Below are 72,089 nucleotides of genomic sequence, written 5' to 3' on the forward strand. Positions count from 1 at the left end.
ATGACTTAACCAAAAACTTACCTATTACTGCATCGGGCTGCGCTTCAACCTCTTCCACGCTAACGTGGTCCACTTGCCCCCTGTTGAAAGGTCTGGGCTTCTTCCTATAGCTTCCATTGCCATTTCCATTCTTTTATTCAGAACACTCCGTGGCGTAATGTCCATTCTTCCCGCACTTGAAACAAGTAATGTGACTTAGATCCTTCTTGGTGGGTGATGACCCACAAGTATAGGGGATCAATCGTAGTCCTTTCGAAAAGTAAGAGTGTCGAACCCAACGAGGAGCAGAAGGCTCTGATAAACGGTTTTCAGCAAGGTAATAACTACAAGCACTGAAAGTAGCGGTAACAAGTGATGGTGTAGTGAGGTGAAACGTAGTAGGTGAAAAGTTACAAGTAACAAGTAGTAGCAACGGTGCAGAAAAGTGGCCCAATCCCATTTGTAGCAAGGGACAAGCCTGAACAAAGTCTTATAGGAGGAAAAACGCTCCCGAGGACACACGGGAATTTCTGTCATGCTAGTTTCATCATGTTCATATGATTCGCGCTCGTTACTTTGATAGTTTGATATGTGGGTGGACCGGCACTTGGGTACTGCCCTTACTTGGACAAGCATCCCACTTATGATTAACCCCTCTCGCAAGCATCCGCAACTACGAAAGAAGAATTAAGACAACGTCTAACCATAGCATTAAACTAGTGGATCCAAATCAGCCCCTTACGAAGCAACGCATAGACTGGGGTTTAAGCTTCTGTCACTCTAGGAACCCATCATCTACTTACTACTCCCCAATGCCTTCCTCTAGGCCCAAATAATGGTGAAGTGTTATGTAGTCGACGTTCACATAACACCACTAGAGGAAAAACAACATACAACATATCAAAATACCGAATGAATATCAAATTCACATGACTATTATTAGCATGACTTATCCCATGTCCTTAGGTACAAAAGTAACTACTCACAAAGCATAATCATGATCATGATCAGAGGTATAATGAGTAGCATCAAGGATCTGAACATAAACTCTTCCACCAAGTAATCCAACTAGCATGAACTACAAAGAGTAATCAACACTACTAGCAACCTTACAAGTACCAATCGGAGTCACGAGACGGACATTGGTTACAAGAGATGAACTAGGGTTTGGAGATGAGATGGTGTTGATGAAGATGTTGATGGTGACGAGTCCCCTCCTATGAGAGGAGTGTTGGTGATGACGATGGCGACGATTTCCCCCTCCGGGAGGGATGTTTCCCCGGCAGGATCGTCCTGTCGGAGCTCTAGATTGGTTCTGCTCAAGTTCCGCCTCGTGGCGGCGGCGAATCCACAAAAACGCTCCGCCCTCATTTTTTCCGGACGAAACCCTTCATATAGCAGAACAGGGGGGCTAGTGGGCCACCAGGGTGCCCACAAGCCCTGTTGCCGCGGCCAGGGGGGCAGGCCGCGGCCACCAGGCTTGTGGGCCCTTGGCAGCTCCCCTCTGGCACTTCTTTTGCCCAGTATTTTTTATATATTCCCAAAAAATTCCACGTTGATTTTCAGGGCATTTGGAGTTGCGTAGAATAGAGGACTCAGACTTGCTACATTTCCAGTCCAGAATTCCAGTTGCCGGTATTCTCCCTCTCCAAATAAACCTTGCAAAATAAGAGAGAAAAGCGATAAATATCAACATGAAAGCATGATGCAAAGTGGACGTATCAACTCCCCCAAGCTTAGACCTCGCTTCTCCTCAAGCGAAAACCAAGATCCATAAACATGTCCACATGTTTAGGGATGAAGGTGTCGATAAAACATAATACGGACATGAGGGCATCATGATTACACATAGAACAACAATACATTATAAAGATTCTTATGGGAAAGTAACAATTCCTTCACAAAGCAAAGTATGAAACAAAAACCTTACCGAGAAGTAGCCAACAACAGTCCATAGTCATTGAAGCAATTGCAATTTATCATATCATCAGAAAGAGTCAAATAAGAGCTTGTAAAGCAAATCCACATACTCAATCATCTCTTTTGTTTTCCACAATTGTTACAACTCACGTGGTACTCATGGTATCAAAGTTTCAGTTGGACAGAGAGAAAGATAGGGGCTTATAATTTTGCCTCCCAACCATTTACCTCAAGGGTAAAGTCAACAATAATAAAGCATAAGTACTCATCTCCAAGTTGATATATGAATATAGATCTTTCCCAAGCATATGATGGTAGCCAAGATAAAGGTGAAATAAGGAATTGGTGAAGATCACCATGACTCTTTCAAGGGAAAAAAGTAAAGGTACAAGATAGGCCCTTCGCAGAGGGAAGCAGAGGTTGTCATGCGCTTTTGAGGTTTGGATGCGTGTCCTCTTAGTGCGGAGGAACGTCACTTTATATTGCCTCCTGTGATAAAGAACTTTCTTATGCAGTCTGTCGCTTTTATGTCTTCCTCATCACACGTTCGTATAAAGCTTGTTTTCCACACACTAATAGATCATACATATTAGAGAGCAATTTTTATTGCTTGCACCGATGACAACTTACTTGAGGGATCTTATTCAATCCATAGGTAGGTATGGTGGACACTCATGGCAAAACTGGGTTGAAGGTTTATGGATGCACAAGTAGTATTTCTACTTAGTACGGATGTTTTGGCTAATGACAGGTGGAAGCAATCGTCACATGCTAAGGGATCTCTAGACATATAACATTGTTTGGAATCAAGCAAACACAATTCATTATGTTGTCTTCCTTGTCCAACATCTACTTCTAAGCATGTAATAGTTTGGTGAGTGCTCACAATTGTAAAAGGTGTATGATATATTTATATGTGAACCTCTCTTTCCTTATTACTTCTTACTAATTGCAACAATGACTGGGGTCTATGTTGGTCTATTCTCAACAAGTTCAATCATCATACTTGTTATATGTGAAGCTATCACTTTCCATAAGATCATCTCATGATCTTTCATGCTATCGTTCTTTTCATACTTTTGATCACGGCACAAAACAAAGCCCTTGACTAAGATACTCTTTATTATATAGCTCGCAAGCTCGAATACATCGAGGGAGACACAAGGCAAAAGACTCAAACTAAACACTAAATACTCAACCCACTAAGAGAGGAAAGTAAAAACTGAAAAAGAAAGAACTAAAGCAAAGTTAAAAGCAAAAGATATAAAGGTGATACGATACTAGGGCAATTTCCCCAAGCTTGGCACAAGCCAAGGGAGTTGCCCATACCAATGCTTAGTTGTCTTCCTTTGGTGGTGATGGAGGAGTTGCAACATGAGTCTGATCCTCCATCTTCCAAGGCATAGGTGCTCCATCGTGGCAGGATGAACTAGTCGCCGGAATCCTCAAATCTGCAGCCAACCGTATTGATTTAAATCTATACTCATACTCACAGTTTTGGTTCTGCAGGTCATAGATCTGGCCCTGGAGTTGATCAACCCTGTCATAGAGCCTGGAGAGGTGCTTCCCAATGTCATTGGCATCCATCTTGTGCTTGTTGGTGAACTCCATGATCATCATGTGGTTGGCATTGAGTCCATGCTCCACCATCCCTTGGCACTTGAAGATTTGTTGCTCCATTGCTTCGAGCCTCGTCTCCATGCTTCCGGTCTTCTTAGGCCCCTCAACATCACGGATGTGCAACATCCCCTCACTCATCTTGATAGATTGAGGGTGTTGCAACACTTCCGCGATGTAAGGATTGATAACCTTCTCAAAGACCTTGTCCTTCGGAGCTTTTGGGGACGCCAGAGCAGTCTAGATCTGCAGCGAAAACAGGTTCGAAAAAAAACAGAGGAAAATTGCATGATACGGAGATCAAAACCCTCGGGTGTATATATAATGATTTTTCTGGACCAGAAGGAGTGCTCCGCAAGAAAACGGAGTCCGGGAGGCACACGAGGTGCTCACAAGCCCTGTCGCCGCGGCCAGGGGGGAGGCCGTTGCGACCAAGCTTGTGGCCGCCTCGTGCGCTCTCTGGACTGCTTTTTATTTTTCCATTTTTCCATATATTCCAAAACGGAGAAAATTACCTACTAGGAAAGTTTTGGAGTCCAATTACTTACCGAAACACATACCTCTTCGTTTTCAGAGTCTGAAACAGGCTGATAAACATCCCTTATGGAGTTATGGTATTGATGATATTGGTCTCAACATTTATGGGTGTACTAGAGATATAATGCTTGATTCTTTGCCCATTTACCACTCTAGGAAAATTACCTTCTCTGTTATTGATTTTGATGGCACCAGAACGATATACTTCCTCGACAACGTAGGGACCTTCGCATTTAGAGAGAAGCTTGCCTGCGAAGAATCTTAAGCGAGAATTGTATAGCAGGACATAATAACCTACATTGAACTCATGTTTTTGTATTCTGTTATCATGCCATCTCTTAACCTTTTCCTTGAACAACTTGGCATTCTCATATGCCTCGTCCCTCCATTCATCTAATGAGCTGATATCAAACAACCGCTTCTCACCGGCAAGTTTGAAATCGAAGTTGAGCTCTTTGATTGCCCGATAAGCTTTGTGTTCGAGCTCAAGAGGTAAATGACAGGCCTTACCGTAAACCATTTTATACGGCGACATGCCCATGGGATTCTTATAAGAAGTCCTATAAGCCCATAGTGCATCGTCAAGTTTGCTAGACCAATTCTTTCCAGATCTATTGACAGTCTTTTGTAAGATCAATTTGATCTCCCTATTACTAAACTCCACCTGACCACTAGACTGAGGATGATAAGGAGATGCAACTCTATGGTTGACATCATACTTAGCGAGCATCTTGTGGAAAACACCATGAATGAAGTGTGAACCGCCATCAGTCATCAGATATCTAGGGACTCCAAATCTTGGGAAAATGACTTCTTTAGGCATATTAATAGAGGTGTGGTGATTAACATTCACTACAGGAATCGGCTTCTTTGCCGTCTGCCATCACAGACGGCAAATACTAAATCCCGGACGGCAAAGAGAATACCACAGAAGGCAAAGAATCTCACGGCCGGCAAAATTTCTGCGTCAGCCTACGACGGCATCGTACCTTCTTTGCCGTGTGCCTCCCCAAAGCGGACGGCAAAGCTCTTTGCCGTCAGCTTTCCATAGGAGCAGTTGGCAAAGTGCTCGAGACGACAGCCGACAGGCGTTGCCTCCGTTAGGGGTTACGGAGGCTTTGCCGTCTGCCTCCCTCTTATTCTTTGCCGTCTGCCTCCCCCTTATTCTTTGTCGTCTGCCTCCCCCTTATTCTTTGCCGTCTGCCTCCTCCTCCTCCTCCCCCCTCCACTATTTGTCGTCTTCCTCCTCCTCCCCCGTCCTCTGTGCCCTCTTCTTTGCCGTCTGCCAGCCTATATAGACACCCCAGGATGCACAGCTGGGTGCCATGTGGCACCTTTGCCATCAGCTGGCAGACGGCAAAGAGCCCATATAGTACCTGTTTTTTTTGTTTTATATTATTTCACAGCACACAAACACACACACACACACACACACACACACACACACACACACACATATATATATATATATATATATATATATATATATATATTTGACAGCACATTTATATAATTCACCACACAAATATGATATATAGTTCACCACACATATACTTGCCAACACATATATATAATTCACCACACATATATGATATACATATAAATCAATGTACATCCCCATATATCGAAAAAACCAACATACAAAGTATTGCACTGTTTATCCATATATACATATAACTTTAGTTCGACATTGTTCATCCACTCAAATGAAAACTAGATGATATACATATAAAGTTCATCCATCGACATTGTTCAACTCCATGAATGCCAGCTTCCATGCATGTAGTATATCCAATCTGCAAAAATGTGAATAATAAAGTCAGAAGAAGAACAAAATATGATGTTTTTGAGCTAATTATGTCATTTTTAGCGGAAAACAAGCTAAGAATATAATATTCATGAGCTAACCAAGGTTCTTATGCCATTTTTAGCTTATTCTGGCATTTTGGAGCTAAATGGGTTAATTATGTGATTGTTGGGGAAATTAAAGCAAGGATAATATGAAAGAGGAGAAGAAAGAGGAGGAGGAGGAGAAGAAGAAGAAATCAAGAAGGAGGAGAATGAGGAGGAGGAGGAGGAGGAGAAGGACTAAAAGGTCCTTGGCCTTCTCCTCCTGCTCCTCCTCCTTCTCCTTCTTCTCTTCTTCTTCTTCTTTCTGTTTTTTCAATTTTCCTATTTATTCTCCTCTTCTCCTCTTGTTGGAGCTAAATTACCTAATTATGTATTTTTGGAGCTATATGGGCTAATTATCCCATTTTAGAGGAAAACAAGCTAAGAATATAATATTCATGAGCTAACCAAGGTTCTTATGCCATTTTGAGCTTATTATGGCATTTTGGAGCTAAATGGGCTCATTATGTCATTGTTGGGTAAATTGAAGCAAGGATAATATTAAAGAGGGGAAGAAAGAGGAGGAGGAGGAGAAGAAGAATAAATCAAGAAGAAGGAGGAGAAGGAGGAGAAGGACTAGAAGGTCCTTGGCCTTCTCCTCCTCCTCCTCCTTCTCCTTCTTCTCTTCTTCTTCTTCTTCTTCTTCTTCTTCTTTCTTTTCATTTTCCCTATTTCTTCTCCTCTTCTCCTCTCGTTGGAGCTAAATTACCTAATTATGTCTTTTTGGAGCTAAATGGGTTAATTATCCCATTCTAGAGGAAAACAAGCTAAGTATATAATATTCATGAGCTAACCAAGGTTCTTATGCCATTTTGAGGTTATTATGGCATTTTGGAGCTAAATGGGCTAATTATGTCATTGTTGGGGAAATTAAAGCAAGGATAATATGAAAGAGGAGAAGAAAGAGGAGGAGGAGAGAGAAGAATAAGAAATCAAGAAGGAGGAGGAGGAGGAGGAGGAGGAGAAGGACTAGTAGGTCCTTGGCCTTCTCCTTCTCCTCCTCCTCCTTCTCCTTCTTCTCTTCTTCTTCTTCTTCTTCTTTCTTTTCATTTTTCCTATTTCTTCTCCTCTTCTCCTCTTGTTGGAGCTAAATTACCTAATTATGTCTTTTTGGATCTAAATGGGCTAATTATCCCATTTTAGAGGAAAACAAGCTAGGTATTTAATATTCATGAGGTAACCAAGGTTCTTATGCCATTTTGAGGTTATTATGGCATTTTAGAGCTAAATGGGCGAATTATGTCATTGTTGGGGAAATTAAAGCAAAGATAATATGAAAGAGGATAAGAAAGAGGAGGAGGAGGAGAAGAAGAAGAAATCAAGAAGAAGGAGGAGAAGGAGGAGGAGGATAAGGACTAGAAGGTCCTTGGCCTTCTCCTCCTCCTCGTCCTTCTCCTTCTTCTCTTCTTCTTCTTCTTATTTCTTTTCATTTTTCCTATTTCTTCTCCTTTTGTTGGAGCTAAATTACCTAATTATGTCTTTTTGGAGCTAAATGGGGTAATTATCCCATTTTAGAGGAAAACAAGCTAAGTATATAATATTCATGAGCTAACCAAGGTTCTTATGCCATTTTGAGGTTCTTATGGCATTTTGGAGCTAAATGGGCTAATTATGTCATTCTTGGGGAAATTAAAGCAAGGATAATATGAAAGAGGAGAATAAAGAGGAGGAGGACGAGAAGAAGAAGAAATCAAGAAGAAGGAGCAGAAGGAGGAGGAGGAGCAGGACTCTAGAAGGTCCTTGGCCTTCTCCTCCTCCTCCTCCTCCTCCTCCTCGTCCTCCTCCTCCTCCTTCTCCTTCTTCTCTTCTTCTTCTTCTTATTTCTTTTCATTTTTCCTATTTCTTCTCCTTTTGTTGGAGCTAAATTACCTAATTATGTCTTTTTGGAGCTAAATGGGCTAATTATCCCATTTTAGAGGAAAACAAGCTAAGTATATAATATGCATGAGCTAACCAAGGTTCTTATGCCATTTTGAGGTTATTATGGCATTTTGGAGCTAAATGGGCTAATTATGTCATTGTTGGGGAAATTAAAGCAAGGATGATATGAAAGAGGAGAATAAAGAGGAGGAGGAGGAGAAGAAGAAGAAATCAAGAAGAAGGAGGAGAAGGAGGAGAAGGAGGAGGAGGAGACGGACTAGAAGGTCCTTGGCCTTCTCCTCCTCCTCCTCCTTCTCCTTCTTCTCTTCTTCTTCTTCTTCTTTCTTTTCATTTTTCCTATTTCTTCTCCTCTTCTTGGAGCTAAATTAGCTAACTATGTCTTTTTGGAGCTAAATGGGCTAATTATCTCATTTTAGAGGAAACAAGCTAAGTATATAATATTCATGAGCTAACCAAGGTTCTTATGCCATTTTGAGGTTATTATGGCATTTTGGAGCTAAATGGGCTAATTATGTCTTTTTGGGGAAATTAAAGCAAGGATAATATGAAAGAGGAGAAGAAAGAGGAGGACGAGGAGAAGAAGAAGAAATCAAGAAGAAGGAGGAGAAGGAGGAGAAGGAGGAGGAGTAGAAGGACTAGAAGGTCCTTGGCCTTCTCCTCCTTCTCCTCCTCCTCCTCCTCCTTCTGCTTGTTCTCTTCTTCTTCTTCTTCTTCTTTCTTTTCATTTTTCCTATTTCTTCTCCTCTTCTCCTCTTCTCCTCTTCTTGGAGCTAAATTAGCTAACTATGTATTTTTGGAGCTAAATGGGCTAATTATCTCATTTTAGAGGAAAACAAGCTAAGTATATAATATTAATGAGCTAACCAAGGTTCTTATGCCATTTTGAGGTTATTATGGCATTTTGGAGCTAAATGGGCTAATTATGTCTTTTTGCAGCTAAATGGGCTAACTATGTCATTGTTGGGGAAATTAAGGCAAGGAGGATATGAAAGAGCAGAAGAGAAACTTACCGTAGTGGTCATCAAGGAGGAGAAACAGCTGGAGAAGGGTCGTGTGATGCCACTCGGGAGTTATTCTACAGTATAGATATTTTGCAATGTCTCAGTTAGCATGATGACACTCAATTATTAATACTAGTTTATAATGAAACTCACCGTGCCAATCGAAGAGAAGACGGGCATCGGCGGAGGGACTTGACCGCTCTTCTCGCACAGACCCTGAAGAGTGGGTCGTATTAGTTAGTAATGAAACAGACATTACACACATGATTTGGCTAATGTGAAAAAAAACTTACCACAAAAAGCTCGTAGAGGGCCCGTTGACCTGCCTCATTCCGGGACCTCTCCTCCTCAATCAATCGTGCCGTGGTCTGGTCCCTCTCATCAAGAGCAGCCTGACTTGCCAATCTCTCTTTCTCAAGAGCAGCCTCAAGAGCAGCCTGGCTTGCCAATATCTCTTTCTCAAGAGCAGCCTGGTTTGACAATCTCTCTTTCTGAAGAGCAGCCTGAAACACCATTCCTTGTTACCACAGTAATGATCTATGGTGACACACATAATGAAATGGATGAAAGTATTCTTAGTCCGTACAACTAACCTCGATGGAAAGTTCGACTAGCCGTGGACGACGCATTATCTCAGGACAGCTGCTCGCACCTTGATCTCCGGAAGAGTGAGTGGACAATGTATTATCCCATCTCCAATGGCTATCGAGCCATGGGGCCTCCCGCCACCAGATATCATCACCAGCTCTGGATCCAAAGGTTCCTGGCTAGGGTTAAAATCATCCCCTTTTGTAGCCTTCCCCGCGTCCCTGTATGCCACGAGCTTCTAGTGGGATGATATGTTGGTGAAGTTATTGGGATCGTCCAGGTCAGACTCAGAGAATGCCTTCACCTTCTTGTACGAGGCAGTATGGGCCATGCCATAAAGGTCGTACAAGTGTGGCATCTCCGTCTTATTCTGATGCGCCTAAAAGAGAGGAACAAAATATTAGCATCAAGAATGAATTGCATGAATCAGGAAGCAAATCACATACCCAGTTTCGTCCAAACTGAAGTAAGTTGGCGCTGCCTTGATGGTGTGGCACACCAACCATTTGGCTACGCCGATCCTTCGCATTCTCGTGGATGGCTCGCCAGCTACCTGTGCACCACTCATCAACCAACGCCTCCCAACAATCCTTCTTATCCGCACACCATCTTGGGGGCACCTGTAAGTTATTAGAAAGAATTTTCAGCGCTACACCTATGAATGAAATCAAGAAAACTACGTAGAAGGACTTAAGAATAGGTAATTACCTTCATGTATTTCTCCTTCTTCAGAAACTTTCCGTGGCAATCCTTCTTCTGCTTCTTAATACCACGCATGGCGTAGTAATCTCGAATAGCCTGCGGCCGAGCCTCGTGGCGCAAGTTCTTTCGTAACCGCCTACACTCGGCCTCGAGAACCCTGGCCTCCTCCTCCTCATATCCATCCTCACACCTATAGAAGGTCTGCAATCAAACGTGAAAACACCGATTAGTACAATAATTAGCTATATTGTTAATTTTAGATTCAGTAAAAGGATAATTTACCCAAAAGCTCTTGATCACCATCTCGGCCCTCGTGTGGCACAAGACACCATCTATAAACTCCTCTGGCGGGGCCTGCGTAGCCCGATAGTACTCCCAGGAAAATCCTAGTGTAGGAACCTCACCCTCACCAGGCAACGTGACAAACCCCGGGAAATTTGTCCGGCAAAGCACACCAAGGACGGAGTTCGGCCTGCGGACTCCAAGAGGGTGTACCCATCCCCTGCATTATGATAAGGTCAATGCATTAGATATTTGAACAAACTTGAAGGCAAAAGCTAAAAAAGAGTAAATGTACTTACCTATCTCCTTCAGGTTTAATCACCGGCCTCTGCACGCGGGTAGCCGGCGCGACCGAGAGACGTGTACTACCACGCTTGTACACGGTGGCCCCGTCCACCTGCACATCGCCCTCACTATCCGTAAGCTCATCCCTGCCATCCCCGCCCCTTGAGCTACCCGGACCCTCGGTCCAATCCGGCAACTCGGTACGACCCGGCCAGGTGTCCCATCCGGGCCTCTCCACGTCGGGTGAAGCCTCCGGAACCGTAGTCTCCTCCGGTTGCTCCTGGACCGGAGTCTCATGGGACGAATGCCCGTCAACAACATGCTCCTGGAACGGAGTCCTCGTAGCCTCCTCCGCAAACGGGTCGACCATAGTAGTCCTATGCTCGGGTGAATGAGCTGGTGGTGGTGGCAAGGACGGCTCAACAATCCTCCTGGATCTTCCGCGGCAACCACCTCTCCCTGTACCCTTCCCCTTCTTCCCTACCCGACCAGCACCTCTCCCAGTGGGCAATGCCGCCGACGAAGAAGAACCCACGGGTGGTGTCGACAGACTATCTGCCAAGGCTCTACGGAGAGATAGGGGTGGAAGGGAAGTACCACCCCTCGTGCGGGGCGCCTGGGAAGAACCCGTCGAGCGATCTGGACCAGCGCCCACCATCTTTCCACACCTGGTGTCCTGCCATGATAAAGATTAAAAGAAATTAGTACAACATAAAAAAATTGAATAACTGACATGAATAATAATATGTACATGAATAATAAAGATTAAAATATATATAATCATCATCATCATCATCAATATCACGCATGTCTTCATCTTACAAACTAATAATCATCATCAATAAATGCATCATCATCGTCACTATCACGCATGTCTTCATGAATGACGTGCTCGTCGGATTCAACGACGTGAAGTTGTGAAAGGCCTTCCTTTAATCGTTGAAGCATTGACAGGTCATCCGCATCAGTAACCTCTACGAGTTCCAGGTCTTCTGGTTCCGGCTCAGGGCTGGAGTCGGATTCATTGTCGCTGTCTACTTCCATGTTCTTGGGTGAAGCACGGCGGTTCTTGAAACGTTTCTTGGAAACACGTGTTTCTTGGAAGAATTCTCCTTCATATGTGTCTGGGTTAATGTGATGTTCATAATCCTGTTCATTTGGGAGAGGTGGTCTGACATGTGGCGGCACTTCATAAACAACATACCAACCTTCCAGATTCTTATCCGTTTGGCATGCCCACGGTAGATAGAAAACTTGGGTCGCCTGTTGAGCCGTAATATAGACATCGGGAACATCTAAATGGGTGTTTGGATTGATTTCGACTAGTCCTATATGTTCATGAGTCCTTCTAGTCTTTGTCAGCGGGAACCAATAACATTTGAAGACTACGACGTTCGGTGGGTTTTCACCATAGAATTGAAGTTCATAAATTGCTTCAACTCCTCCATAATACTCGATAACACCTTCGCCGATAGCAGAGACACCACAATTTGTAGATTTCCGGTCGGGCATAGATAGCTCTTTGCCAAAGGTACGAAAGAGATACCCGTTGATGTTGTATTTCTCAAATGAACGGACCTTATAGTCAAAACCATTAGCTACTTGTCTCAATTCGGCGTCCATAGACTCTGAATTAGCCTACAAGTTTAATACGAAGCAGTTGTTGCATTAGCCGCAAGTTAGACCAAGAATGAAATGGTCCATTATTGATAATTACCATTTGTTTGAACCAAGAGATGAAACCGGGATAGCCGCCTCCTGTCTTTGACAGAAGCTCATACTCTTCGACGGAATCATTTTCGATCACCGCTCCATCCGAGAATTTGGCGACGTAACGGCTGTTTGAAATATCCGGGAATAAGAGCAGTTCAAATGAATTAGAAGTTACGGGAAAATGTGCCGAGAACTCACTCGATGTATGGCCGCACTTCTATTAGGTTGTTGAAGATATACAACGAAATGTTCCGCCATTCTTCGACATCCAACGTTATTGGTTTCAAAGCACCAGCTGGTGCGAGCTTCCCTTTGATTAGGCTAAGGTTGGACCCACCTTTTTTAGGGTCTGCATCATTGTGCCGAGGCTTCGGATTATGCAAATGATGATTTTTGGCTTTGTAGTGTGCTGTCACAAAGTTTGCCACCTCCTTAGTAATGAATGCCTCAGCCATCGATGCTTCAGTTCTAGGCTTATTTTTACATTTAGCTCGAAGGGTCTTCTGCATCCTCTCAGTTGCATAGCACCAACGATCTTGCACGGGCCCACCCAATCTTGCCTCGATCGGTAGATGTAAAATCAAATGCTGCATTGGATTAAAGAAGCCCGATGGAAAGATCTTCTCTAACTTGCACAACAACTCCGGTGCAAACTCCTCCATGTCTTCTACCAAGCCAGGCGACAATTCTTTCGCACAAAGAACACGGAAGAAATAGCCCAGCTCCGCCAGTACTAGCCATTCATCCTCAGGAATAAAGCCACATAACATCACCGCATTACCCGCTCTAGCCATATGTGCCAATCATGACTCTTGAGACCAAAGATTTTTAATTTTCAAGACTCGCTCCCCTCTTTAGATTCGCTGCATACCCATCGGGGAACATCTAGTGCATTTTGACACACAAGATAATTTCCCTCATAGCTGGCCTTCCAAGATTGAACCAGGCCTTTGGCTTCGACCACTTCTGCTTTCCTTTGCCTTCTCGCATGTTTTGTAATGGTCTATGACATAGTGTCTCTTGATCGACTCTAGCCTTAATATTATCCTTTGTCTTCCCATCTATGTCGAACAATGTACCAAAAATAGCCTCTCCGATATTCTTTTCAGTGTGCATCATGTCGATATTTTGTGGAAGAAGGAGGTCTTTGAAGTAAGGCAGATCTTAGAAGCAAGGCTTGTGAGTCCAGGCGTGTTTTGAATTATACCCCTTTTAATACCCTGGACGCTCTGGATCAGGCTCGAGGGCATTTAACTGATCCAGGATCTGTTGGCCTGTGAACGCAGGTGGTGCCAAGTTTTTGACAACTTTACCTTTGGTAAAGTTCTTCTTGTCTTTTCTGAACTGATGGTCAGGATCCAGGAACTGTCTATGCAAGTCAAAGCAAGAATACTTCCGACCCTCCTGCAACCAATGAAATTGAAGAGCTGCCTTGCATTGGGGGCACGGGAACCTTCCATGCACACACCATCCACAGAATAGCGCATACGCTGGCAAGTCATGCAAAGAGTACATGTATCACACATGCATTTTGAAGTTTTCTTTTCTAGCGGCATCGTATGTCTTGACCCCATTATCCCAAGCTTCTTCCAATTCATCCTTAAGCGGTTGCAGGTACACATTCATATTGGCCCCTGGAATTATCAACGTCAGAAATATGTTCTTTCTTTGCATAATCTGCCCGGGGGGGAGATTGAGTGGAATGGCAAATACAGGCCAACAACTGTATTGGGTTGCCGTCATGCCGAAGGGATTAAAACCATCTGTGGCGGTGCAGATTCGAGGATTCCTTGAATCTGCCATTTTATCCTGATGCAATCCATCGAAATGTTTCCACGCTTCCCCATCCGATGTGTGTACCATCATCTTATTCCCATCCGCATCTAGTTCGGTTCTTTTGCCCAATTTGTGCCATGTCATCTGTCTGGCTGTCTCTTCGACCATGAAAAGACGTTGAAGTCTTGGTACGATTAGCATATACCGAAGAACACTAACTGCGATATTCGTCTGCCTCTTCTCACCCATACCGTTGTCTACCACAAGATACCTGCAAGACTCGCAATTGGGATAATATTCCAAGTGTGCATAGTCCTTCCTAAATAAGACACATCCTTTCTCACATGTATCTATCTTCTCATAGGGCATCTTAAGTACACGAAGTATTTTGTCCTACTGGTACAGGTTTGTAGGCATGACATGGCCTTTGGGTAGGAAGCGTCCAAATAGTGTCATCATCGTGTCGTAGCATTCTCTTCCCAAGTTGAACTGAGCCTTCAGAGCCATTACTTGTGCAATTGCATCCAGCTAATAGATCTCAATGTGCTCATGGTGAGGACGTTTTGAAGACTCCAACATTTCATAAAAGGCCTTTGCAGATTCCTCCATCTCATGTTCCGAATCCCGAGCATCATCAAAGTCTTGCACCATGTGTTTGATCCCGGTACCATGCTCGTCCGTGCGACGACGCACCACCTCAGCTCTTGTGCGTTGTATAGACTCACCATGAAATGTCCACACCGTATAATTAGGCTTAAAACCCCTCCTCTGCAGGTGTTTAATCATTACAGCCTCTGTCTCCTTTTTATAGTTGTCGCATCTAGGATAGGGGCAATAGTTTCTTTCCTGGCCATTTTCGAATGCGGCTTTCACAAATTCCTTTGTTTTTACAAACCATTCTTTCGTCATCTCTTTTTGACTAGGGTGACCGGTATACATCCACGCACGATCACTCATCTTGCGTAGCTACTAAAGACAGAAGAAATATATTTATATATAATTTAGCATTTATATTCATCGGTTAATCAGGTTCGCCATTTTTATTATGTCCAGGCAACCTACACGCTAATAGGTAAAGATAGGTCCTAATCCCACCCGAGTATGGGTAGATTGGGTTCGTTTTCCCATGCTCTCCTCTGGATCCAACGCAAAATTTCGGCAGCACCTCCCCACTATTCTCCTGATACACGTCTCCGCAATAAACAGAGAGGATGTGCATTCGGGGAACAACAGGGAGGCACTGACGAAATTCCGCATCGGATCCAGAGCACAACATACGGGAAAACGAACCCAATCTACACATACTCGGGCTGTCCATGGATAATGTTCGACAATTCGAAAGGATGGCAGTTATAAATATGCAAAGACATGCATATTTATAGATGTCGCCGTTTCGAACGGGAGACGCATACTGGTCACACATACTGATAAATTAATTGAATTACCTAAATCTAGAAAGTTTCATCCAGAAACCGAGCCACAGTAAATGAAGGGGCGGGGAGGAGATGAAATTTGTACTGACCCACGAATGCAGGGGCGGAGCTCGTACAACGCACGGGCAGGTCTTCGCACAGCAGACCTCACAGCGACGAGACAACTGTCACTTGTAAATCCACCCGATCAACACAAATATTCCAATTATATCATTTTAGAGGAAAACAAGCTAAGTATATAATATTCATGAGCTAACCAAGGTTCTTATGCCATTTTGAGGTTAATATGGCATTTTGGAGCTAAATGGGCTAATTATGTCATTGTTGGGGAAATTAAAGCAAGGATAATATGAAAGAGGAGAAGAATGAGGAGGAGGAGGAGAAGAACAAGAAATCAAGAAGAAGGAGGAGATGGAGGAGGAGGAGAAGAAGGAGAAGGAGGAGAAGGTATTTTTCTTCTCTTCTTCTCTTCTTCTTTTTTTCCTTTTTCCTATTTCTTCTCCTCTTCTCCTCTTGTTGGAGCTAAATGATCTAATTATGTCTTTTTGGAGCTATATGGGATAATTATGCCATTTTAGAGGAAAACAAGCTAAGAATATAATATTCATGAGCTAACCAAGGTTCTTTTGCCATTTTGAGCTTATTATGTCATTTTGGAGCTAAATGGGCTAATTATGTCTTCTTCTCTTCTTCTCTTCTTCTTCTTCTCTTCTTCTTCTTCTCTTCTTCTTTTCTTCTTCTCCTTATTATTGTCTTCTCTTCTTCTTCTTCTTCTTCTTCTTCTTCTTCTCCTCCTCCTCCTCCTCCTCCTCCTCCTCTTCTCCTCTCCTCCTCCACCTCCTATTCTTCTTCTTCCTCTTCTTTCTATTAAGCTAACGAACTAACTAACCTAACTAACCAAGCTAACTAAACCTATCGCTAAACCTATATAGCACTAACCAGCAAAAAAATAACAAAAACAGAATCTATATCACTAAGTAACTAAAATATAGCTCCTTCTTTTCCTTTCTCCTCTTCTTTCTTCTCCTCCTCCTCCTCTTCTTCTTCTTCTTCTTCTCCTCCTCCTCTCCTCTACTACTCTTCTTCTACTCTTCTCTTTTTCTTTTTCTTCTTCTTTCTCTTCTTCTTCTTCTTCTTCTTCTTCCTTTTATTCCTCTTCTTCTTCTTCTTCTTATTTTCTTCTTCTCCTCCTCCTCTTCTTCTTCATTTTCTTCTCATCTTGCACTAACCGAATTATTATAAACTAGTAGTAACCTAATAAACTAACTATCTAAATTAACTATCTAATTTAAAAGAAAAAAACTGAAAAAATAGGGTACCGGAGGCACTCACCGAAGTTGGGGACGGCCGGTGAGGGAGGGGCGTCACCGGGAACCGGTGAGGGGAGGGGCCTACGGAGGGAGCCGGTGAGGGGAGGGGCGGCGCCGGGGCAGGTGAGGGGACGGGGCGGCGCAGGGGGTGGCGTAGGGAGCCGGTGAGGGGAGTGGGCGGCGCCGGGGCAGGTGAGGGGAGGGGGCGGCGCAGGGGGTAGCGCAGGGGTCGGCGTAGGGGGCGGCGCAGGGGTGGCCGTCCGCCGGTGGTGCAGGAGGGAGGCGTGGTGGAGAGAGAGAGACAGAGTGGGGAGTGGGGTAGTGGAGCGAGGAGCTAGGGGGAGACGGCCGTTATAGGGACGTCAGCTTTGCCGTCTGCCCCCGGACGACAAAGGGCCCCATGGCGGATGGCAAAGGCTAGGCGGACGGCAAAGAGCCCGTCCGTTGGACCTGGCCAGGCCCAAGGTCTAGTGGGACCCATCTGCCCTCTTTGCTGTCTGCCCTAGGTCTCTTTGCCGTCCGCAGGAAGACGGCAAAGCCCTGGCCGATGGCAAACATTCTGTTTACCATTAGTGAGCCCTTTACCGTCCGCTTTAGGTTAGTTGACGGCAAAGATCTTCTTTGCCATCAGCCAGCAGACGACAAAGAACTGGCTGATGGCAAATTACTGGATTCCAGTAGTGATTTCTAGTGGGGATAGCTTCTACCCACTTAGTGACGTAATCAACAGCAACTAAGATGTGAGTGTACCCATTGGAACTCGAGAAGGGTCCCATATAATCAAAGCCCCAGACATCAAATGGTTCAATGACAAGCGAATAGTTCATAGGCATTTCCTGACGTTTACTGATGTTCCCTATTCTTTGACAATCGTCACAAGACAAGACAAACTTACGGGCATCCTTGAAGAGAGTGGGCCAATAGAAACCTGATTGCAATACCTTGTGTGCAGTTCTATCTCCCGCATGGTGTCCTCCGTAGGCCTCTGAGTGACACTTCTGTAGGATCAGTCTCTGTTCATGTTCAGGTACACAACGTCTAATAACACCATCTACTCCTTCCTTATAAAGTTGAGGATCATCCCAAAAGTAATGTCTCAAGTGAAAGAAGAATTTCTTCTTTTGCTGGTATGGGAAACTGGGAGGTATGTATTGGGCTACGATATAGTTTGCGTAATCAGCATACCACGGTGCACTATGTGAAGTACGGATGACATTCAATTGCTCATCAGGAAAGCTGTCATCAATAGGTCGTGGGTCATCAAGGACATTCTCTAGCCTGGACAAGTTATCTGCTACAGGGTTATCAGCACCCTTTCGGTCAACAACGTGCAAATCAAATCCCTGTAGCAGGAGAACCCATCTGATTAGCCTAGGTTTAGCGTCCTTCTTCTCCATAAGGTACTTAATAGCAGCATGATCAGAGTGAATAGTGACTTATCTGAACTTTTCACATGCAAACACGACTGCCAAAAATTCCTTCTCCGTAGTGGCATAGTTTCTTTGGGCACTGTCTAGAGTTTTACTAGCGTAGTGAATAACATTCAACTTCTTGTCAACTCTTTGTCCTAGAATAACACCAACAGCATAATCACTAGCATCGCACATGATTTCAAAGGGCAAGTTCCAATCAGGTGGTTGAACAATAGGTGCGGTTATCAAGGCCTTCTTAAGTATTTCGAAAGCTTCCTCACAATCCTGATCAAAAACAAAAGGAACATCCTTCTGCAAGAGGTTGGTAAGAGGCCTAGAAATCTTAGAGAAGTCTTTAATGAACCTTCTATAGAAACCATCATGACCTAGGAAACTTCGTATACCACTGATATCTGTGGGGCAAGGCATTTTCTCAATTGCATCAACCTTAGCCTTATCAACTTCAATGCCTTTCTCGGTGATTTTTGGTCCTAAGATGATGCCTTCATTAACCATGAAGTGGCACTTCTCCCAGTTCAAGATGAAGTTGGTATCTTTGCATCTCTGTAAGACTCGATCAAGGTTGTTGAGGCAATCGTCAAAGGAAGGACCGTAAACCGAGAAATCATCCACGAAAACCTCAACAATCTATTCACAGAAGTCAGAGAATATAGCCATCATACATCTTTGAAAGGTGGCAGGTGCATTGCGTAAGCCAAAAGGCATACGTCTATAAGCAAAGGTACCGAAAGGGAAGGTGAAAGTGGTTTTCTCCTGATCAGACTGTGCAACAGGTATTTGCGAGAAACCTGAATAACCCTCTAGAAAGCAGAAGTGTGTGTGTTTAGATAGCCTTTCTAGCATTTGGTCGATAAACGGCAAAGGATAATGGTCTTTCCTGGTTGCCTTGTTCAGTTTCCGGAAGTCTATCACCATCCTATAGCCAGTAATAATCCTCTGTGGGATTAGTTCATTCTTATCATTAGGAACGACGGTGATACCTCCGTTCTTAGGTACGCAATGTACTGGACTTACCCAATCACTATGAGCAAGAGGATAAATGATTCCTGCTTCCAGAAGCTTTAATATTTCTTTTCTCACGACCTCTTTCATCCTAGGATTTAACCTCCGTTGATTATCAGCGACTGGCTTAGAATCAGGATCGGTTTTAATCTTGTGCTGACATAGAGTGGGACTAATACCCTTAAGATCATCAAGAGTATATCCAATAGCAGCACGGTGCTTCCTCAAAGTTTTTAATAACTTCTTCTCTTCGTGATTCGAGAGGTGAGCACTAATAATAACAAGATATATCTCCTTCTCATCAAGATAGGCATACTTAAGTGTATCTGGTAACTGTTTTAACTCAAACACAGGATCACCCTTTGGTGGGGGAGGATCCCCAAGCAGTTCAACACATAGATTATTCTTAAGAATAGGATATTGTTCTAAAACAGTTTTATCTATCTCATCTCTTTCATCCATATGCATATCATTGTCATGCTCAAGCAGATATTTCTCTAAAGGATCCGTAGGAGGCACGACAATAGAGGCAAGAGCAATGATTTCATCCCTACCAGACGACTCTTTTTCATGGGGTTGTCTTCCAAACTTGGAGAAGTTAAATTCATGAGACACATCCTCGAAACTAACAGTGACAGTCTGTTTAACACAACCAATATGAGCATTGGCAGTGTTGAGAAAGGGTCTACCAAATATGATGGGACAAAAGCTATCTTGTGCAGTAGCAAGGACGAGGAAATGAGTAGGTACTTCGTCTTACCACACAGGACGTCTACGTCTCTCACAATTCCCACATGGCAGATAGTGTCTCTATTAGCTATTGTAATAGTGACATCAATGGATTCTAACTCAGCAGGGGCAATCTCATCTTTGATTTCATCATAAAGGGACCGGGGTATTGCACTAACACTAGCACCCTTATCACATAAACCATGATAACAGTGATCCCCTATCTTGACAGAAACAACGGGCAGGCCAACTACAGGTCCGTATTTGTCTTTCGCGTGAGGTTTAGCAATTCTAGCAGAGTCCTCACAGAATTTGATAACATGCCCGTCTATGTCTTCGGCTAAGAGATCTTTGATAATAGCAACACTAGGTTCAACTCTAATTTCCTCAGGGGGGTGCAAGTGGTCTAATGTAACCCCTACGTATCACAATTGGAGCTTTAGAATAATCCTTTTTCCTATCAGGGTAAGGTGGTTTCTCAGTGTAGGCACAAGGAACAATAGGATCATTATAGGCAATGACTTTCTCTTCAACTAGACTGGGTTTAACTATGTTGACTTCTATAGGAGGATGGTACTTAAACCACTTCTCTTTGGGAAGATCAATATGAGCAGCAAAAGATTCACATAGAGAAGCTACTATCTCAGAGTCAAGTCCATACTTAGCGCTAAAATATCTAGAAGTGTTTGTTTCAACAAAAGATTTAACGCAATCAAACTGGAAATTCATACTTGACTCCTTACCTTCTTCAAGATCCCAATCTTCAGAGTTACGTTTGATTCTTTCCAATAAATTCCACTTGTGGTCAATATCCTTCTTCATAAAAGAACCAGTACAAGAAGTGTCAAGCATGGTACGATCTTCATGAGAAAGCCGAGCATAAAAGTTTTGAGTGATAATTTCTCTCGAGAGCTCATGATTGGGGCATGAATATAGCATTGATTTAAGCCTCCCCCAAGCTTGAGCTATGTTTTCCCTGTTAGGAGGCCAAAAGTTATAAATATAATTCTGATCACGATGTACTAAATGCATAGGATAAAACTTTTGATGAAATTCCAATTTCAATCGATTGTAGTCCCATGATCCAGTATCATCACATAGCCTGTACCATGTCAACGCCTTATCCTTCAAAGATAAAGGAAAGACTTTCCTATTTACCTCATTCTCGGGCAAACCTGCAAGGTTAAATAAACCACAAACTTCATCTACATAGACTAGATGCAAGTCTGGATGTGAAGATCCATCTCCTGTAAAAGGATTAGCCAACAGTTTCTCAAGCATACCCAAAGGAAATTCATAAAAGATATTTTCAGTAGGTACCTTAGGTTGAGGAGCAACTCCTCGTGCTTCCGTTCGTGGTGAAGATACCCCGAACAAATTCCTCAAAGGAACAGTTTCCATAGTGACAAGTGGCAATACATTTCAGCACAGTATATAAATGTTTCCTTACCAAATTCCACTTACCAAAGGCGCTTCACTCCCCGGCAACGACGCCAGAAAAGAGTCTTGATGACCCACAAGTATAGGGGATCAATCGTAGTCCTTTCGATAAGTAAGAGTGTCGAACCCAACGAGGAGCAGAAGGCTCTGATAAACGGTTTCCAGCAAGGTAATAACTGCAAGCACTGAAAGTAGCGGTAACAAGTGATGGTGTAGTGAAGTGAAACGTAGCAGGTGAAAAGTAACAAGTAACAAGTAGTAGCAAAGGTGCAGCAAAGTGGCCCAATCCCTTTTGTAGCAAGGGACAAGCATGAACAAAGTCTTATAGGAGGAAAAACACTCCCGAGGACACACGGGAATTTCTGTCATGCTAGTTTCATCAAGTTCATATGATTCACATTCGTTACTTTGATAGTTTGATATGTGGGTGGACCGGCGCTTGGGTACTGCCCTTACTTGGACAAGAATCCCACTTATGATTAACCCCTCTCGCAAGCATCCGCAACCACGAAAGAAGAATTAAGACAACGTCTAACCATAGCATTAAACTAGTGGATCCAAATCAGCCCCTTACGAAGCAACGCATAGACTAGGGTTTAAGCTTCTGTCACTCTAGCAAGCCATCATCTACTTACTACTCCCCAATGCCTTCCTCTAGGCCCAAATAATGGTGAAGTGTTATGTAGTCGACGTTCACATAACACCACTAGAGGAAAAACAACATACAACATACCAAAATACCGAACGAATACAAAATTCACATGACTATTATTAGCATGACTTATCCCATGTCCTCAGGAACAAAAGTAACTACTCACAAAGCATAATCATAATCATGATCAGAGGTGTAATGAGTAGCATCAAGGATCTGAACATAAACTCTTCCACCAAGTAATCCAACTAGCATCAACTACAAAGAGTAATCAACACTAGTAGCAACATTACAAGTACCAATCGGAGTCGCGAGACGGAGATTGGTTACAAGAGATGAACTAGGGTTTGGAGATGAGGTGGTGTTGATGAAGATGTTGATGGTGACGAGTCCCCTCCCATGAGAGGAGTGTTGGTCATGACGATGGCGACGATTTCCCCGTCCGGGAGGGAAGTTTCCCCGGCAGGATCGTCGTGCCGGAGCTCTAGATTGGTTCTGCTCAAGTTCCCCTCGTGGCGGCGGTGAATCCACGAAAAAGCTCCACCCTCATTTTTTCGGACGAAACCCTTCATATAGCAGAAGAGGGGGGGCAGTGGGCCACCAGGGTGCCCACAAGCCCTGTTGCCGCGGCCAGGGGGGCAGGCCGCGGCCACCAGGCTTGTGGGCCCCTGGCAGCTCCCCTCTGGCACTTCTTTCACCCAGTATTTTTTATATATTCCCAAAAAATTCCACGTTGATTTTCAGGGCATTTGGAGTTGCGCAGAATAGAGGACTCAGACTTGCTCCTTTTCGAGTCCACGGCTGCCGGTATGCTCCCTCTTCAAATAAACCTTGCAAAATAAGAGAGAAAATGCATAAGTATGGTACCAAAAAGTATAATAACAGTCCATAAAGCGATAAATATCAACATGAAAGCATGATGCAAAATGGACGTATCAGCGGGCGTTGGTGGGTTGGAATGGTTCTGTCCGTTGCTTCCTCCATTCCCATTCCCATTCTTGGGGCCACTATGATTATGCGAACTCCCTCCATTGGAATGATGGCCTCCATTGTTATGGTGTCCTCCCGAGTTCGGGGTAAAACGGGGCCTCTACTGAGCTCCTGAATTGTAATTCCCTTGTCCATACTTCCTCTCGCGGTTGTCAATCTGCTGATGTTTCCCTTCAATTATGAGAGCTCTATCTACCAACTCCTGGTGGTTGTTGAAGGTTGCCACCATCAACTGCATGCTCTGCTCATCATTCAGTCCTTCCAAGAACTTCTCCTGCTTAGCGGCATCTGTAGCGACGTCATCCGGGGCATAACATGCTAATTTACTAAATTCATCCACATACTGGCTCACTGTGCGTCCTCCTTGGTGCAAGTTGCGAAACTCGCGCTTCTTCATGGCCATAGCTCCTGCTGAAACATGGGCGGTGCAAAAGGCCTACTGAAACTAGTCCCATGTGACAGTGTAGATGGGGTAACTGACTGTGAAATTCTCCCACCATGAAGTTGCGGGTCCATCTAGCTAATGTGCGGCAAAACGCACTCTCTCTGCATCTATGCATCCTGCAGTGGTCAGCTCTCTTCCAATCTTGTGGAGCCAATCATCTGCAACAATCGGCTCGGTGCTACTGGAGAACACCAGTGGATTTAGCCTTAGAAAACGGGCTACGTGATCAACAGGTGGTGGTGGTGGTGGGTTGTTGTTGTTGTTCCCCTGGTTCTGATTCTGGACTAGTAGCTGCATCAGGGTATTCTGCTGCTGGATCAAGTGAGTGAACTCCGGCGGAAAAGCAAATCCAGGGTCACGTCTCGGAGGCATCTGATGGGTTTAGAAAAGGTGAGAAAACAGAATAGAATGAGGTCTAAAGGGAAAAAACACTACCCATATGCAGAAAGAATAAACACAATCATATCACTTCAATCAATTCAAACAAGGGCATACAATGATCTAACTATCGTTACAAAAGTGCTCGGACTATACTATATACATGGGGAAATACTACTACTGATATGGTGGTCGACTAGAAGTTTTGATCGGTGGAAGTCTCCATGATATCTGCTCCAGCTTCATCAAAATAGTCATCATCGCTATCGTCAGGGTCTGAGTCGGTGTCGTCGATGATGATGTAGTTCTCCGGACAAGTGGAATCATCGTCATCTCCTCCTCGTATCCATCGCGTGTATACTTGAGTTCTTCCTCCAGCTCCGTGATCCTGGTCATTCCCTTCTTCAGATCTATCATGCGTGCGCACATCTGGTTCTCCTAGCATCGAATGTGTTGGTTTAACTCCTGCATGAAACCTGCAATGGACATGTCCCTCCTGGGGCTGATCATCTCCCATTGCTTGTCTCGGCGCCCACAAATCTGGCAGATAGTATCCTTGAGATCCATATGGTAAACTTCTCCAATGCGTCCCATGGTGACGTGGGTTGTCATGCTCTTTCCTGGACTCCAGGTTGGTGCATCAAAGGAAAACTCTATGGGCTCAGTGACTGGCATGAACTTCCTTCCTGGAATTTGAACTCGAATCATCCAACGCTCCTCTACTGGTAAAGTGGCGATGGAGGTCCCGGTGAAGCTTGGTATTCCGATGTTCAGGTACCTAGTAACTTCCTTCAAGTGTCTTCCAAAAGGTGTATCTTCATCCGGTTGTGTGAACTTGTTCTTTGCATCCGCCATCCTATAGAGTAGAAATGGGAGAGGAGTCAGAAATGGGAAGAGAGGAGTGACATATGGTTTTTTCTTAGTAGTTGTGTCCAACAGTAAGCGTGTGCTCTGAAACCATCTTGTAGCGACCAGACCTCAAACAGTCTAGCCTCTGTGCATCAGTGTCATCCCTGGATCGGTAATGTTGACACACACAGTACTTGAGGATTTATAACAGAGTTTCAATCACACACTCATTACATCGAATGTCTCAAAAGAGAATTTATTACAATAATATGGCTTAATGCCATCTAAAAACGATAACAGTGGAAGGCTTGGAAGATAAAGTGAGTCCATCAACTCCAACGGCATAACTGAGTGAAAGACAACAACCTATGGCACCTTACTCGTCGTCTGAAAAGTCTGCAACATGAAAAGTTGCAGCCCGAAATGGGTCAGCACATGGAATATGCTAGCAATGTAACACATAGAGTAATTAACAGAATGAAATGCTATATCTACATGCATAATGGCTGGTGGAAAGCTCTATGGTTAACAGTTTTGCATAAAGCCAATCTTTTTCCTACAACAAAGGAATAAATTTTATTTAACTATCATGCTGGTTGTTAAACATTGAGAAGGTTCCTCCAACTCAATCCCCAATTACACATCATCATTAAACCAAACAAATTAATTTAGAGTGATGAGATCAACATGATAATCCAAGAACCAGATACTCAAGATGTCCAGAACCGGGGACACGGCTAACCATGATTAGTCTGTACACTCTGCAAAGGTTTGCGCACTTTTCCCCACAAGACTCGAATACATCCATGGTCGAAGATTCGAGACACAGTCTTTCTGAAGCATTTACTCTCTACTGTGGATAGACAGTACCACCTACAACCCACTACATCTGCTAGTCTACCTCTTCAAGAGCTTCACGCAACTTACTCAACCATGCCAGAGCCCATATTGGCTTGTGGCTGCACACGGAAGTTTCTAGTATGAATAATCTTATGATCCCTTTGAGCCTGGGTGGTGGACCGTAGGATGATCACACGGTTACTCCGAGATATCCTAGGACCACGCTGGATTTCTCCAGGTGCCCTGACAACCACTTGATACTCCACAGTGCCTCAAACAATTCACCCAGATGTGTATTTAAGTAGCCACCGTAACTTAACCATTGATTAACATACTCACATCTGTCATGGATACACTCACCCAATCCACGTCTATGAGCATATCATAGCAATATAAGCATAACGTAGAAGTAACTCCCAAAGGTTTGATAAGGAATAGGACAATAGGTTCTACCTCATCATCTACTTCCCAAAACCCACATGTTAATCAAATCCTAACCATGCAATGTTTGAGGGTTGGTCTAATGCAATAAAAACTGGGTAATAAAGGGGTATGATCAAAGTTTTACTTGCCTTGCTGATGATCCGCAAAACCTAGAGACTCGTAGTAGCAGGCTTCGCACTCCGGGTACTCTATCGCAACCAAACAATAACATACATAAGCACTCAAAGTATAAGCACGGGTAAAATTCAAATAAGAGATCTAACCAGGAAGTTCAACTGAAGAATTCTGGTTTTCAAAAAGAATCAAAACAAACGAAGCAACGAAACTCAAACTACAAAAGAAACAAGATCCGTTTACTAATTTGGACTAGAGTCAAATTTTTCAAGACAAAAATCTTGTTCAAGTTGGTTAAACAGAAAGAGGGCTTCGAGACAAAGATCTAGGCGCTTGAATTGCCTGAATCCGATAAACGAGCGAAAAGATAAACTAAAAATGAAGATCAGGGCAGAAATCACGATCGAAAATAATCACGGAAAAACCCTGGAAGAAGAGAACTGACGAACAGGCTAACGAACGATCGTTCGTTGTCTGCGGCTAACGGGTGAACTTCGTTCGTTAAAACAAACGTACGGACGAACATCCGCTATTTAACTAAACCGGGAATAAAAGCGATCTAAAAAAAATAAACCTAGGGATTTTATTTTAAAAAAAACCAATGGTTTTCTTGCGAAAACCGGCCGCGGCTACCTCGGGGCCGCGGCGGCGTGATGACGGGCGGCGGCGGCGCGGCGGCTGGCAGCGGGGTCGGCTAGGGTTTCGAGGTGGCGTGGGCTGGCGGCTTATAAAGGCCTGGCCGGGTCAGAGTCATGGACGGACACGGCCCGGTAGGTCGGTTTGATTTTTTTTTTAAATTCCATCACGCAGAAAACAAAATAAAAGAAATACTAAACGGGCTCCAAAAATCCTGAAATAAATTTTCCCCGTCCTCTAAAAATATAGCCGACACGGTGAAAATTTATTTGGGCCCCTAATGCAATTTTGAAAACGTATTTTTTTCCTAATTCAAATAAAATAGCAATAAAACTCCAAATAAAATTCTTATTTGATTTTTAATATTTTTCCTCCAATATTTATTTTATTTTGGGGAAGTCATTTTATCCCCTCTCTTTTATTTCATATTTAGAAATATTCGAAGAGAAAATAATTAAAACCAATTGATCCTCTTTTCAAAAGTTCTGACAGCTCAAATATGAGAATAACGAAATCCCCAACTCTCTCCGTGGGTCCTTGAGTTGCGCAGAATTTCTAGGATCAACCTAGAATGAAATAAAATATGATATGCATTGATGATCTAATGTATAATAGTCTAAATTGGAAATTTGGGGTGTTACAGTGCATCCAACACCTAGATCAGTGCCCCTAAAAAAACACCTAGATTAGTGTGTTGGTATAAGATATTATTGTTGGACGTCACCGCACGCACTGGAAAACAAATGCACCACAGTCACTCGTTGGATGTTATTGTTATATAATAAAGGGTTTCGGACTAACCAAGTTATAATCTCGCACTGTACACATTTTAGAGATCTGATTTAAGTACATTCTGCACAATGAGACATCCACACATTCAACCGGTCCAGATCTTAGTGCATGTGCTTATAGGAACCGATGCAATATTGCAAAATGTGCATACAACGCCTAGATCAATGCGATTGTACTTGTTTTGTTGAATATTATCAGTGCACGCTACCCCGAAAATATGCTCTCCCGAAAGTACCCTCTGATTTCTACCACCCTAAACCCTATATTGGATAATTGATCTTCATAGAAATGAAGCATATATGAAATTTTAGCAATGACTTAGAAATTTACATGTTGTTCATTGACTTCTACATGAGTGGGAGGGGGTTGTTAAAACATAACCCCAATAATTTCGGCATAACTTCGACATGAGGGGGAGTAGTCCTCGACGATCAGTTGAAACTGAATGTTATAAAACTTGTCAACTTCGCATGATGTTTGCCACTAATCCATTGCTCATATGCATATGATTCCTTGTTGTGATATTAAGTCCATGTTTGACACACTAATCCATCTCTCATGTTTGTATATTGTCAGGTTGTAATATTTGTAGAAACCATGGACAAACACTACTGGAAAACAGTTTTTTGCCATCTTCCTAGTCTTTCCCGTATGCTAGCTGATGGCAAAGAGTGTCTTTGCCGTCAGCTTCAGCAAAACCAACGGCAAAGCACAGGTTGATGGCATAAAGTGTTTTTACCATCTTTCACATCTTTGTCATCTGCTCGCGAACGGCAAAGTGTCCGGAGGCAGACCGCAAAGATATAGATGGGCCCACTTGACCGTGGGGTGGCTAGGTCAAACTGGAGTGAGACCTTTGTCTTCTGCTAGCGGACGACAAAGAGTCCGGAGGCAGACGACAAAGAGTCTACACTCTTTGCCGTCCGCCGACAGACGGCAACGCGCTAACTCCGTTAACGGATCCTTCCCCCCACCCGACCCCTCTCTCTCTCTCTATAACGGTCACCCCGTGCGCCCCTCTCTCTCTCTCCCCACCCCGCGCGCCCCTCTCTCTCTCTCTCCCCACCCCGCGCGCCCCTCTCTCTGTAACGGCCGCCGCCACCACTGTCGCACCACCGCCCCCGTCGCGCCGCCGCCCCTTTCGGCCCCGCCGTCGCCCCTGTCGCCCCCACCGCCGCCGCTGTCGCTGCTGTCGCCCCGCCGCCGCCCCTCTCTCTCTCCGCCCACCTCGCCCCCACTGCCGCTGCCTCACCACCGTCGCGCCGCCGCCCCTGGTGCCCCCGGCGCCGCCCCGCCACCCCGACCCCTCCACAGCCGCCCCTCCCGGTGAGCTCCCACACCCCCACCCCCACCCCCCCATCCGCATTATTTTTTAGTAGTTTTATTTTTTAGTAGTTTTAGTAGTTTTAGTAGTTGTTATTGTTAGTAGTTTTAGTGGTAGATTTAGTTAGGTTAGTAGTTTTAGTTAGGTTAGTTAGTTAGCTTGGTTAGTTAGGTGGAGAAGGAGAAGAAGAGAAGAGGAGGAGGAGGAGGAGGACGAGAAGAGGAGAAGAAGAAGAGGAGTAGGAGGAGGAGGAGGAGAAGAAATAGAAGAAGAAGAAGAAGAAGAAGAAGAAGAAGAGGAGAAGAAACAAATAAGAAGGAGAAGAAGAATAAGAAGAAGAAGAAGAAGAGGAGAAGAAACAAATAAGAAGGAGAAGAAGAAGAAGAAGAACAAGAAGAACAAGAAGAGAAGAAAAAAATAAGAAGGAGAAGAAGTAAAGAAGAAGAGAAGCAGAAGAGAAGAAGAGAATAAGAAAAAACTAAGAAGGAGAAGAAGAGAAAAAAGAAAAAGAAGTTGATTTTTTATTGTTTGGTATTTAGTGGTAGCTAGATTCTTTTTTAGTTACTTAGTGGTAGATTATGTTTTTGTTGTAGTGGTAGATTCTGTTTTTGTTATTTTTTTGCTGTTTAGTGCTATCTAGGTTTAGCGATAGGTTTAGTTAGGTTGGTTAGTTTGGTTAGTTAGTTAGTTAGCTTAATAGAAAGAATAGAAAGAAGAAGAAGAGGAGGAGGAGGAGAAGAGGAGAAGAGGAGGAGGAGGAGCAGAAGAAGAAGAAGAAGAAGAAGAAGAAGAAGAGGAGGAGGAGGAGACAAAAATAAGAAGGAGAAGAAGAAAAGAAGAAGATCAGAAGAAGAAGAGAAGAACAGAAGAAGAATACCTTCTCCTCCTCCTTCTTCTCCTCCTTCTCCTCCTCCTCCTTGTCCTTCTTCTTGATTTCTTCTTCTTCTCCTCCTCCTCCTCTTTCTTCTCCTCTATCTTATTCTCCTGACCTTATTTTTCCCAACAATGATATAATTAGCCCATTTAGCTACAAAATGGCATAAAAACCTTGGTTAGCTTATGAATATTATGTTCTTAACATGTTTTCCTCTAAAATGACATAACTAGAATATTTGTGTTGATCGGGTGGATCTACATGTGATAGTTGTCTCGTCGCTGTGAGGTCTGTTGTGCGAAGACCTCCCGTGCGTTGTACGAGTTCCGCCCCTGCATTCGTGGGTCAGTACAAATTTCATCTCCTCACCACCCCTTCATTTACTGTGGCTCGGTTTCCAAATGAAACTATCTAGATTTAAGTAATTAAATTAATTTATCAGTATGCGTGACCAGTATGCGTCTCCCGTTCGAAAGGGCGACATATATAAATATGCATGTCTTTGCATATTTATAACCGCCATCCTTTCGAATTGTCCAACATTATCCATGGACAGCCCGAGTATGTGTAGATTGGGTTCGTTTTCCCGTATGCTGTGCTCTGGATCCGATCCGGAATTTCATCAGTGCCTCCGTGTTGTTCTCCGGATGCACATCCTCTCTGTTTATTGCGGAGACGTGTATCAGGAGAACAGCGGGGAGGTGCTGCCGAAATTTTGCGTTGGATCCGGAGCAGAGCATGGGAAAACAAACCCAATCTACACATACTCGGGTGGGATTAGGACATATCTTTACCTATTAGAGTGTAGGTTGCTTGGACGTAATAAAAATGGCGAACCTGATTAACCGATGAATATAAATGCTAAATTACATATAAATATATTTCTTCTGTCTTTAGTAGCTAGGCAAGATGAGTGATCGTGCGTGGATGTATACCGGTCACCCTAGTCAGAAAGAGATGATGAAAGAATGGTTTGTAAAAACAAAGGAATTTGTGAAAGCCGCGTTCGCAAATGTCCAGGAAAGAAACTATTGCCCCTGTCCTGGATGCGACAACTATAAAAAGACGACAGAGGCTGTAATGATTAAATACCCGCAGAGGAGGGGTTTTAAGCCTAATTATATGGTGTGGACATTTCATGGTGAGTCTATACAACGCACAAGAGATGAGGTGGTCCGTCATCGCACGGACGAGCATGGTACCGGGATCGAAGACATGGTGCAAGACTTTGATGATGCTCGGGATTCGGAAGATGAGATGGATGAATCTGCAAAGGCCTTTTATGAAATGTTGGAGTCTTCAAAACGTCCTCTCCATGAGCACACTGAGCTCTGTCAGCTGGATGCAATTGCACAAGTAATGGCTCTGAAGGCTCGGTTCAACTTGGGAAGAGAATGCTACGACGCGATGATGACACTATTTGGACGCTTCCTACCCAAAGGCCATGTCATGACTGCAAACCTGTACCAGTTGGACAAAATACTTTGTGTACTTAAGATACCCTATGAGAAGATAGATGCATGTGAGAAAGGATGTGTCTAATTTAGGAAGGAGTATGCACACTTGGACTATTGTCCCAATTGCGAGTCTTGCAGGTATCTTATGGTAGACAACGGTATGGGTGAGAAGAGGCGGACCAAAATCGCAGTTAGTGTTCTTCGGTATATGCCAATCGTACCAAGACTTCAATGTCTTTTCATGGTCGAAGAGACAGCCAGACAGATGACATGGCACAAATTGGGCAAAAGAACCGAACTAGATGCGGATGGGAATAAGATGGTGGTACACACATCGGATGGGGAAGCGTGGAAACATTTTGATGGGTTGCATCAGGATAAAGCGGCAGATCCAAGGAATCCTCGAGTCTGCGTTGCCACAGATGGTTTTAGTCCCTTCGGCATGACGACAACCCAATACAATTGTTGGCCTGTATTTGTCATTCCACTCAATCTCCCCCCCGGGCAGATTATACAAAGAAAGAACATATTTCTGACGTTGATAATTCCAGGGCCCAATTATCCGGGGAAGAATATGAATGTGTACCTGCAACCGCTTAAGGATGAACTGGAAGAAGCTTGGGATAATGGGGTCAAGACATACGATGCCGCAAGAAAATAAAACTTCAAAATGCATGTGTGGTACATGTACTCGATGCATGACTTGCCAGCGTATGCGCTATTCTCTAGATGGTGTGTGCATGGAAGGTTCCCGTGCCCCCAATGCAAGGCAGCTCTTCAGTTTCATTGGTTGCAGGAGGGTCGGAAGTATTCTTGCTTTGACTTGCATAGATAGTTCCTGGATCCTGTCCATCAGTTCACAAAAGACAAGAAGAACTTTACCAAAGGTAAAGTTGTCAAAAACTTGGCACCACCTGCGTTCACAGGCCAACAGATCCTGGATCAGTTAAACGCCCTTGACCATGATCAAGAGCGTCCAGGGTATTTCAAGGGGTATAATTCAAAACACTCCTGGACTCACAAGCCATGCTTCTGGGATCTGCCTTACTTCAAAGACCTCCTTCTTCCACACAATATCGACATGATGCACACTGAAAAGAATATCAGAGAGGCTATTTTTGGTACATTGTTCGACATAGATGGGAAGACAAAGGATAATACTAAGGCTAGAGTCGATCAAGAGGCACTATGTCATAGACCGTTACAAAACATGAGAGAAGGCAAAGGAAAGAAGAAGTGGTCGAAGCCAAAGGCCTAGTTCAATCTTGGAACGCCAGCTATGAGGGAAATTGTCTTGTGGGTCAAAATGCACTTGATGTTCCCCGATGGGTGTGCAACGAATCTAAAGAGGGGAGAGAGTCTTGAAAAATTAAAAATCTTTGGTCTCAAGAGTCATGATTGGCACATATGGCTAGAGCAGGTAATGCCGGTGATGTTACGTGGCTTTATTCCTAAGGATGAATGGCTAGTACTGGCGGAGCTGAGCTATTTCTTCCGTGTTCTTTGGGCGAAAGAATTCTCGCCTAGCGTGGTAGAAGACATGGAGGAGTTTGCACCGGAGTTGTTGTGCAAGTTAGAGAAGATCTTTCCACCGGGCTTCTTTAATCCAATGCAGCATTTGATTTTACATCTACCGACCGAGGTAAGATTGGGTGGGCCCGTGCAAGATCGTTGGTGCTATGCAAGTGAGAGGATGCAGAAGACCCTTCAAGCTAAATGTAAAAATAAGCATAGAATTGAAGCATCGATGGCTGAGGCATTCATTACTAAGGAGGTGGCAAACTTTGTGACAGCACACTACGAAGCCAAAAATCATCATTTGCATAATCCGAAGCCTCGACACAATGATGCAGACCCTAAAACAGGTGGGTCCAACCTCAGCCTATTCAAAGGGAAGCTCGCACCAGCCGGTGCTTCGAAACCAATAACGTTGGATGTCGAAGAATGGTGGAACATTTCGTTGTATATCTTCAACAACCTAACAGAAGTGCGGCCGTACATCGAGTGAGTTCCCGGCACATTTTCCCGTAACTTCTAATTCATTTGAACTGCTCTTATTCCTGCATATTTCAAACAGTCGTTACGTCGCCAAATTCTCGGATGGAGCGGTGATCGAAAATGATTTTATCGAAGAGTATGAGCTTCTATCAAAGACAGCAGGCGGTTATCCCGGTTTCATCTCTTGGTTCAAACAAACGGTAATTATCAATAATGGACCATTTCATTTCTTGGTCTAACTTGCGGCTAATGCAACAATTGTTTCGTATTAAACTTGTAGGCTAATTCAGAGTCTATGGACGCCGAATTGAGACAAGTCGCTAATGGTTTTGACTATAAGGTCCGTTCATTTGATAAATACAACATAACGGGTATCTCTTTCGTACCTTTGGCAAAGAGCTATCTATGCCCGACCAGAAATCTACAAATTGTGGTGTCTCTGCTATCGGCGAAGGTGTTATCGAGTATTATGGAAGAGTTGAAGCAATTTGTGAACTTCAATTCTATGGTGAAAACCCACTGAACGTCATAGTCTTCAAATGTTATTGGTTCCAGCCGAAGAAGACTAGAAGGACTCATGAACATGTAGGACTAGTTGAAATCAATCCAAACACCCATTTAGATGTTCCCGATGTCTATATTACGGCTCAACAGGCGACCCAAGTTTTCTATCTACCGTGGGCATGCCAAACGGATAAGAATCTGGAAGGTTGGTATGTTGTTTATGAAGTGCCGCCACATGTCAGACCACCTCTCCCAAATGAACAGGATTATGAACCTCACATTAAACCTGACACATATGATGGAGAATTCTTCCAAGAAACACGTCTTTCCAAGAAACGTTTCAAGAACCGCCGTGCTTCAACCAAGAACATGGAAGTAGACAGCGACAATGAATCCGACGCCATCCTTGAGCCAGAACCAGAAGACCTGGAACTCGTAGAGGTTACTCATGCGGATGACCTGTCAATGCTTCAACAATTAAAGGAACGCCTTTCACAACGTCACGCCGTTGAACGCACGTCATTCATGAAGACATGCATGATAGTGATGATGATGATGCATTTATTGATGATGATTATTAGTTTGTAAGATTCACAACTTAAATTATATATATTTTAATCTTTATTATTCATGTACATATTATTATTCATGTCAGTTATTCAATTTTTTTATGGTGTACTAATTTCTTTTAATCTTTATCATGGCAGGTCACCATGTGTTGAAAGATGGTGGGCGCTGGTCCAGATCGCTCGACAGGTTCTTCCCAGGCGCCCCGCACGAGGGGTGGTACTTCCCTTCCACCCCTATCTCTCCGTAGAGCCTTGGAAGACAGTCTGTCGACACCACCCGTGGGTTCTTCTTCGTCGGCGGCATTGCCCACTAGGAGAGGTGCTGGTCGGGTAGGGAAGAAGGGGAAGGGTACAGGGAGAGGTGGTGGCCGCGAAAGATCCAGGAGGACTGTAGAGCCGTCCTCGCCACCACCACCAGCTCATTCACCCGAGCATAGGACTACTATGGTCAACCCGTTTGCGGAGGAGGCTACGGGGACTCCGTTCCAGGAGCCTGGTGTTGACGGGCATTCGTCCCATGAGACTCCGGTCCAGGCGCAGCCTTGGGTCGAGGTGCATTCGGCCCACGAGACTACGTTTCCGGAGGCTTCACCTGACGTGGAGAGGCCCGGATGGGAGACCTGGCCGGATCGGACCGAGTTGCCGGATTGGACCGAGGGTCCGGGTGGCTCAGGGGGCGGGGATGAGCTTACGGATAGTGAGGGCGATGTGCAGGTGGACGGGGCCACCGTGTACAAGTGTGGTAGTACACGTCTCCCGGTCGTGCCGGCTACCCGCGAGCAGACGACGGTGATTAAACCTGAAGGAGATAGGTAAGTACATTTACTCTTTTTTTAGCTTTTCCCTTCAAGTTTGTTCAAATATCTAATGCGTTGACCTTATCATACTGCAGGGGATGGGTACACCCTCTTGGAGTCCGCAGGCGAACTCCGTCCTTGGTGTGCTTTGCCGGACAAATTTCCCGGGGTTTGTCACGTTGCCTGGTGAGGGTCAGGTTCCGACACTAGGATTTTCCTGGGAGCACTACCAGGCTGCGCAAGCCCCGCCGGAGGAGATTATAGATGGTGTCTTGTGCCACACGAGGGCCGACATGGTGATCAAGAGCTTTTGGGTAAATTATCGTTTTAAAGAATCTAAAATTAACAATATAGCTAATTATTGTACTAATCGGTGTTTCCACGTTTGATTGCATACCTTCTATAGGTGTGAGGATGGATATGAGGAGGAGGCGGCCAGGGTTCTCGAGGCCGAGTGTAGGTGGTTACTACAGAACTTACGCCACGAGGCTCGGCCGCAGGCTATTCGAGATTACTACGCCACGCGTGGTAAAAGAAGCAGAAGAAGGACTGCCGCGGAAAGTTTCTGAAGAAGGAGAAATACATGAAGGTAATTACCTATTCTTAAGTCCTTCTACGTAGTTTTCTTGATTTCATTAATAGGCGTAGCGCTCAAAATTCTTTCTAATAACTTACAGGTGCCCCCGAGATGGTGTGCGGATAAGATGGATTGTTGGGAGGCGTTGGTTGATGAGTGGTGCACAGAAAGCTGGCGAGCCGTCCACGAGAATGCGAAGGATCGGTGTAGCTAAATGGTTGGTGTGCCACACCATCAAGGCAGCGCCAACTTACTTCAGTTCGGACGAAACTGGGTATGTGATTTGCTTCATGATTCATGCAATTCATTCTTCATGCTAATATTTTGTTCCTCCCTTTTAGGTGCATCACAATAAGACGGAGATGCCACACTTGTACAACCTTTATGGCATGGCCCATACTGCCTCATACAAGAAGGCGAAGGCATTCTCTGAGTCTGACCTGGATGATTCCAATAACTTCACCAACATATCATCCCACCAGAAGCTGGTGGTATACAGGGACGCGGGGAAGGCTACGAAAGGGGATGACTTTAACCCTAGCCAGAAACCTTTGGATCCAGAGCTGGTGATGATATCTAGTGGCGGGAGGCCCCATGGCTCGATAGCCATTGGAGATGGGATAATACGTTGTCCACTCACTCTCTCGGAGATCAAGGCGCGCCAGTGGAGTAGCTGTCCTGAGATAATGCGTCGTCCACGGCCAGTCGATCTTGCCATCGAGGTTAGTTGTACGGACTAAGAACACTTTCATCCATTTCATTACATTTTTTGAAGCTAGGAATATTTTGGAAAAGTGGAAAATATTTGCAATTTAAGATATTTTTGTAAAATAAAGAACATTTTCTGAATTTCAAGAAAAAAAATTAAAACATGAACTTAGGTTAAAAAAATAACCATAGAAAAAAAGGAAAAAAATAAATAGAAGCAAAAAAAGAAAAAAGAAAAAAAGGAAATAGAAAAAGGACAAAAAATGAAGCAGAAACCGGAACAGACCGCAAATGGAGATGTGCCGGCCTAGTTTGTTGCGCCCTTGTGCGTTTTTCGGACTATTTGATGCAATGAGCGTCAAATAGGGTTTTCCTCTCTCGTCTGTCTGTGTACATCCCAACTCTTTTTTCACCAACCAGATGAGCCTAGCCCAACATGTTGTCATTCTTTTTCTTTTATTTCTTCCCACTTGGGCCCATAGCCATCACGTCGAGGCTGAATCTTTTTTCTGAGATACTCACATAGTAACCCCTTAAAAAACATACTCATATAGTAGGATTAAAAAAACATAATCACATAGTACCCCTAAAAAATAAACTCATATAGATAGAATGTGTGTAGTAATTCTTTCCCTTTCTTTTGGCTATAATAAAACTTTTTAGTAGTTCTGGCCGTAGCAGTGGAATTGTGATTTATTGGAATGGGGAAATAAAGCTTGAATTTAAGGGTTAATCAAAGTATCATATATATACGGTTGTCTCTAATTTAGGAACAGAACCATGGAGGCTATCATGTGTGTATGGAGAGGCTCACGTGGCGGATCAAGGGAAGACATGTGATACCTTGAGATCTATATGTGCATCACCGTTGCAACCTTTGGTCATGATCGGCGATTTTAATGAGGTTCTTTATCACTCACGACATGATAGTATCGGTCAACGGAGCGAGATGCAGATTGATGGATTTAGTGACGCCCTCAATGTATTTGGTTTGCTAGATTTGGGTTTCTTAGGACAGCCTTGGACCTTTGACAAAAAGTTCTCTGGTGGAACGTACACGAAGGTGCGTCGTGACAGAGCGTCCACACACTCGAGATGGTCCAACATGTTCCCATTATCGCATTTGACTCATGTTACGGCAGCCTTCTCGGACCATGGCCCGATTGTCCTCAAGTTTTCTAATGATCTTATGCAACAACAAGGGGCCACTAGTAGAAAACGGGTTGTAGTCCCGGTTGGTAAGGGTCTTTAGTTTTGGATCACCAAGCGGGACTAATAACTTGGGACTAAATCCACCTCCCCCTAGTCCCAGTTGGCCACGACCGGAACTAATACCCTTCCACGTGGTTGGCGGCGCGCGCTGGGGGGGGGAGGGGCGGCTGGGACCTTTAATCTCGGTTGGTGACATCAATCGGGACTAAATACTTTAGGTTTAGGGGTTTATTGTTTATTTTTTCTTTTCATTTTGTGTTTTCCATTTAATTATTTTTTCATTTCAAACATATTTTACGCTACTACATACTGTACACGTTATGCATATATCATAAAATTTCTCGTAGGACCAATCATATATCATAGAATTTCTCGTTCGACCATATGTATGCATACACACACATATATATACAATTTGGTATATACAATTTCTCCTACAACTTGCAGATCATTACATGCATGCATTAGGTGTAGTCGTATTCTCCGCGGGAGCTATGACCTGCTCACGCATAAATCCCGCCATTTCCTCTTGAAGTGCTCGTATTCGTTCCTTTGCTAGGAGCCTCTCCCGCATCTCCGACATCTTTAAAGAAGGAGACTAATATGAATATATTAGTTGTATGTATATATATTAGACCATGATAAAATAATTGTGAATGGTGTTTACATACCCAACGATGTCTTGCATCTCTCGGCTGTTCGATCATAAACCGAATGTTCTCGTAAACATAGTATGCGCATAGATTAGTCTCTTGTTTCTGCTGCATGCACCACTTTACGAAAATAGAATTCAGTCAGATAATAATCAAGCATGATAATGATATTGAAACTAGAAATAAAGAGATACGCGGACGTAGCTACTACTACTTAATTACCTTGTGCCGTCCCCATCTGAGCTCCTTTTTTTCCATTCATTGAGAATCTCCTGGATGAACCGTATCCAAACCCTGCCCGGCAAAGAAAAAGAATAAACGAGTCATTGATTACTTGATATCAGGAAATGAACTAAATAGGCCGATATAGTGTGATAATGATTGAAATTACCTGTCGAGCATCAACTTCGGGTTTATGTACTCTTTAGGGTCTTTTTTAGTTAGTCCAGTACTTCAACTTTTCTCTGGTCAACATTAATGATTAGCATGATCGAGTGGAACCTGTGTTGTATAAGCGGACATGCATAAATCATCAAGTACTACGTACACTTAACATCGAGTAAGTAAAATAGGATATATAATATAAGATAGTAACACTCACCTGAAGTTGTAAGAAAGTAGTATTTCTGGTTGGGTATTTAATACCTCCAAAAACGTATAGAAGTTCTCCTCAGTTTCATTGTTGAACTGTATTACCGTCTTTTCACGAACGATATTTTGGTGAATGTAGACAATGCCAAAGACTCCATCTCTTTTCTTTTCAAACATATTCATTCTGCATAACACCACACGAAAGAATATAGTGAGGATAATTAGAGGCAAATGAACAAGCTGATGAGCTAGAGACTTAAATTACAGAAAGAAATCACTTACACACAATAGCAACTGACGAGAGATTTGTCGAGTGCGTCTTGATTAAATAATTGAAACAATTCTAGAAACCCAATCCACAAATCTTTTTCATTGAAGAAGTGCTATAGCTTGACTTTCACCATCAGGCTCTCTCGCCCGACTTTTATTTTCCTCACGTACCAGTTATGCAATTTGTACATTTGCGTTGATAGAAGCAGGACCTCTTCAGGCCTGACCAGAGGTTGCCCGATGACATATTTCCATGCTAGTTTATCCTCTTCTACCCGGGGCATTTCCTTGGCGCCCAGGAGTTGGTCAACAGTGACACCGTCCTCTCTAGCCATCTCTCTAATAGCAGCGTTGGTTACTTCAGTACTCACCTTGAGCGTCGGGATCGATTGCACTCCCTATTCTTCTAGCACGAGAATAGTTTTCCCGCCTTTCTTACTACTGCTCAACTCCTTTTTCCGTGCATGATATGACTTGCTAATAGAGCGTTCATAGTCTCATAGCTTTCACTCCAGAGGCGGTTTAGCAAGATTGTCCAGAACACGCTGTAGGTTTTCAGAGGTATTATCTCCTTTGGCGACTCGGGCGGTTTCAGTCCAAAATGGGCATGCAATTCGGAAGCCGTTTGGGATTTTAGTTCCTCCTCGGAAATCTCTTAAGCCAACTTATTTTTGGTAGGAAGGGGAGTGTTTCTTCCTTGGTCCTCTCTTCCGCTTTGTAGTCCGCTGGCACTCTAGAAGTTGAAATGGCGACGGACTCGCGCTCGGATCCGTCTCGAGGTGGCGGGGTGGAGTCGGCTGACGCGGTGGCAGACTAGCGTTGCACTTCGTGTCGGGGTGGGTTGGAGTCGGCTGACGCGGCGGACTTGGAGGAGGAGTCGGTGGCCTTGGAAAGATGATGCAGTCATTTCTCTATAAGCAGAGACCAGCATGTAAGACTTCTCGCAGTGTGTGGTGTCCTTCACCTCCAGGAATGTCGAGCTCTAGTGACTCATATCCCGACATCACTTCATCCACCCCGACACGAGTATAGCCAGCTGGAATCGAATTGCTGCATCAGGGGGATTTGGTAAAGCATAGCCGACCGCTACCTTCACGGATATATTCTTGAGTTTCATGTGTAGCTCACAACTTTTCGTCTCTGTGATTTCATCCACGGGGTAGCGAGCAAGCAGTGCATCGTCGGCTAGGACCCCCGTGGAACCCACGCTGCTTTTCGGCATCGTCGTTGGGATGGCACTATCCAATGTTGATCTGGTTGCTCCAGCCGCCGAGATGCCCTTTGTTGGCTAAGTGTGTCGATTTGCTCCTGTTGCCGCCAGATAGCGCGTTCCAACTCCGCGTTCTTTGATTCTACCTTCTCAAGCCGGTCAACGTTCTGCTTCTTCTTGGCTACCTCCTGATTCTTCTTTCTCGAATGGCTTTTGTAAGAGTCAATCCAGTCCTTTAACCCATCAACCCACGGGACAACGCCTTTGCCTCGTGTTCCTCTCGGGTGTTCAAGATTCTTGAGGACGCGTGTAAGCTCGTCGTTCTCTCTCTCGGGCTGGAACACTCCCGTTCGATAATATTATATTGTAGCAAGTAAAGCGTCAGAGGAATCTTTAAGACTTTCCTACTCCAGAATCTACCATGTATTTGGCTTCAACTTTCCCCCATGCGCATAAAACCAATTCTGCACCTGTCGGGCCAAGCAATTTTTTTGGAGTGACCCCTGCATCAATCATCTTTTTCTCGGATTCATCCCACTTAGGCATGCCACTCTTGTAGCCACCTAACCCCACAGAATGCTGATAATCCCCAAGTGCAAGGAATCATCGTAGCAATTTACAAAGGTGGAAGTGATAAGTATGGAGTATCGAACCCACAAGGAGCTAAAGGTAAGATCAATATTATCTCAAGTCCTATCTGCCAATGATACGATCTACGTACGCCGAACGTTTGCTTCCAACTAGAAACGAGAAATAAAACTACGTTGTGGGTATGAAGACAATAGTTTTGCATGATAAAAGAGAAGTAGAATATAAATATAGGTGTTGTTATAATAAATTTAGAATATATTACAATATATTACAAATAACGAGTGTGGAATAATGATGGGTCGGTGTGCGGAATTGTTCTAGGCAATTGTTTAACAAGATCGGTAATCATTATTGCAATTTTATATGAGGGAGAGGCATAAGCTAACATACTTTCTCTACTTGGATCATATGCACTTATGATTGGAACTCTATCAAGCACCCGCAATTACTAAAGATCATGAAGGTAAAACCCAACCATACCATTAAAGCATCAAGTCCCCTTTATCCCATACGCAACAACCCACCTACTCTGGTTTATGCTTCTGTCACTCAAACAACCCACTATAGGCGAATCACGAACGTATTGCAACACCCTACAGCGCGAATCCTTCATGTGTGCGTGGCACGGAAGGCACCATAGGACAACACCAAAATAAATATACAACTCGCACAATCTAGATCATCAATCAACCCAAAGGCCAAAAGTAATCTACTCAAAACATCATAGGATGGCAACACATCATTGGATCATAATATGTGGCATAAAGCACCATGTTTAAGTAGGGGATTACAATGAGGTGCGGGAGAGTGGACCGCTGAAATAAGATGAGGATGGTGATGAAGATGGTGATGTTGATGAAGACGATCACCGCGGCGATGGTTCCCCCGGTGGCACTCCGGCACCACCGGGAGAGAGGGGGAGAGGGTCTCCCCCTTGTGCCTCCTTCTCCATGGCCTCCCCCAAGGTGGGGAGAGGTTCTCCCTCTGGTCCTTGGCCTCCATGGTGATGATGGCCACCATGAAGATGGACTCTGGTGATGGTGACCCCCTCCGGTAGGGTGCCGGAGAGGGCCAAGATTGGTTTTTCGTGGCTCTGGAGGCTTGCGGCAGAGGAACTCCCGATCTAGGTTTCTTTCTGTGGTGTTTGGAATTTATAAGAATTTTTTGCGTCGGTCTCACGCCATGAAGCTTCTCGATGAATTCACAAGTACGGGGGGCGCGACCTAGGGAGGATGGGGCGCCCAGCAAGCTTGTGGCTTCCTCGTCCACTTCCTGGCCCAGCTCTAGTGCTTCGGGGTCTCTTTTGGTCCATAAGAAATCACCATAAATTTTCATCCCATTCCAAGAACTTTTATTTCTGCACAAAAAACGACACCATGGTAGTTCTGCTGAAAACGACATCAGTCCGGGTTAGTTATGACACAATTATAGATACGTTGGAGATGTATCAAATGCTCTAAGCATTTAGCTTGGTTATCCTCGCCTGATCCTTAGTTGTTTCCGATTGCTTGAACTCCACAAATAAGTTCGAGTGATCTTTTACCTTCTCGTATGGTCTAGTGAATTTTGGAGTCTTCTCTTGTTTGCTGAAGTTGGCCCATAGCCTTTTCTTCCAGTTGCGGAATTGTGTGGCCACCTTCTTAATAGCAAACTTCTTGACTTTCTCCCGTTGTGCATCTAAGAAATGCTTTGGTAGGGTGAAATGTGACATGAGCGTATTGTTGGGTAACGTAGCATAAATTCAAATAAATTCCTACACATATTCAGATCTTCCTATGGAGAGACCAGCAACGAGAGAGGGGTAAGAGCATATTCCTACCTTTGAAGATCGCTAAGCGGAAGCGTTACTAGAATGCGGTTGATGGATCGTAATCGCGGCGATGTAGATTGCGGTGTGATTCCGATCTAGTGCCGAACTACGGCACCTCCGCGTTCAACACACGTGCAGCCCGGTGACGTCTCCCGCACCTTGATCCAGCAAGGAGGAGGAAGAGGTTGGGGAAGAACTCTAGTAGCACGATGGCGTGGTGTCGATGGAGAGACAAGGTCTCCCGGAAGGGCTTCGCCAAGCACCGGCAGAGAGGAGGAGAAAGAAGGGCAGGGCTGCGCCGAGGGAGAGGGAAAAGTCTCTTCCCCAATGGCCAAAAGTGCCCACTATATATAGGAGGAGGGGAGGGGGTGCCACCCCTAGGGTTCCCACCCTAGGTGGTGCGGCAGCCCCCCTAGATGGGAGGTGCGGCGCCAGGGAGGGGAGGAGGGGTGGTGCACCCCTTTGGTGGGCCTTAGGCCCACCTGCGCTAGGGTTCCCCCCCCCCCTCTCCCCTCTTCCTGCGCCATGGGCTGAGTGGCGGGGGGGGGGGGGGGCGCACCAGCCCACCTAGGGGCTGGTTCCCTCCCCCACTTGGCCCATCTAGCCTCCTGGGGTCGTTGCCCCCTTTCGGTGGACCCCCGGGGCTACCTCCGGTGGTCCCGGTACGTTATCGGTGACACCCGAAACACTTCCGGTGTCCGAAACCATCCGTCCTATATAACAACCTTTACCTCCGGACCATTCCGGAGCTCCTCGTGACGTCCGGGATCTCATCCGGGACTCCGAACAACTTTTGATAACCTCGTATAACAATTCCCTATAACCCTAGCGTCATCGAACCTTAAGTGTGTAGACCCTACGGGTTCGGGAGACACGCAGACATGACCGAGACACCTCTCCGGCCAATAACCATCAGCGGGGTCTGGATACCCATGGTGGCTCCCACTTGCTCCACAATGATCTCATCGGATGAACCACGATGTCAAGGATTCAATCAATCCTATATACAATTCCCTTTGTCGGTCGGTATAGAACTTGCCCGAGATTCGATCGTCGGTATACCTATACCTTGTTCAATCTCGTTACCGGTAAGTCTCTTTACTCGTTCCGTAGCACGTCATCGTGTGACTAACTCCTTAGTCACATTGAGCTCATGATGATGTTCTACCGAATGGGCCCAGAGATACCTCTCCGTCACACGGAGTGACAAATCCCGATCTCGATTCGTACCAACCCAACAGACACATTTGGAGATACCCGTAGTGCACCTTTATAGTCACCCAGTTACGTTGTGACGTTTGATACACCCAAAGCACTCCTACGGTATCCGAGAGTTGCACAATCTCACGATCGAAGGAAAAGATACTTGACATTGGAAAAGCTTTAGCATACGAACAATACGATCTAGTGCTACGCTTAGGATTGAGTCTTGTCCATCACATCATTCTCCCAATGACGTGATCCTGTTATCAATGACATCTAATGCCCATGATTAGGAAACCATGATCATCTATTGACTAACGAGCTAGCCAACTAGAGGCTTGCTAGGGACACATTGTGATCTATTTATTCACACATGTATTACTGTTTCCTGTTAATACAATTATAGCATGAACAATAGACGATTATCATGAACAAGGAAATATGATAATAACCATTTTATTATTGCCTCTAGGGCATATTTCCAACAGTCTCCCACTTGCACTAGAGTCAATAATCTAGTTACATTGTGATGTATCGAACACCCATAGCATTATGGTGTTGATCATGTTTTGCTCGTGGAAGAGGTTTAGTCAACGGGTCTGCAATATTCAGATCCGTGTGTACTTTACAAATATCTATTACTCCACTCTGGACATGGTCCTGGATGGAGTTGTAGTGGCGTTTGATGTGCTTCGTCTTCCGGTGAAACCCGGGCTCCTTGGCTATGGCAATGGACGAGTGTTATCACAGAAGAGTGTCATTGGACCCGACGCGCTTGGAACCACTCCAAGGTTGGTGATGAGCTCCTTCATCCAAATTCCTTCATGAGCCGCTTCTGAAGCAGTTATGTACTCCGCTTCACATGTAGATGCTGCCACGACTTCTTGCTTGCTGCTGCACCAGCTTACTGCCCCACCATTCAAAACATATACGTATCCGGTCTGTGACTTAGAGTCATCCGGGTCTGTGTCGAAGCTGGCGTCGGCGTAACCCTTTACGACGAGCTCTTCGTCACCTCCATAAACGAGAAACATTTCCTTAGTCCTTTTCAGGTACTTAAGGATATTTTTGACCATTGTCCAGTGTTCCATATCGGGATCACTTTGGTACCTCCCTACCAATCTTATGGCAAGGTTTATATCAGGTCTGGTACACAGCATGGCATACATAAGAGAGCCTACGACTGAAGCATAGGGGACAGTACTCATCTTCTCTCTATCTGCTGCCCTGGTCGGCGACTGAGTCTTACTTAATCTCATACCTTGCAAAACAGGCAAGAACCCTTTCTTTCAGTTTTTCATATTAAACTTCTTCAATATCTTGTGAAGGTATGTACTTTGTGAAAGACCTATGAGGCGTCTCGATCTATCTCTATAGATCTTGATGCCTAATATGTATGTAGCTTCTCCAAGGTCCTTCATTGAAAAACTCTTGTTAAAATAGGCCTTTATGCTCTCCAACATTTCTGTATTGTTCCCCATCAATAATACGTCATCCACATACTGTATGAGGAAAGCTACAGAGCTCCCACTCACTTTCTTGTACAGACAGGCTTCTCCGTAAACCTGTATGAACCCAAACGATTTAATCTCCTCATTAAAGCGAATGTTCCAATTCTGAGATGCTTGCACCAGCCCATAGATGGAGCGCTGGAGCTTTCACACTTTGTTAGCACCCTTAGGGTCGACAATACCTTCTGGTTGCATCATATACAACTCTTCCTTAAGGTTCCCGTTAAGGAACGCTGTTTTGACGTCCATTTGCCAAATTTCATAATCATAAAAGGGGGCAATCGCTAACATGATTCATACTTATTTCAACTTCACTACGGGAGAGAAAGTCTCTTTGTAGTCAACTCCTTGAATTTGTCGAAAACCCTTTGCGACAAGTCGAGCTTTATAAACGGTTACATTACCGTTTGCATCAGTCTTCTTCTTGAAGATCCATTTATTTTCTATGGCTCGCCGGTCATCGGGCAAGTCCACCAAAGTCCATACTTTGTTCTCATACATGGATCCTATCTCGGATTTCATAGCTTCAAGCCATTTGTTGGAATCCGGGCCTGCCATCGCTTCTTCATAGTTCGAAGGTTCACCGTTGTCTAACAACATGATTTCCACCACAGGGTTGCCGTACCACTCTGGTGCGAAGCGTGCCTTCGTGGACCTTCGCGATTCAGTAGTAACTTGATCCGAAGCTTCATGATCATTATCATTAACTTCCTCTTCAGTTGGTGTAGGCGCCACAGGAACAACTTCCCGCGCTGCACTTCTATCCTGTTCGAGAGGGGGTGTAATTACCTCATCAAGTTCTACCTTCCTCCCACTTACTTCTTTCGAGAGAAACTCTTTTTCTAGAAAGGATCCATTCTTGGCAACAAAGGTTTTACCTTCGGATCTAAGATAGAAGGTATACCCAATAGTTTCCTTAGGGTATCCTATGAATACACATTTCTCCGCTTTGGGTTCGAGCTTTTCTGGTTGAAGTTTCTTCACATAAGCATCGCAGCCCCAAACTTTAAGAAATGATAACTTAGGTTTCTTGTCAAACCATAGTTCATACGGTGTCGTCTCAACGGATTTAGACGGTGCCCTATTTAAAGTGAATGCTGTAGTTTCTAATGCGTATCCCCAAAATGATAGCGGTAAGTCGGTAAGAGACATCATAGATCGTACCATATCTAATAAAGTGCGATTACGACGTTCAGACACTCCGTTGCGTTGCGGTGTGCCAGGCGGCGTCAGTTGTGAAATGATTCCACACTTCCTTAGGTGTGTGCCAAACTCGTGACTCAAATATTCTCCTCCACGGTCAGATCGTAGACACTTAATTTTTCTGTCACGTTGATTCTCGACCTCACTCTGAAATTCCTTGAACTTTTCAAATGTCTCAGATTTGTGCTTCATCAAGTAGATATACCCATACCTACTCAAATCATCGGTGAGAGTGAGAACATAACAATAGCCACCGCGAGCTTCAACGTTCATTGGACCACACACATCAGTATGTATTATTTCCAATAAGTCGGTTGCTCTCTCCATTATTCCTGAGAATGGAGTCTTAGTCATCCTGCCCATGAGGCACGGTTCGCATGTGTCAAATGATTCGAAGTCAAGAGACTCTAATAGTCCATCAGTATGGAGCTTCTTCATGCGCTTAACGCCGATATGACCAAGGCGACAGTGCCACAATTATGTGGGACTATCATTATCAACTTTACATCTTTTGGTACTCACACTATGAATATGCGTAACATCACGATCGAGACTCATCAAGAATAAACCATTGACCAGCGGAGCATGACCATAAAACATATCACTCATATAAATAGAACAACCATTATTCTCTGACTTAAATGTGTAGCCGTCTCGCATTAAGCAAGACCCTGATACAATGTTCATGCTTAAAGCTGGTACTAAATAACAATTATTAAGGTTTAAAACTAATCCCGACGGTAGATGTAGAGGTAACGTGACGACGGCGATCACATCGACCCTCGAGCCATTCCTGACGCGCATCGTCACCTCGTCCTTTGCCAGTCTCCGCTTATTCCGCAGTTCCTGCTTTGAGTTGCAAATGTGAGCAACAGCACCGGTATCAAATACCCAGGAGCTACTACGAGCACTGGTAAGGTACACATCAATAACATGTATATCACATATACCTTTAATGTTGTCGGCCTTCTTGTCCGCTAAGTATTTGGGGCAGTTCCGCTTCCAATGACCCTTTCCCTTGCAATAGAAGCACTCAGTCTCAGGCTTGGGTCCATTCTTTTTCTTCTTCCCGGCATCTGGCTTACCGGGCGCGGCAACGACTTTGCCATCTTTCTTGAAGTTCTTCTTACCCTTGCCCTTCTTGAAACTAGTGGTCTTGTTGACCATCAACACTTGATGCTCTTTCTTGATTTCTATTCTGCAGACTTGAGCATCGAGTACAACTCGGGAATGGTCTTCTCCATCCCTTGCATGTTCTAGTTAAGCACAAAGCCTTTGTAGCTTGGTGGGAGAGACTGGAGGATTCTGTCAATTATAGCATCATCCGAAAGTTCGACTCCAAGTGAAGTCAGACGACCGTGTAACCCAGATATTTTGAGTATGTGCTCACTGACAGAACTGTTCTCCTCCATCTTACAGCTAAAGAACTTGTCGGAGACTTCATATCTCTCGACACAGGCATGAGCTTGAAAAACTAGCTTCAGCTCTTGGAACATCTCATATGCACCATGTTGCTCAAAACGCCTTTGGAGCCCCGTTTCTAAACTGTATAACATTCCACACCTAACCAGAGAGTAGTCATCACTCCACGTTTGCCAGACGTTCAGAATGTCCTAGGCTGCCGCGGGAGCGGGAGGGTCACCTAGCGGCGCATCAAGGACATAAGCCTTTTTATCTGCTTCAAGGATGAGCTTCAAGTTGCGAACCCAGTCCGCATAGTTGCTACCATCATCTTTCAGCTTGTTTTTCTCTAGGAATGCGTTGAAATTGAGGTTGACGTTGGCCATCTAAAATATTTATAAAGACAACTTTTAGACTAAGTTCATGACGATTAAGTTCATATAATCAAATTAAGTATGAACTCCCACTTAAATCGACATCCCTCTAGTCATCTAAGTGATACATGATCCATGTTGACTAACCCGCGTCCGATCATCACGTGAGACGGACTAGTCACCATGTTGAGCAACTTCATGCTGATCGTATTCAACTATACGATTCATGTTCAACCTTTCGGTCTCTTGTATTCGAGGTCATGTCTGTACATGCTAAGCTCGTCGAGCCAACCTAGGTGTTTCGCATGTGTAAATCTGGCTTACACCCGTTGTATGCGAACGTTAGAATCTATCACACCCGATCATCACGTGGTGCTTCGAGACAACGATCCTTCACAACGGTGCACACTTCGGGGAATACGTTCTCAAAATTTTAAGAGGGATCATCTTATTATGCTACCGTCGTTGTAAGCAATAAGATGAAAAACATGATAAACATCACAATGAAATCATATAGTGACATGATATGGCCATTATCATCTTTGCTCTTTTGATCTCCATCTTCAGGCATGGCATGATCATAATTGTCACCGGCGTGACACCATGATATGCATCATCATGATCTCCATCATCGTGTCTCCGTGAAGTCGTCACGCCAACTACTACTATAGCTAACCGTTAGCAATGAAGTAAAAGTAGTAACCACATGGCGTTGCATCTCATACAATAAATTAAGACAACTCCTATGGCTCCTGCCGGTTGTCATACTCATCGACATGCAAGTCGTGAAACCTATTACAATAACATGATCATCTCATACATCATACATGCAACATCACAACTTTGGCCATATCACCTCACATGTCAAACCCTGCAAAAACAAGTTAGACGTCCTCTAATTGTTGTTGCAAGTTTTACGTGATTGATTTGGGTTTCTAGCAAGAATGCTTTCTTACCTACGTGACAGCCAAAACGATGATATGCCAAAGCTATTTACCCTTCATAAGGACCCTTTTCATCAAATCCAATCCGACTAGAGTAGGAGAGACAGACACCCGCTAGCCACCTTTATGCACGGTGTGCATGTCTGTCGGTGGAACCAGTCTCACGTAAGCGTACGTGTAAAGTCGGTCCGGGCCGCTTCATCCTACAATACCGCCGGAAAAGAATAATACTAGTAGCATCAAGCAATTGACAAATCATCGCGCACAACCTTTTGTGTTCTACTCGTGCATAGAATCTACGCATAGAAATCCTGGCTCGGATGCCACTGTTGGGTAACGTAGCATAAATTCAAAAAAATTCCTATGCATATTCAGATCTTCCTATGGAGAGACCAGCAACGAGAGAGGGGTAATAGCATCTTCATACCTTTGAAGATCGCTAAGCGGAAGCGTTAATAGAACGCGGTGTTGGGGAACGTCGCATGGGAAACAAAAATTTTCCGATCTATCATGGTGATGTCCATCTACGAGAGGGGATTTCCGATCTACGTACCCTTGTAGATCGCACAGTAGAAGCATTAAGAAACGCGGTTGATGTAGTGGAACGTCCTCACATCCCTCGATCCGCCCCGCGAACCGTCCCACGAACCGTTCCGCGATCCGTCCCACGATCCGCTCCGATCTAGTGCCGAACGGACGGCACCTCCACGTTCAGCACACGTACAGCTAGACGATGATCTTGGCCTTCTTGATCCAGCAAGAGAGACGGAGGGTAGATGAGTTCTCCGGCAGCGGGACGGTGCTCCGGAGGTTGGTGGTGATCTAATCTCAGCAGGGCTCCGCCCGAGCTCCGCAGAAACTCGATCTAGAGGAAAAACCGTGGAGGTATGTGGTCGGGCTGCCGTGGCAAAAGTTGTCTCAAATCAGCCCTAATAGCTCCATATATATAGGAGGAGGGGAGGGGAAGCTTGCCTTGAGGCTCAAGGAGCCCCAAGGGCTGCGCCACCAAGGGGAGGAGGAGTCCTCCTCCAATCCTAGTCCAACTAGGATTGGAAGGTGGAGTCATTCTCTTCTTTCCCACCTTTCCTTTTTTTTCTCTTCTTTTGGTTTTTCTTTCTCTCTTGCGCAAGGCTTTGGGCTGACCCCGCCTACTGGGTGCGCCACCCCCAAGGTCCTTGGGCCCTCCCGGGTGGGTGGTCCCCCTCTCGGTGAAGATCCGGAACCCATTTGTCATTCCCGGTACATTACCGGTAATGCCCGAAAACCTTCCGGTAACCAAATGAAGTCATCCTATATATCAATCTTTGTTTCTGGACCATTCCGGAAACCCTCGTGACGTCCGTGATCTCATCCGGGACTTCGAACAACATTCGGTAACCAACCATATAACTCAAATACGCATAAAACAACGTCGAACCTTAAGTGTGCAGACCCTGCGGGTTCGAGAACTATGTAGACATGACCCGAGTGACTCCTCGGTCAATATCCAATAGCGGGACCTGGATGCCCATATTGGATCCTACATATTCTATGAAGATCTTATCGTTTGAACCTCAGTGCCAAGGATTCATATAATCCCGTATGTCATTCCCTTTGTCCTTCGGTATGTTACTTGCCCGAGATTCGATCGTCAGTATCCACATACCTATTTCAATCTCGTTTACCGACAAGTCTCTTTACTCGTTCCGTAATACAAGATCCCGCAACTTACACTACGTCACATTGCTTGCAAGGCTTGTTTGTGATGTTGTACTACCGAGTGGGCCCCGAGATACCTCTCCATCACACGGAGTGACAAATCCCAGTCTCGATCCATACTAACTCAACGAACACCTTCGGAGATACCTGTAGAGCATCTTTATAGTCACCCAGTTACGTTGCAACGTTTGATACACACAAAGCATTCCTCCGGTGTCAGTGAGTTATATGATCTCATGGTCATAGGAACAAATACTTGACACGCAGAAAACAGTAGCAACAAAATGACACGATCAACATGTTATGTCTATTAGTTTGGGTCTAGTCCATCACATGATTCTCCTAATGATGTGTTCCTGTTATCAAGTGACAACACTTGCCTATGGTCAGGAAACCTTGACTATCTTTGATCAACGAGCTAGTCAAGTAGAGGCTTACTAGGGACAGTGCTTTGTCTATGTATCCACACATGCACTGTGTTTCCAATCAATACAATTATAGCATGGATAATAAACGATTATCATGAACAAAGAAATATAATAATAACTAATTTGTTATTGCCTCTAGGGCATATTTCCAAGAGTCTCACACTTGCACTAGAGTCAATAATCTAGTTCACATCACCATGTGATCCCAACGAATCCAACACCCATATAGTTATGGGGTCTGATCACGTCTTGCTCGTGAGAGAGGTTTTAGTCAACGGTTCTGAAACTTTCAGATCCGTGTGTTCTTTACAAATCTTTATGTCATCTTATAGATGCTGTTACTATGTGCTATTTGCAAATACTCCAAACATCTACTCTACTATACGAATCCGTTTCACTACTCATAGTTATTCGGATTAGTGTCAAAGCTTGCATCGACGTAACCCTTTACGACGAACTCTTTAACCACCTCCATAATCGAGAAAAATTCCTTAGTCCATCAGTTACTAAGGATAAATTTTGACCGCTCCTAGTGATTCAATCATGGATCACTCTCTGTACCTCTCAACAGACTTTGAGTCAAGGCACACATCAGGTGCGGTACCCAGCATGGCATACTTCAGATTCTACGGCCAAGGCATAGAAGACGACCTTCGTCTATTCTCTTTATTCTGCTGGGATCGGGTTTTGAGTCTTACTCAAATTCACACCTCACAACGCAACCAAGAACTCCTTCTTTGCTGATCTATTTTGAACTCCTTCAAAAACTTGTCAAGGCATGCATCTTGTTGAAACTTCTATTAAGCGCTTTCGATCTATCTCCATAGATCTTTGATGCTCAACGTTCAAGTAGCGCAATCCAGGTATTCCTTTGAAAAACTCCTTTCAAACAACCTTGTATGCTTTACAGAAATTCTACATTACTTCTGATCCACAATATGTCAACCACATATACTTATCAGAAATTCTATAGTGCTCCCACTCACTTCTTTGGAAATACAAGTTTCTCATAAACCTTGTACAAACCCAAAATCTTTGATCATCTCATCAAAGTGTATATTCCAACTCCGAGATGCTTGCACCAGTCCATTGAAGGATCGCTGGAGCTTGCATACTTGCTAGTATCTTTAGGATCGACAAAACCTCCTGGTTGTATCACATACAATGTTTGCTCAAGGAAACCGTCGAGGAAACAATGTTTTGACATCCTATGTGCAATATTTCATAAATAATGCAGCAACTACTAACATAATTCTAACAGACTTTTAACATAGCTACGAGTGAGAAAGTCTCATCATAGTCAACTGTTTGATCTTGTCGGAAATATCTTTGCGACAAGTCGAGCTTTTCTTAATAGTGACTTATCACCATCATCGTCTGTCTTCCTTTTAAAGATCCATCTTTACTCAATAGTCCTATAACCATCAAGTAGTCCTTCCAAAGTCTACACTTTGTTTTCATACATGGACCCTCTCTCGGATTTCATGGCCTCCAGTCATTTGTCGGAATCCGGGCCCACCATTGCTTTCTTCATAACTCGTAGGTTCACTGTTGCTCAACAACATGACCTCCAAGACAGGGTTACCGTACCACTCTGCAGTAGTACGCGACCTTGTCAACCTACGAGGCTTGTAGTAACTTGATCCGATGCTCGATGATCACCATCATTAGCTTTCACTTCAATTGGTGTAGGCGCCACAGGAACAACTTCCTGCGCCCTGCTACACACTGGTTGAAGTGATGGTTCAATAACTTCATCAAGTTCTACCACCCTCCCGCTCAATTCTTTTGAGAGAAACCTTTCCTCGAGAAAGGATCCGTTTCTAGAAACAAACATTTTTCTTTCGGATCTGAGATAGGAGATGTACCCAACTGTTTTGGATATCCTATGAAGATGCATTTATCCGCTTTGGGTTCGAGCTTATCAGACTGAAACTTTTTCACATAAGTGTCGAAGCCCCAAACTTTCAAGAAACGACAGTTTAGATTTCTCTAAACCTCAGTCTATACTGTGTCATCTCAACGGAAATACGCGGTGCCCTATTTAAAGTGAATGCGGTTGTCTCTAATGCATAACCCATAAACGATAGTGGTAATTCGATAAGAGACATCATAGCATGCACCATACCAAATAGTGCGTGGCTATGACGTTCAGACACATCATCACACTATGAAGTTCCAGGTGGCATGAACTGCGAAACAATTTCCACATTGTCTTAACTGCGTACCAAAACTCGTAACTCAGATATTCATTTCTATGATCATATCGTAGACCATTTATCCTTTTGTCACGACGAACTTCACTACGAAACAGAATTGAACTTTTCAATATTTCAGACTTGTGATTCATTAAGTAAATACTCTTGTATCTACTCAAATCGTCATTGAAGTAAGAACATAAAGATATCCACTGCGTGCGTCAGCAGCCGTTGGACCGCATACATCAAAATGTATCACTTCCAGCAAGTTACTATCTTGTTTCATCTCAATGAAAACAAGTCCTTGCTCATGTGGTATGATTTGCATGTCACTAGTGATTCAAAATCAAGTGAGTATAAAGATCCATCAACATGGAGCCTCTTCATGCAATTTATACCAACATGACTCAAGCGGCAGTGCCACAAGTAAGTGGTACTATCATCATTACCTCGTTTCTTTTGGCGCCAATATCATGAACATGTGTAACACTACGATCGAGATTCAATAAACCATTGAAGGTGATTATTCAAGCAAATAGAGTAACCATTATTCTCTTTAAATGAATAATCGTATTGCAATAAACACGATCCAATCATGTTCATGCTTAACGCAAGCACCAAATAACAATTACTTAGGTTTAACACCAATCCCGATGGTAGAGGGAGTGTGCGAAGTTTGATCATATCAACCTTGGAAACACTTCCAACACGTATCGTCACCTCGCCTTTAGCTAGTCTCCGTTTATGCGGTAGCTTTCATTTCGTGTTACTAATCACTTAGCAACCGAACCGGTATCCAATGCCCTCGTACTACTAGGATTACTAGTAAAGTACACATCAACATCATGTATATCAAATATACTTCTTTGGACTTTTGCCAGCCTTCTTATCTACCAAGTATCTAGAGTTGCTCCGCCTCAGTGACCGTTCCCCTCATAACAGAAACACTTAGTCCCGGGCTTGGGTTTAATATGGGGTCTCTTCATTAGTGCAGCAACTGCTTTTCCGTTTCACGAAGTATCCCTTCTAGCCCTTGCCTTTCTCGAAACCTAGTGGTTTTACTAACCGTCAACTATTGATGCTCCTTCTTGATTTCTACTTTCACAGTGTCAAACATCGTGAATCGCTCAAGGATCATTGTATCTATCCTTGATATGTTATAGTTCATCACGAAGCTCTCACAGCTTGGTGGCAGTGACTTTGGAGAACCATCACTATCTTATCTGGAAGATCAACTCCCACTTGATTCAAGCGATTGTCGTACTCAGATAATCTGAGCACACGCGCAACGATTGAGCTTTTATCCTTTACTTCGTGGACAAAGAATCTTGTCAGAGGTCTGATACCTCTTAACAAGGGCACAAGCATGAAATCACAATTTCATCTCTTTAGAACATCTCTTATGTTCCGTGACGTTGCAAAACATCTTCGGCGCCTTGCTTCTAAGCCATTAAGTATTTTGTACTGAACTATCGTGTAGTCACCAGAAACGTGTATGTCGGATGTTTACAACATCTACAGACGACGCTCGAGGTGCAGCACACCGAGTGGTGCATTAAGGACATAAGCCTTCTGCGCAACAACGAGGACAATCCTCGGTTTTACAGACTCAGTCTGCAAAGTTTGCTACTATCAACTTTCAACTAAATTTTCTCTAGGAACATATAAAAAACAGTAGAGCTATAGCGCAAGCTACATCGTAATTCGCAAAGACCATTAGACTATGTTCATGACAATTAGTTCAATTAATCATATTACTTCAGAACTCCCACTCAAAAAGTACATCTTTCTAGTCATTTGAGTGGTACATGATCCAAATCCACTATCTCAAGTCCGATCATCACGTGAGTCGAGAATAGTTTCAGTCGTAAGCATCTCTATGCTAATCATATCAACTATACGATTCATGCTCGACCTTTCGGTCTCATGTGTTCCGAGGCCATGTCTACACATGCTAGGCTCGTCAAGCGTAACCCGAGTGTTCCGCGTGTGCAACTGTTTTGCACCCGTTGTATGTGAACGTTGAGTCTATCACACCCGATCATCCCGTGGTGTCTCAAAATGAAGAACTGTTGCAACGGTGCACAGTCGGGGAGAACACAATTTCGTCTTGAAATTTTAGTGAGAGATCACCTCATAATGCTACCGTCGTTCTAAGCAAGATAAGGTGCATAAAGGATTAACATCACATGCAATTCATAAGTGACATGATATGGCCATCATCATGTGCTTCTTGATCTCCATCACCAAAGCACCGGCACGATCTTCTTGTCACCGGTGTCACACCATGATCTCCATCATCATGATCTCCATCAACGTGTCGCCATCGGGGTTGTCGTGCTACTCATACTATTACTACTAAAGCTACGTCCTAGCAATATAGTAAACGCATCTGCAAGCACAAACGTTAGTTTAAAGAAAACACTATGGCTCCTGCCGGTTGCCGTACCATCGACGTGCAAGTCGATATTAACTATTACAACATGATCATCTCATACATCCAATATATCACATCGTTGGCCATATCACATCACAAGCATACCCTGCAAAAACAAGTTAGACGTCCTCTAATTGTTGTTGCATGTTTTACGTGGTGACCATGGGTATCTAGTAGGATCGCATCTTACTTACGCAAACACCACAACGGAGATATATGAATTGCTATTTAACCTCATCCAAGAACCTCCTCGGTCAAATCCGATTCAACTAAAGTTGGAGAAACCGACACTCGCCGGTCATCTTTGAGCAACGGAGTTACTCGTAGCAATGAAACCAGTCTCTCGTAAGCGTACGAGTAATGTCGGTCCGAGCCGCTTCGGTCCAACAATATCGTGGAATCAAGAAAAGACTAAGGAGGGAAGCAAAACACACATCACCGCCCACAAAAACTTTTGTGTTCTACTCGAGATTACATCTACGCATGAACCTAGCTCATGATGCCACTGTTGGGGAACGTCGCATGGGAGACAAAAAAATTCCTACGCGTACGAAGACCTATCATGGTGATGTCCATCTACGAGAGGGGATTTCCGATCTATGTACCCTTGTAGATCGCACAGCAGAAGCGTTAAGAAATGTGGTTGATGTAGTGAACGTCCTCACGTCCCTCGATCCGCCCCGCGAACCGTCCCACGAACCGTCCCGCGATCCGTCCCACGATCCGCTCCGATCTAGTGCCGAACGGACGGCACCTCCGCGTTCAGCACACGTACAGCTCGACGATGATCTCGGCCTTCTTGATCCAGCAAGAGAGACGGAGAGGTAGATGAGTTCTCCGTCAGCGTGACGGCGCTCCGGAGGTTGGTGGTGATCTAATCTCAGCAGGGCGCTGCCCGAGCTCCGCGGAAACGCGATCTAGAGGAAAAACCGTGGAGATATGTGGTCGGGCTGCCGTGGCAAAAGTTGTCTCAAATCAGCCCTAATAGCTCCATATATATAGGAGGAGGGGAGGGGAGGCTTGCCTTGAGGCTCAAGGAGCCCCAAGGGCTGCGCCACCAAGGGGAGGAGGAGTCCTCCTCCAATCCTACTCCAACTAGGATTGGAAGGTGGAGTCCTTCTCTTCTTTCCCACCTTTCCTTTTTTCTCTTCTTTTGGTTTTTCTTTCTCTCTTGCGCAAGACAGCCTTGGGCTGACCCCACCTACTTGGTGCGCCACACCCAAGGTCCTTGGGCCCTCCCGGGTGGGTGGTCCCCCCTCCCGGTGAAGATCCGGAACCCATTCGTCATTCCCGGTACATTACCGGTAATGCCCGAAAACCTTCCGGTAACCAAACGAAGTCATCCTATATATCAATCTTCGTTTCCGGACCATTCCGGAAACCCTCGTGACGTCCGTGATCTCATCCGGGACTTCGAACAACATTCGATAACCAACCATATAACTCAAATACGCATAAAACAACGTCGACCTTAAGTGTGCAGACCGTGCGGGTTTGAGAACTATGTAGACATGACCCAAGTGACTCCTCGGTCAATATCCAATGGAGGGACCTGGATGCCCATATTGGATCCTACATATTCTACGCATATCTTATCGTTTGAACCTCAGTGCCAAGGATTCATATAATCCCGTATGTCATTCCCTTTGTCCTTCGGTATGTTACTTGCCCGAGATTCGATCGTCCGTATCCGCATACCTATTTCAATCTCGTTTACCGGCAAGTCTCTTTACTCGTTCCGTAATACAAGATCCCGCAACTTACACTAAGTCACATTGCTTGCAAGGCTTGTGTGAGATGTTGTATTACCGAGTGGGCCCCGAGATACCTCTCCATCACACAGAGTGACAAATCGCAGTGTCGATCCATACTAACTCAACGAACACCTTCGGAGATACCTGTAGAACATCTTTATAGTCACCCAGTTACGTTGCGACGTTTGATACACATAAAGCATTCCTCCGGTGTCAGTGAGTTATATGATCTCATGGTCATAGGAACAAATACTTGACACGCAGAAAACAGTAGCAACAAAATGACACGATCAACATGCTACGTCTATTAGTTTGGGTCTAGTCCATCACATGATTCTCCTAATGATGTGTTCCCATTATCAAGTGACAACACTTGCCTATGGTCAGGAAACCTTGACCATCTTTGATCAACGAGCTAGTCAAGTAGAGGCTTACTAGGGACAGTGTTTTGTCTATGTATCCACACATGCACTGTGTTTCCAATCAATACAATTATAGCATGGATAATAAACGATTATCATGAACAAAGAAATATAATAATAACTAATTTCTTATTGCCTCTAGGGCATATTTCCAACATGCGGTTGATGGAGTCGTACTCGCGGTGATTCAGATCGTGGGGTGATTCCGATCTAGTGCCGAACTACGGCACCTCCGCGTTCAACTCACGTGGAGCCCGGTGACGTCTCCTGCACCTTGATCCAGCAAGGATGAGGAAGAGGTTGGGGAAGAACTCCAGCAGCAAGACGGCGTGGTGTCGATGGAGAGACGAGGTCTCCCGGCAGGGCTTCGCCAAGCACCGGCAGACAGGAGGAGAAAGAAGGGCAGGGCTGCGCCGAGGGAGAGGGAAAAGTCTCTTCCCCAATGGCCAAAAGTGCCCACTATATATAGGAGGAGGGGAGGAGGGGTGGCGCACCCCTCTGGTGGGCCTTAGGGCCACCTTCGCTAGGGTTTCCCCCCTCTCCCCTCTTCCTACGCCATGGGCTGAGTGGGGGGCGTACCAGCCCACCTAGGGACTGGTTCCCTCCCCCACTTGGCCCATCTAGCCTTCCGGGGTCGTTGCCCCCTTTCGGTGGAACCCCGGGGCCACCTCCGGTGGTCCCGGTGGTCCCGGTAAGTTACCGGTGACGCCCGAAACACTTCCGGTGTCCGAAACCATCCGTCCTATATATCAATCTTTACCTCCGGACCATTCCGAAGCTCCTCGTGACGTTCGGGATCTCATCCGGGACTCCGAACAACTTTCTATAACCTCGTATAACAATTCCCTATAACCCTAGCGTCATCGAACCTTAAGTGTGTAGACCCTACGGGTTCGGGAGACATGCAAACATGACCGAGACACCTCTCCGGCCAATAACCATCAGCAGGGTCTGGATACCCATGGTGGCTCCCACTTGCTCCCCGATGATCTCATCGGATGAACCACGATGTCAAGGATTAAGTCAATCCCGTATACAATTCCCTTTGTCTCTCGGTATAGAAGTTGCCTGAGATTCGATCGTCGGTATACCTATACCTTGTTCAATCTCGTTACCGGTAAGTCTCTTTACTCGTTCCATAGCGCGTCATCGTGTGACTAACTCCTTAGTCACATTGAGCTCATGATGATGTTCTACCGAGTGGGCCCAGAGATACCTCTCCGTCACACGGACTGACAAATCCCGATCTTAATTCCTACCAACCCAACAGACACTTTCGGAGATACCCGTAGTGCACCTTTATAGTCACCCAGTTACGTTGTGACGTTTGATACACCCAAAGCACTCCTACGGTATCCGAGAGTTGCACAATCTCACGGTCGAAGGAAAATATACTTGACATTGGAAAAACTTTAGCATACGAACAATACGATCTAGTGCTATGCTTAGGATTGGGTCTTGTCCATCACATCATTCTCCCAATGATGTGATACCGTTATCAATGACATCTAATGCCCATGATCAGGAAACCATGATCATCTATTGACTAACGAGCTAGCCAACTAGAGGCTTGCTAGGGACACATTCTGATCTATTTATTCACACATGTATTATTTTTTCCTGTTAATACAATTATAGCATGAACAATAGACGATTATCATGAACAAGGAAATATGATAATAACCATTTTATTATTGCCTCTAGGGCATATTTCCAACACGTATCCCAAAGCAGATTTTTTGCTCTTTCGTCCACAAAACTAACTTCTCGATCTTTCTTTGGCCTATGCCATTCTTGAAGGGAGATCGGGATTTGGTCCCTGACAATAACTCCACCTTGACGTACAAATTTGTCAACATTCTTGTTGGGAGCAATTGGTTCGCCACTTGGTGTTATCTCGTCGATGTTGTACTTTATGCCCTCGCGCAACTTTTTGGTCGGGCCTCGTACTTCCTTGCTTGTAGAAGATTTGCTCGATCCGAAGGGATAAAAGAAGAGATTCATTAATATATATATAAAAATCAATTAATACATCTAATGATCACTAGAGGCCAAATATATATACCTCATCAGACTTTGTTAATTGGAGAAAAATTGCTTCGCCATCATTGTGTGGTTCCCCTTCGTCTCTTGGTTGTTCTTCCTCAATTCCCTCACCGGATGGGTTAAGATATTGTGAGCCATCATCTGCTTCTTCATTCTCTTTGTTTTTGGAGCGTATCATGTCGAACATGACATACCCTTTATCATGGTCTTTGTCTCTACCGTCCATAGCTTAGCTAATCGAGAAGAAAGATAAAATAATTTAGTATTCACTTTAGCTAGAAAGGTCATCATATATATAATATCACTAATACATCGAATAATCCACTTAATGCATCATTGAATATTATCGAATATAATCTCAAATACATCTCGAGTATTATGAGTAATACATATCGAATATTATCATATAACATCAGTAGCTAATACAGATCGAATATTATCGAATAATCTAGTTCACTCGCGGTTCCTGATCAAACTGATCACCCAACGAGCTGCCGTTGTACTGAGGTGCGGGCGGTGGACACCCAAAGAGAAGGAACCATCACAGGATCATAGCTCAAGTGAGATCCCTGAAGAACTTGCCAGGTATTGGAGAACCTGACGTTCAACGCAACCATGTAGCGACGGACGTGCTCGTCCTCCTCCTAACACGAAGACGTACCTCCTCCTTGGGGGCTGACTGCCTATGCACCAAAAGTGGACCAGGCGATCGCCACCAAAGAAGCTCCAGGTCGACGACGGGATCCCGGTTCCAGCAAGATGCATGCCCCGGAAGGTAGCACCTCTCAGTGCCAGCCTGACGGAGCCCGGTCCTGGACATGGCGCCTGTCAAGCAGGTTATCGCCAACGAGTCAACGAAGAGGATGCAGGCTGGGCATCGTCTACGTCGAGAACTTTTAACATGGGATTTGCATAACAATGATTATCATTTTATTATGCTACTCATATTTATAAACTTACAAACATCGAGAACTGATTTCAATCATATGCATCAACAAGAACATCCTCAAATAATGATAAGTATCAGCGCTAATTATACAAAACTATATGAAGTTTCATACCTCTTCATGTCATTTAGCATGTGTTTCACAATTGCCGTAAACGTGACAACAATATGCATAGCTTTGGAAAACAAAAGAAAACATACACATGTGCATTTTATCTAACATACACATATGCATCAATATATCATCCATAAATATAAATCAAATACACATATGATTTTATCTAACATACACATATGCATTTTATCTAACATACAAAAAAATGAACAAAATTCAAGGAGGAGAGGCTCACCGACAGGGATCGTCGGGTCGGAGATGGAGGAGTAGCACCGGAGACAGAGGAGTGGCACCAAAGACAGAGGACGACACCGCAGGCGAGGAGGAGCGGCGCTGGCGTGGGCATGGGCCGCGGCGGCGCTTGCAGGATCGAGCGGGCAGGGATCGATGCGGGTGTCGGCATAGGAGTGGCACGAGCGCGGTCTCGGGCGGCGCTTGGGAGTAGACCGGCCGAACGACGACGTCGAGGGCGCGTATGGGGTAGCCTGGCGGCATCGTCAATCGAGCGTGATGGGAATATTTGGGAAAGAGGGGTTTAAATAGGACGGCGCTCATACATCTCCAATGTATCTATAATTTTTTATTGTTCCGTGTTACAATATTATCATTCTTGGATGTTTTACAATATTTTAATAGTCATTTTATATCATTTTTTGGTACTAACCTATTGACATGGTGCCCAGTGCCAGTTGCTATTTTTTGCATGTTTTTTACATCGCACGAAATCAATACCAAACGGAGTCCAAACGCAGCAAAACTTTTTGTGGATTTTTTTGGGACAGAAGACATCCGGTGGGCCAGGAACACACTTGACGAGAGCTCCAATGGGAGCACAACCTACCATAGAACTCCCGGGGGCCTAGGCGCGCCCCGGTGGGTTGTGCCCTCCTCGTTGGCCTCCCGCACCGCCTCTTTGCTCTATAAATACCCCAATATTCCAAAAACCCTAGGGGGGACGAAAATCAATTCCAGCCGCCGCAGAGTCCAGAAACACCAGATCCAATCTAGACACCATCACGGAGGGGTTCATCATGTCCATTGGTGCCTCTCCGATGATGCGTGAGTAGTTCTTTGTAGACCTACGGGTCCATAGTTAGTAGCTAGATGGCTTCCTCTCTCTCTCTCTTTTGATTATCAATACAATGGTCTCTTGGAGATCCATATGATGTAAGTCTTTTTGCGATGTGTTTGTTGGGATCCGATGAACTTTGAGTTTATGATCAGATCTATGTTTTTATCCATGAAAGTTATTTGAGTCCTCTTTGATCTCTTATATGCGTGATTGATTATAGCCTCGTATTTCTTCTCCGATATTTGGGTTTTGTTTGTCCAACTTGATCTATTTATCTTGCAATGGGAAGAGATGCTTTGTGATGGGTTCGATCTTACGGTGCTTGATCCTAGTGACAGAAAGGGAAACGACACGTATGTATTATTGCTATTAAGGATAACAAGATGGGATCTATTTCTACATAAATAGATCTTGTATACATCACGTGATCGTTTTTATTGCATTACTCCGTTTCCCATGAACTTAATACACTAGATGCATGCTGGATAGCGGTCGATGTGTGGAGTAATAGTAGTAGATTTAGGTAGGAGCCGATCTAGTAATCTTGGACGTGATGCCTATATAATGATCATTGCCTCGATATCGTCATGATTATTTGAAGTTCTATCAATTGCCCAACAGTAATTGTTTTCCCACTATTTTCTATTCTTCTCGAGGGAAGCCAGTAGTGAAACCTACGGCCCCCGGGTCTCTTTTCACAATATTTGCTTTTGTGATTTATTTTCCTTTGCTTTTATTTTCATATCTATTAAACTAAAAATACAAAAATACCTTGCTGCAATTTATTTGGTCCACGATCAATTTATCCTATCTACCACTTTTACCTCACATTATTTGCCTATCTTGAGGCGCCGTACCCGAAAGGGATTGACAACCCCTTTAACACGTCAGGTTGCGAGTATTTGTTATTTGTGTGCAGGTGCTGTTTACGTGGTGTGAGGAGGTTCTCCTACTGGTTCGATAACCTTGGTCTCATCACTAAGGGAAATACCTATCGTCGCTATACTGCATCATCCCTTCCTCTTTGGGGAAATACCGACGTAGTTCTAGCAGACATCAAAAGGAATTTCTGGCGCCGTTGCCAGGGAGAATCTTAAACATCAATCAGGTTCCTAATCACAAATCTCATCTCCTTGCAATTTACATTATTTTCCATTTGTCTCTTGTTTTCCTCTCCGCCACTTCACAAAAAATTTCCGTTTCATTCGCTCTCTTTTTCGTTTGCCGTTTTCTCGTCAGATATGTTTTTGAGTGCAATCTTGTTGTGAAGTCATCATGACTCAAGAGAACACCAAGTTGTGTGATTTCTCAAATACCAACAACAATGATTTTATCAGCAGCCCGATTGCTCCTCCCTCCACTAGTGCGGAGTCTTGTGATATTAATACTACCTTGCTATTCTTGTTACGAAAGATCAATTTGCCGGTAGTCTAATGAGGATGCCGCGTCCCATATTAACACATTCATGGAATTTTGCGATATGCAAAAGAAAAAAGATGTGGATAATGATGTTGTAAAGTTGAAATTATTTCCGTTTTCTTTGCGAGATCGTGCAAAAATTTGGTTATCTTCTTTGCCTCTTAATAGTATCGATTTTTGGAACACGTGCAAGGATGCTTTTATTACTAAGTATTTTCTGCCCGCAAAAATTATTTCCCTTAGAACCCAGATCATGAATTTCAAGCAACTTGAACATGAGCATGTTGCACAATCTCGGGAAAGGATGAAATTGATGCTAAGGAATTGCCCAACTCATGGGTTAAATCTTTGGATGATCATACAAATTTTTTATGTGGGGTTGAATTTTGTTTCTTGTAATCTTTTGTATTCCGCCGTAGGGGGTACTTTTACAGAAATTACTTTGGGTGAATATACTAAGTTGCTAGACAATATTATGGCCAATTACTCACAATGGCATACCAAAAGAGCTCCTACTAGTAAAAAGGTCAATTTGGTAGAAGAAATAAATTCTTTGAGTGAAAAATTTGATGTTCTTATGAAGTTGGTTGCTAATAAAAGTGCCCATATTGTTTTTAATTATGTGCCTTTGTCTACTTTGATTGAGCAAAATAGTGATGCCATAGATGTGAATTTTATTTCGCGAAACAGTTTCGATAACAATGCTTAGAGAGGTAATTTTAATCCTAGGCCTTTTCATAGTAATTACTCTAATAATTATGGTAATTCCTACATAATCCTACTTATAATAATAATAGGAAAACAAGTGATCTTGAGAACAATATTAAAGAATTTATCAATACTCCAAAAGCTTTCAATACTTCGATAGAAGAAAAGTTGAATAAAGTTGATGATTTGTCTAGAAGTATTCGTAAAATTTCTCATGATGTAGAAACTCTCAAGATGAAATTTTTTGTGCCTAAAGTTGAAGAATCAATTAAATCTCTTTATGTTTCTATGGATGAAACTAAGAAAAGAACCGCTATGCTTAGAGCTAAAAGAGAATTTTTAGAAAGAGCGCTTTCTAGTGATTATTTTCATAAAAGTGATGAACATCTTAAAATGATTGGTGTTTATTCTATTTATTCTTTGTTTAGTAAAATTAAGATGTATGAAAAGGGACTGGAGAAGAGTCAACTTTATTTAGAAGGCGTCCCTATGATTCGGAGGGTGAAAATCTTGTTGAGAAAATTGATAAAAGTGGGTTTGAAGAGGTCAAGACTTTAACTAGTCATGTGCCAACTATTTTGAATTACAAATACTTTAATTATGATAATTGATCTTTGGTTGATTGTATTTATTTCTTGCAATCCATGATAAATTCACCCCATGCTTATGAAGAAAATAAAACTTTTACTAAACATATCGTTGATGCTATGATGAAATCTTTTGAACAAAAATTGGAATTAGAAGTTTCAATTCCTAGAAAATTGCATGATGAGTGGGAACCTACTATCAAAGTCAAGATTAAAAATTATGAGTGTTTTGCTTTATGTGATTTGGGTGCTAGTGTTTGTACAATTCTGAAATCTTTATGTGATGTGCTTGGTCTTACCAATATTGAAGAATGCTCTTTAAATTTGCACTTGGCGGATTCTACTATTAAAAATACTATGGGAAGAATTAATGATGTTCTTATTATTGCAAATAGGAATTATGTGATCATGGATTTTATTTTTCTTGATATTGATTGCATTCCGTCTTGTCCAATTATACTTGGTAGACCGTTTTTACGTACTATTGTTGCCGTGATTGATATGAAAGAAGGCAATATTAAATTTTAGTTTCCACTAAGGAAGGGAATGAAACACTTCCCTAGAACAAGAATTAGTCCACCATATGAATCAATCATGAGGGCATCATATGGATTTAGAAACAAAGATGACAACACTTAGATCCTACACGTTATGCCTAGCTAGTGGCGTAAAACGATAGCGCTTGTTGGGAGGCAACCCAACTTGTATCTTTTTGCTTTTTGTTATTCTTGCTATTTTCAACAAAATACACAATTATACCTATGTTTAGATGTGTTTTGTGGTTTAAATTACTGTTTGTGCCAAGCAAGGCCTTTGGTATGATTTTGGTGAAAGTTGATTTGATCTTGCTGAAAAACAGAAACTTTTACGCTCACGAAATTCTTTGTCGTTTTTAACAGAAGCATGATTCTGAGTTGATTATTTTTGAAGAATATTAATAAACAAATTATTCACATCATCCTAATTTTTCAGAATTTTTGGAGTTATAGAAGTATTCGAAGTAGTCAGATTTCTACAGACTATTCTATTTTTGACAGATTCTGTTTTCTTTGCGTTGTGTGCTTGTTTTGATAATTATATGGTTTTCTTTGATGACTTTTTGCCATAGGAAAGTTGTAATACAGTAAATATAATGCAAAAATAAAATATGAATAGGTTTGAAACAATACCTATAGTAGTGGTTTGTTTCTTATACTAATGGGTTTCATGAAGGTTTTGTTGAGTTTTGTGTGATTGTAGTTTCCAAGTTTTGTGTGATCTTACGATGGATGCAGGAATAAGTATTAGGAAAAGACTAATCTTGGGGATTCCCTAGGCACCAAAAGATAATATTCAAGAAGTAGAAATCAACTAAGCTGGGGGATGCCCCCGAGTGGCATCCCCTCTTTCTTCTAACAACCATCGGTATTTTACTTGAAACTATATTTTTATTCGTCACATATTATGATTTTTGCTTGGAGAGTCTTGTATGATATGAGTTTTTTATTGTTTTGCTTTGTGTTTTAAGTATTGTATCCTTGATGGACACACCTTTTTGAGAGAGCCAAAAATTATGCTATGCTTGCTCCTATGCTTCACTTAAATTTTTAGAGCCATGGAGTTGCTCTAGTACTTCACTTATATCTTTTTGAGCACGGTGTGCTTTGATATTTTTGAAGAAATTCTCTCATAATTCACTTAGGATTATTTGGCAGTTAGTATATTTTTTAAGAAATTCTCTCTTGCTTAACTTAGATTATTTTGAGAGAAAGAAAAATTATGCTCATGTTCTTCACTTAAACTTGTTTGAGCTTATCAAAAGCAACATATGAAAAATAGTCCCAAAGTGATAGATATACAAGGAGGATATAATAAAAACTTTCATGAAGATCATTGGACAAAATAAACTTGATTCTTAGTAATGGTGTTGAGATATGACGATATGATATGTGAGTCGTGTTGATGAGTAATTGTGCTTTAGGAAGAATATTGATGTTAAGGTTTGTGATTCCCTATGCAAGCACAAAAGTCAATAGTTATGCAATGAAATTTATATCCTACTTGTGGTGCACTATTTGGTGTTACTTATGCTTAATGCTTGGGTACGAGATTTTTCGTTTCTTGGTTGGTCGCTTCTAAGCTTTTTGCTAGCCTTCATTTTGCACTAAATATGATCACTACTTATGCATCCAAAACCCTTTAAACCAGTTTTGCCATATCAGTCCACTATACCTACCTATATGCGGTATTTCCATGCCGTTCTAAGAAAATTTGCATGTGCCATCTCTAATTTTCAAAAGTAATAAACATTCTCTTTTGTGTGCTCTATCACTCGTGAGGCGGTGAGGGGTGGCCAATATTTTACATGCTAGATGTGTTATTCTCATGATGAGTGTTTATTCACTTGTCATTGCACGAGAGTACGACAAAGGTATTAGGGATGCCCAGTCCCGAAATGAAAAAAAATATGAATTTACTTTTTGTTGTCAAATAATAAATTCCTTGAAAGTGTTGGTATGGAGGGCACCCGTGGATACGTACAAGCCATGGAAAGTGAAAGTAATGGTGGAAAAAGTAATAAACATTATTTTCTGTTTGGGAACCGCCTATGATGAATCTAGCATGGAAAGTGTTGGGAGCTCCAAGTCGTTTTCGTAAGTGGGAAAAGTATGCCTCCAAAAATGTTTTTAGCTCTCAATTTTTGCTTTGAGCTGTGGCACCTCTAAAAATCCCTACTTCCCTCTGCGAAGGGCCTTTCTTTTACTTACACATTTTTTATTTTGAATTTGAGTCTCCATCTTCTCTCATAAAGCACCAACTAAGGGGCACTATTATCATATTTGAGCATTGGGTGTAGCTAATATTCGAGTGTGTTTCATGAATGGATCAATGATTGAGCATAATGGGCTAGGGATAAATTGCTTTAGTGTTGATATTTTGAAAGACATGGTTGCTTGTTGGTATGCTTTAGTATTAAAGTCTTCATGTCAAAACTAGACTATTGCTTTGAACCATATAAAAGTCCAAATGTCCATGCTATAAAGAAAAGAAATGTGATGAACATGTTAGGCAGCATTCCACATCAAAAATTCTGTTTTTATCATTTACCTACTCGAGGGCGAGTAGGAATTAAGCTTGGGGATGCTGATATATCTCCAACGTATCTATATTTTTTGATTTTTCCATGCTGTTATATTATCATTCTTGGATGTTTTACAATCATTTTATGGTCATTTTATATCATTTTTTGTTACTAACCTACTGATATAGTGCACAGTGCCAGTTGCTGTTTTCTGCATGTTTTTTACATAGCAGAAAATCAATACCAAATGGAGTCCAAACACAGCGAAAGTTTTTTGGGCCAGAAGACATCCAGTGGGCCAAAACGCACCTGAGGGGAGATCCGATGGGAGCACAACCCACCAGAGCATGCCTGGGGTCCCAGGCGCGCCCCGGTGGGCTGTGCCCTCCTTGTTAGCCTCCCGCCCCGCCTCTTTGCTCTATAAATACCCCAATATTCCAGAAACTCTAGGGGGGAGACGAAAATCAATTCCAGTCGCCGCAGAGTCCAGAAACACTAGATCCAATCTAGACACCATCACGGAGGAGTTCATCATGTCCATTGGCGCCTCTCCGATGATGCGTGAGTAGTTCTTTGTAGACCTACGGGTCCGTAGTTAGTAGGTAAATGGCTTCCCCTCTCTCTCTCTCTCTCTCTCTCTCTTGATTATGAATACAATGGTCTCTTGGAGACCCATATGATGTAAGTCTTTTTGCGGTGTGTGTGTTGGGATCCGATGAACTTTGAGTTTATGATCAGATCTATGTTTTTATCCATGAAAGTTATTTGAGCCTTCTTTGATCTCTTATATGTGTGATTGATTATAGCCTCGTATTTCTTCTTCGATATTTGGGTTTTGTTTGGCCAGCTTGATCTATTTATCTTGCAATGGGAAGATATGCTTTCTGATGGGTTCGATCTTACGGTGCTTGATCCCAGTGATAGAAAGGGAAACGACATGTATGTATCGTTGCTATTAAGGATAACCAGATGGGGTCTATTTCTACATAAATAGATCTTGTCTACATCATGTCATCATTCTTATTGCATTACTCCGTTTTTCCATGAACTTAATACACTAGATGCATGTTGGATAGCGGTCGATGTTTGGAGTAATAGTAGTAGATGCAGGCAGGAGTCGGTCTACTAATCTTGGACGTGATGCCTATATAATGATCATTGCGTGGATATTGTCATGATTATTTGAAGTTCGATCAATTTCCCAACAGTAACTGTTTTCCCACCGTTTGTTATTCTTCTCGAGAGAAGCCACTAGTGAAACCTACACCCCCGGGTCTCTTTTCATAATATTTTCCTTTGCAATCTATTTTCCTTTGCTTTTATTTTTCAGATTTATTAAACCAAAAATACAAAAATACCTTGCTGCAATTTATTTTTTCCGCGATCCATTTATCCTATCTACCACTTTTACCTCACGTTATTTGCCTAAATTGAGGCATGATGACCCACAAGTATAGGGGATCAATCGTAGTCCTTTTGATAAGTAAGAGTGCCGAACCCAACGAGGAGCAGAAGGCTCTGATAAACGGATTTCAGCAAGGTAATAACTGCAAGCACTGAAAGTAGCGGTAACAAGTGATGGTGTAGCGAGGTGAAACGTAGCAAGCAAAAAGTAACAAGTAAAAAGTAGTAGCAACGGTGCAGCAAGTGGCCCAATCCCTTTTGTAGCAAGGCAAAAGCCTGAACAAAGTCTTATAGGAGGAAAAACACTCCCGAGGACACACGGGAATTTCTGTCATGCTAGTTTCATCATGTTCATATGATTCGCGTTCGTTACTTTGATAGTTTGATATGTGGGTGGACCGGCGCTTGGGTACTTCCCTTACTTGGACAAGCATCCCACTTATGATTAACCTCTCTCGCAAGCATCCGCAACTACAAAGGAAGAATTAAGACAAAGTCTAACCATAGCATTAAACTAGTGGATCCAAATCAGCCCCTCACGAAGCAACGCATAGATTGGGGTTTAAGCTTCTGTCACTCCAGCAACCCATCATCTACTTACTACTCCCCAATGCCTTCCTCTAGGCCCAAATATGGTCAAGTGTGATGTAGTCGACGTTCACATAACACCACTAGAGGAAAAGACAACATACAACATATCAAAATACCGAACGAATATCAAATTCACATGACTATTATCAGCAAGACTTATCCCATATCCTCAGGAACAAAACTAACTACTCACAAAGCATAATCATAATCATGATCAGAGGTGTAATGAATAGCATCAAGGATCTTAACATAAACTCTTCCACCAAGTAATCCAACTAGCATCAACTACAAAGAGTAATCAACACTACTAGCAACCTTACAAGTACCAATCGGAGTCGTGAGACGAAGATTGGTTACAAGAGATGAACTAGGGATTGTAGAGGAGATGGTGATGATGAAGATGTTGATGAAGATGCCTCCCCTCCGACGAGAGGAGTGTTAGTGATGACGATGGCGATGATTTCCCCTCCCGGGAGGGAAGTTTCAATAACCTTGGTCTCCTACTGGTTCAATAACCTTGGTCTCATCATTGAGGGAAATACCTACCGTCGCTACACTGCATCATACCTTCCTCTTTGCGGGAAATACCGACGTAGTTCTAGTAGACATCAGGCGCCTTTAGTCCCGGTTGGAGCCATAAACTGGGACTAAAGGGTCTTTAGTCCCGGTTGGAGCCACAAACCGGGACTAAAGGGTCTTTAGTCCTAGCTCTAGCCACCAGTCGGGACTAAAGGTGGGGCGCCTGTTGGAATTATGCCCTAGAGGCAATAATAAATATAGTTATTATTATAATTCCTGTATCAGGATAATAGTTTATTATCCGTGCTATAATTGTATTGAATGAAGACTCATTTACATGTGTGGATACATAGACAAAACACCGTCCCTAGCAAGCCTCTAGTTGGCTAGCCAGTTGATCGATGATAGTCAGTGTCTTCTAATTATGAACAAGGTGTTGTTTCTTGATAACTGGATCACGTCATTGGGAGAATCACGTGATGGACTAGACCCATACTAATAGACATAGCATGTTGATCGTGTCATTTTGTTGCTACTGTTTTCTGTGTGTCAAGTATTTATTCCTATGACCATGAGATCATATAACTCACTAACACCGGAGGAATGCTTTGTGTGTATCAAACGTTGCAACGTAACTGGGTGACTATGAAGATGCTCTACAGGTATCTCCGAAGGTGTTAGTTGAGTTAGTATGGATCAAGACTGGGATTTGTCACTCCGTGTGACGGAGAGGTATCTCGGGGCCCACTCGGTAATGCAACATCACACACAAGCCTTGCAAGCAATGTAACTTAGTGTAAGTTGCGGGATCTTGTATTACGGAACGAGTAAAGAGACTTGCCGGTAAACGAGATTGAAATAGGTATGCGGATACTGACGATCGAATCTCGGGCAAGTAACATACCGAAGGACAAAGGTAATGACATACGGGATTATACGAATCCTTGGCACTGAGGTTCAAACGATAAGATCTTCGTAGAATATGTAGGATCCAATATGGGCATCCAGGTCCCGCTATTGGATATTGACCGAGGAGTCTCTCGGGTTATGTCTACATAGTTCTCGAACCCGCAGGGTCTGCACACTTAAGGTTCGACGTTGTTTTATGCGTATTTGAGTTATATGGTTGGTTACCGAATGTTGTTCGGAGTCCCGGATGAGATCACGGACGTCATGAGGGTTTACGGAATGGTCCGGAAACGAAGATTGATATATAGGATGACCTCATTTGATTACCGGAAGGTT

This window comes from Hordeum vulgare, chromosome 7H (assembly GCF_904849725.1).
Source record: "Hordeum vulgare subsp. vulgare chromosome 7H, MorexV3_pseudomolecules_assembly, whole genome shotgun sequence".
NCBI classification, from domain to species: Eukaryota; Viridiplantae; Streptophyta; class Magnoliopsida; order Poales; family Poaceae; genus Hordeum; species Hordeum vulgare.